The following is a 71,936-nucleotide window of genomic DNA, read 5'->3' as shown; positions in this document are numbered from 1 at the left end:
GTCAGGAGTGTGTGGACAGTTTGGAGTTTGCCACACGCTGTACACTAACATCTGTCCTGTGTTGTGTTTCAGACGGAGGAGTGTATGGACAGTTTGGAGTTTGAGATGGCGGGGAGGTTCTGTCAGCGAGCACTAGAGGTGGAGCCTGACAACCTCCTTACCTTGGACCTGCTAGGACACATCCACTCTGAACTGGGAGACACACAGAGGGCCAAGGAAATATCCTTCAGTGTGTATGGTGTTTGCATGCATCTCTGTGTGCATGTGTGTGTGGTGCAAACGCACATGAGTGTGTGTGTTCCTTAACCCCAGCTCTAAGTGTTTCTGCGTGCGGTGCAGTTGAGTCCTGATGAGGGTCATAGTAAATACATGTCTCTAGGGCAGATACACACAGGCCAGGAGGCTGTGCAATACTACACCAAAGGAATACAGATACTACTGTGTATGCTGGAGAAACACGCACAAGCCACAGTGAGTACACACACACACACACACACACACACACACACACACACACTAATTATGGATTTTGTTGACTGCATGTCTAACACAACACTAGGAGGAGCTGTTGCTTCAGTCTGAACACATACACCTACTGACTATCACAAACTGACTGTGTCACAAACTGACTGTCATAAACTGGCAGCCAGAGATGCTGAATTCTTCTACCTCAACCATCCCCCTGTCACCCCAGGCAGGAGCAGAGGCAGCAGCCTCCCCTCTCCACGACTCGGGGTCAGAGATCCCGACAGCCAGAGACGTGTGTGTGGCCTACTGTTCTGTGGCAGAGATCTACTTCACTGACCTCTGGTAACACAAAAATCAAATCAAATATATACATTTCTGTTTCCTGAATGGCCTGTTGTGTATTGAATTCATATATTTGTGTGTGTGTGTAGTATGGAGGAGAGGGCAGGAGATCAGTGTCGACAGGCCATAGAGAGAGCGCTGACCTATCACCCTGACAACCCAGAGGCTCTACAGCTGATGGCCAGCTACCTGTTCAGTACAGAGAAGAACCAGGTCAGTACACACACTGTATGACTATAAATCAGAGGCAGTGAATGTCTCACGCTAAGTTATCACCTTGTTAAAGAGTTAATTCATGTGAGAAAATTGAATCATATGCTATTAATCTGCTGAGCTAGGCACACACACACACACACACACACACGTTAATCAGCTTATGACAGATATTAATGCAGAATTAGTTATGAAGCGGATACATTTGGGCACAGGGATCACATCTGACAAAGAGAGAAGGAGGAAAGATGGGGAGAGGGAGCAAAAGAAAGAGATAAGGGGAGAGAGAGAAATGGTCTATAACTGAACAATCAGAGCATTTGCCATTTCCATACAATTGTACCATAATCTGCTAGTCCTAGCACTGCAATGAGACAAGCCTCCAATTCTTCAGAAAGCCTTAATCTTTAGGGAGCAACAATAACAGCTAGCTAGGGATTTACTCCTCAATGACTCTAACATTTCAAAGAGGGGACGAGTTTTGGAATACTGCAGCTCTTCTCAAGGTTACTTTTATAAATATCTCCTCCAGCCAGCAGATGGCACTGTGGCTCTAACCAAATGGTGTTGATTTGACAGTTCAGTGGAGCAGATGTCTGATTTTGTGTGTGTAGGAGGGGAGGGAGTACCTGATGAGGAGTGTGGATGCGTGGCTACCTGCCCTGAAACAGAGTGAAGCTCCACCCAGCAAAGAGGACATAGAGGAGGAACACACACAGGTGAGAGACTAAACCCCCCCCCCCCCCCCCCCCACACACACACACACACACACAGGTGAGTCAGACAACCCAGAGAATAAAAGTCAGAGGGCCAACTTATCATTCTGTGTGTGACTTTGTGTGTCTGTGTGAGAGAGACTCTGTGAGTGCATGTGTGTCTAACTGGTGTTGTTCCCTTTCCAGAGTGACATCCCACCGTATGAATCCCGCATCACCACGGCCAAACTCCTCGTAGAGGCAGAAGAGTACGAGGTAGGTGTATGTGTGTGTAGGATGAGTTTTCTCTGTGAAAAGGCCAGTGCTCTGTATTCTTTACCCAGAGAGAGAGGTAGATGGAGGGAGGAACGGCGATGAGAGGATGGAGGGCTTTAGAAAAGATCTGGAGGGATGAGGGAGGGAGAGGGGTAGAAAGGTTTGTGTGTGTGTCTGACACATTGTTTGTCTTCATCCTCATGCATGTGTCAGCAAGCCACACACACACTACAGACTCAGTGCATCTATTGAGGAATCAGACACAATTGAGTAGGAGGAGGAGATGAGGATGATGATTGCTGTGAGCCTGGAAACATTCACCACCGATAACAACAAGATGGAAGCGGCAGATAACTGGAGAACAGGAGATGCAGGACAAGATAACTCAGAGCTAGAATATTTTAGCCTATTTTAGTCTTCTATTGTAAATTTTTTTATATAATTCTGTCTTCAGTTTCCACACAGCAGTGGTAAACCCAGAGGCAAGTCATTAACATTGCAGTTTTCAACTCTAAACAACACCATTCTAACTCATAAATTAGCTATTGACCATTACCAGTTCTGTATTGGTTGTTGAAGTGAAGGAGTATTGGAAATGAGGGATATTGACTGATTATTGATAGTAATCATGAGATTAGCTTAATTGTGTATTGATGACTGTGTAAACTGTCTTGTTGCTATTGACGACCGTGTCTACAGAACACTTGGTTCTGAGACTCTCTAATCAGACTCACTGATCACATCCATTGATTAAGGAGGCAGAGAGAGCGAGGTGTATGTGTGTGACAGGAAACACCTCGCTCTCTCTGCCTCCACACACGGCGAGCGACTCAGGCTAGGAGCAGGATGTGCTTAATGTATAATGAACAACGGAAATTATGGTTTGTGAGTTTTTTATGATTTCTCTCTCTCAGACAGCAGTAGATGTGTTGGAGGGTCTACTAGAGGAGGATGACGAGGTGGTGCAGGTGAGTCATGATGATGATGATGATGGCAGTTTTTTTTAATATTTTTTTTTAAACATCGACATACAAACGATAACATACAGACGCACACAATCATCAACATCACCCCTGCCCAGATCCACCTGCTCACACCCCCATCTCCAGCACCCGCATCACTCTCCGCCACATGGCCTCACTGCACTGATTGGTTGATTTCCAGTTTTAAGTATCGTTTTTTCAAGATGATTGACGAAAAATGTATTGTCCAACCCATTGGGTATCTCACTGCACCCTCATATGCCATGTCTTGAAATACAGTATGCAGACAGACGGATTAAAATACATTTACATTGTAATACTTCTGACAGACAACTTTCAAACTCCACCCATAACTTTTGGACTTTACCATTCCCAGAAGGCATGGTTTATTGAGTCATTGTTAGTTTTACACTTAAGACATGACTCTGCCGTTGTGAAGTAGAATTTGTGGATTTTGTCTCTTGTGTAATAAATTCTATACTTTAGTTTATACTGGATTAAGCGTACATTTTCGTTAACTGTAATTTTGTTAGTTATGTTCCAACATTCCCTCCATCTTGTGTCAACATCAGTTCTTTTTAAGTCTTGGTTCCAGTAGTTTATATTTTTTTCTAAGAGATTGTCAGTTGGATAAGCTCTCTTCAAGGTTTTGCATATCTTACCTATCATATGAATATCCTTTTCTGACTCAAATAGGATTCCCTTAAGATTGCTCTGATGTCCAAAAGATTTCGAATAAAAATGTGTTGATATGAAACTTTTAATTTGCATGTATTTGAAAATATCTACATTGGTCAGTCCAAAATTCCTTTTTAATTCTATCATGGTTTCTTTGCCTTTTAGTTTTCCATGTGGACCAATTTATCTGTGAATTCTGAAAAGCTATCCAAGGATTGTTCCATAGGGTTGTGTTTTTAGGGAGTGATACGGTCCTTGTAGAATAGGTTTCATTTTCTTCTATATTGTTATAGTATTCTTAACTATGAACTTGCTCATGTTTTTAGCTTTATCCTTTGAAAATAGACACATGAAAAGATTCTGGCACAGTTTTATTTTATTTTGGTGAAGCGAGAAGGACACACACCTGCTTCTCTCTGCTTCAGAGCCATATTAGTATTCTTTGCAAGAGGTGTGTGTGATGATCTAACTGCAGTGTGCTCATTCTTTCACACCCTCCCTCCTACACACCTCAGCTGGCAGATTGAGAGCATTCACTTGGGTTCTGAACCTTTTAAACTCATTCAGGAGACACCTGTTCTAAGCAGTCACACACACACACACACACATACATACACATACATACACACAGTTTGAACTCTATGAATATACAGTAGAGTGTTTGTTTTGTCAGCAGTAATAACCTGTATAACACAACTGGAGATGACGATGACTCAACCTAGTCTAAACCCTCTATCCACAGCTCAAACTGTATTTGTGCTAACCATTCTTTTTGATAAGTCACCCACCTCGGTAACTCATGCATTGTTAATGGTCCCAAACTGCTGCCAGTAGTCAAGGTGGTGGTACCTAACTCCCTGTACAACATTTTTGGCAAACTTAGAATTCGGACTCTTTCTAAGTCTTTATATAGACCTTGTTTAAAACGATTAAAACTCTCTAGAACCAGATGGTATCTGTGACTGTTGTCTCGTCCAAGAGGACTGATTGACACCTACCTACTGTACTGTAGACTTATCGTTAAGAGAGTGGGTGTGTGTGCGATTTGAGTGGATTCTCTGAAGTTTTTAATTTGCTGGCTCGTTAATTTGCTGAGACGAGTGGCGTGTGTGCTCGTGAAGAGTGTGTGTGTCTGTGTGTGTGCTTAGTTTAATACATCCATAAATACTAGCAAAACAGACCATATTTCATAAACACTTTCAAAGAGACTTGTTCTTTGAGGAAGCAAATACATTCTAATTGAAGTGACAAACCAGAAATAGACACACAGGTCAGTGTCTGTATTCAAAAGTTCGGAAACCGCAATGCTCAAAACTTAAGTTACGGAGTTGTAGATCAGGTCATGAGAAGGATGCTTCTAATAATTGCATAATCATTCAAAAGGCATAAAGTTATGTTTAGCCTTCAAGCCTCTTGTCTGCATGAGTGTGTGCGTGCATGCATGTAATGGGTCTACTGATAGAGGTGGAGGTCTCTGTTGTTATCTGCTGTAAAATGAAGAGTAAATGAGGGGAATGTTAATGTCCTGCTTCTGCAAGAAGTGTGGGTGGCTGATCCTTGTCCTCAGATGAGACACACACCCACCCACACATTTCTGAAGTACAAGTGTGCTATGTGTTGTAGGTGGAGGGATGGGGGTAAACTGTGTAGGGTGTATTTAATGTGGGTGTGTACAGTATTGGTATGAGGGAGAGGGAATACATCAGGTAGCTGAGAGGAGAGATGGAATGTGTGTAGCTGTGTTTTGTCCTTTAGTCTGTAAGTGGTGTGTGTGTGTGTGACAGCGCTGTCAGATTGGCGCGTGGAGACGAAAGTTTGTGAAGACAAACTGCAGGAGCACAGGCCCAGCTCGTTACCATAGTGGCAGCTCATGAAGATGCCGTGTGCATTTCAATCAGTGCCTCCGGTGCGCGTGCGTGTGTGTCTGTGTTAAGCCTGTTTGTCACAGTTCCAGGTACAGATTTCACGCGGACTAGAAATCAGACAGTTAAATGTGTTTCCCCTGTCACAGCTGAGCTCACTTAATAAAACACACCTTTCTTTCTATCCTCTCTCTCACAGGTGTGGTATCTCTCAGGCTGGGTGTGTTACCTGCAGATGGAGAGAGCGAAGGAGGAGAGAACAAGGGAGGAGAGAGAAGAGAGCGATGAGGAGAGGGAGGAGTGTGAAGCGTTGAAGGAGGCAGCCAGATCTTACCTGACCAAAGCCAAGAAGGTACACACACAAACGCATTGATGAGGCTATGTATTGATGTCAGTCTGTCTGGTCGATATTGTACTGTCAGCTTGTACAGTCAGCAATACACACGTATGATACAGAGCTTCACTGCTGGCAGTGATTCTGAAATGTTAACCCTATCTTAATTGTTTTCTTACCTCAAGAGGAGCTATGTGTCTGTCTTAGAATTGTGTTACAAGCTATACGGAGAGCCCTGTGAAGTATACAATTCATGGAGTGTTTTTGTGGGTGTGGGTGTGGATGTGTTTAACTATACTTGTGGGGACCAGAAGTCCCCACAAGAATAGTAAATGAACAAAAAGGGTTTAGGGTTAAGGTTAGAATTAGTTTTAGGGTTAGAAGCTAGGGTTAGTTTTAGGGTTAGGATTAAGGTTAGGTTTTGGGGTTACGGTTAGGGTTAGGGAAATAGGATTTAAAAATGGACTGAATTGTGTGTCCCCACAAGGTTAGTTATACAAGACTGCGTGTGTGTTAGTGATGCACAGGTCAGCTGTTTATTCACTGTCCACAATTGCTAATAACCCATCCGCAAGCGCCCAACTATGTGATAAAGTGAAAATCTGAGGCCCGCAACCAGACCCTAACCCGCTAATATAGAAAATACGCTGTACAGTCAGAGATGCTGTAACGATTTTTTGACGCCTAATTTAGATAGGCCTATGCTTCTGCTTTCCGACATTTTGTTAGGCTATTTGTTACTCATCTTGTCTATAATTAGATACATGCAGCTTCTCTTCTGTCATTTACTTGTTGTCCTAGAAGACTAAATAAACCCTTGCTCAACAGAAAATATGGATGTATACATCAATAGAATGAATGCTTCAATCCAGTTGACATCGGTAAAGTTCTTTCATCTCTACTTCTCTCGCGCAGCAATGACAAAAAAAACGAGAACGATTTTCTGTGCAAAATTTCCAAATTACATACATTTTACCCGTTTTAAGGGAGTTAAAAGCTGTGAAAATGACCCAAAATGTTTCTGTTAAGATTTCAGTTTGGCTTGGATGCATATTTTATGTGTTTGAAATACTATCAGCTTTTTCAATGCTGATAAAGATAGCACCTTTACAGACGGTCCCTAACCGCGCATTCATTCTCACAAGATGCTGAAATAAATAAATCGTATTTCTCCACTGCTCTTTCCGAGTCAAAATTTACATTTGGTGTATAATTTTACCGCAAGAACTGCTTAATTCTGCAGGAGTTAATAATAAGACTATGTGAGAGGTTATAGACCCACAGTTAGTGTCCAGATTTCAGTTACTATTCCATTTAACCCATCTGAACAGTACAGTTCCCATGCATTACTTTTCTGGGCCTCCCTTCTCTTTATTTTAAACTCTCCATTTCGTAGCTTTTCTCTTATTGAATTATACTTCGACAGTGTCCTTTTTGCCTCTGTGGACCGACATTAACTTTTTCTGCCAGTGTTCCCAAAAGCATTTTGCAATTGCCGTGTATTTGGCGCCTGCACAGTTAGGCCCCGAAGCTTAGGCTTATTCACTGATTACAAATAATGGAAGAATAACCCCAATGTAACCTATAGCTATGAATTGCACAAGATTTATACATTTATAAATCCCGCCACCCACCCACCCACCCTTAATCCACCCAATATTTAATGGGCATAAACCCGCCCACCCTGTGGATATAACCACGGGGACTGCGGGTTTAAGTCAACCCACGCATAACTAGTGTGTGTGTGTGTGTGTGTGTGTGTATGAGAGTCTTCCCTCGTAACAGACCAGTGTTTGTGAGCGTGGTGTAAATGATTAAAGTGTTCAGTCTCAGAGTTAGTCAGAAACCCTGAACATGTTAATGAGGCCTAGAACCCATTGGCTTGTTTAGATACAAGTCCACTTCTAGCATACTTCATTATGTTGTTAGCACTGTTTGTGTGAGTGTACATATTTAATTACATTTGTGCATGCGTGTGCCTGTGTATGTGTCTGTGCACATTTTGATTATGTTCGTTAGAGATATCTCCATTATTCATTTCCCCTCTGATGAATGTGCTTCGCCACATTACTTCTATAGAGACAGACCCTGTTTCTCTTCTGCTCCCTCTCATGGAAGGTTACAGGGGGGGTTGGATGATGGTTGAAGGATGGTTGGATGATGGTTGACCTTGACACCCCTCCAACCATCTATCAACTCTCCAATTCTCCTCCATCATTAACCTTAACCTTTCTTCACCCTTCCCTCAACCATACATCAACCACCCTGAGAGGAGAGAAGAGGAGCTGTAAACTCATAGCCCCTTATAAAGCCATAAATAGCTGTATGCAGTTGTAATGTTTGTCACAGGACACAGGCATGATTGACACACATACACACACACACACACACACACACACACACACACACACACGTAGTGGTAGCCGGCACTTGGCGTAAAATATATATATTTTTAATAAAACTGTCCGGGAGAAGAAAAATAATCCTTGGCAAAATATTGCTTTTTGGAAATACCAGTCAATTTGACCACTAATGCTTATCGGTCTATAGATTTATTTGCATAATTTAGTGGAATTAAATTGGCGCGTGTGTACTTTTGTTAGTCGTTATGTTTATCACATGCTCACAGCATACAGATACAGAGCCTATGAGAGGAAGATCTGTCAGACAGTGTGAGAGCTACTGCTACAGCTTCTCAAACAGCTCATTAGCTGCTGCTGGAGTGAAACGTGCTTTTATAAGACCAATCATTACGTAACAATTCTAAATCAAGATTTAAAAAGAGCTAGGCCTACTATTTATATTTCTCAACTGGTAGGCCTTATTGAAGCGCGCTTCCCATTCGCCATTCAAGTGCATGTAGGCAACGTTAGGCAGGCTTCAGCGCGTCACACATCACTTTGCAATGAGCTGGAAGCAGTATGCATTTTGAAAACATACTTAATTGTTTGAAACCTGAACAGTTTACTTCATATGAAGAGGCATGTCTTCCCTTGCTTCAAAGTAAAATCTGACTGTAGAAACATGGAGGCAATTATTCTATAAAGACTTCGATATGCAATTGAAGCCAGTAGCCTATTTCTCTCATGTTCTATTGGTTTTCAAATTAACTTTCTTTCATTGTCCAGTAGCCAAAGGCACAATCATAGTTATATTAGCAACCCATGGTAGTTGTTGCATCTTTAGATCTCCCCTCTTTCTACATTTCTAATGGATATTTTTCATCTCTGTCACATTAAACCACTTGCATGTGCGGTGTGCTTTTGACAACAGTGTCTTACCGCTAATTGAATTATGGAACGAAAATTTGCGCGTAGCCTTGTGCGGATTGCTACGCTTATAATGTGAAGAATTAATAGTTTATCAACGTTCTGATCTGTTGCATCAGCCTCATTGCTTATACATTTTTTTATGTAGCCTAGGCCTACTGGTTGTATGAATTTGGGATATATTGTCCCACAACTGTCTGTTTGGAATAGGCTATTTCTTTCTCAACAAGCTGACCAATAGAATAGGTAAACCTTTCTACTATGGGGATAGTAGATTGACATAGGCTAGTGATTTTGCTGTTCGTTACTCGTCTTGTTGGCTGAGGAAAAGTTAATGTGGCAGTTATTCTAACATCTTCAAATTGCGCATCGGAATTCGGTAAAAAGGACGCACACCGTTGCATCCTTGACTTGCATGTTCTGAATAACCGTAATCTAAATGTGAGTTATGTCATTTTGAGCACCGTGGGTGGAAGCCCTAATCAGGTTACGCACCCAATGCATATAGGTCTGGTAAATTTCTCAAATGTCCGTTAAATTAAAATGCTGCCGGTCAAATGTCCGGTGCCACATTTTCCTAATGGAAACCTGACACACACACACACACACACTATTAACACTTCACCACTCCTGGAGTTCACTCACGCTTTTCAGCCACAGCATTAACATTACATCACACACATACCCTCCAACCCATCCATACCCTAAGGGATCTCCTCTAGCTCATCAAAGAGTAAAACGCTTGACCTCCTCTTGCTCCTTCCCACACACTCATTTACACACATACACACACTCTTTTACTCCACACACATAATGCTGCCTCTCTCTGTGATGTTGTTACGATTGATTTCACCTCCTCTGCTGTTAACCATACCCCACCATCCCTCAGCCCTCTACTCCCCTACACTCCACCTCTCACATCATTCCCTACCCTGCTCTCCTCCTCTCCTGAGAGAGTGTGTGGGGGTGTGTGTTCTAGGTTGGAGTTTGAGCAGTGATCTGTCACACAGACAGGAAGGTCACTTGTGGAGCAGAGAGAGAAGGCGGGGGGCGAGAAAGATGGTGAAGAAAGATTGATAAAGAAAGTGTGGGTCAGGAGAAAAGAGAGAGGGTGAAGGATGAAGGGAGTGGAGACACAGCAGGAGAGAGTTGTGGGAAGTTTGAGAGGGGGATTGTGATTTAGAGGGAGGTGAGGAGAAAGTCCTTGATCTCTATTAGATTCACCCAAAGAAGGAAAGAGAGAAATTAAGTCTCTCTCTTTCTTTCTATCATTCATTTTGCCTCAAGGGCACATCGACTCTTGCTTTCACAATTTCTGCTGTGATTTTTAATGAGATGTGCCATTTATTGTATGTACAAATACACTTGGTCAACCTGAACCTCAAGGAAAGAGGTAGGGATCTGGATAGTGAGGGGAGAGAAAGAGGAAGGAGGGGAGAGAGGGTGAGATAATTTAAGGGTTAATTTCCCTCCTCTCTCTTCACAGGTCAAAACCCTCACCCCCTGTCACAATGACTTAGGAAAGACGCGTCATTGGGAGTGAATGTGTGTGTGCCCATTTGTGTGTGTGTGGCAGTGGCCAGATGTGCCTCAGAGACTCCAGGCTTTGAGGGAAAGCTTCTTGGATTAGACCAGAGAACCTGCTGACCCGTGATACACACACAGAGCAGCCAACCTGTGAAAGAAGGGAGGAAAACTTGGAGCACTCTAAATGAGAAATGTTTCATTGATTGTGTGGCTGTGCTGAGCTCAGCACTATTCTCTATGATGTATACCACTGTTTAGTTAACTAACGGGTATCACAATGAAAAATGATACTCCTGGCAGATGCGTTCCTTTTTCTAAATGAGCATTCCATAAAGGTCACAGCTTATGTTGAATAAGTACATTTTATTGATATGCCATGCTACTCAAGTGATCAGCTCGAAAATGAAGAACATCCACTGTCTCCAAATGAGCTCCTAGGGGGCCAAGCGTCCTCAGTCATGGTCTACTGCCTGGTGACTGTTCCTGAGGCGACACCAACGCGTGCACGTACGCACACACACAAACTATTTTGGCCGGGTTACATTGTCAGTGTGAAGGTGATCTGTTTCTGCTGCTGTTTGTACTTTGTGTGTGTGTGCACGTGCATGCGTGATACAGAATAATGCAGTTCAGCCCAGATTCCCAGACCTGCTTATCTCCCTCACTAGAGGAGAAGTGGTTTGGAGCAAAAGGAATGAATCGGTGTGTGTTGTGATTGCTGTAGTGTGTGTGATGGTGGGTTCTGTTCTGTTATCAGTCCAGTGCTTCCACTCAGGCAGAGAGAGTATTATACGCCGGGAAATCTACTGGTCCCCTCTACAATAGGCTTTTGTAATGGTCCCGCTTCACAGCGCATTTCACTGAGATAACAACAGCAATACTGTGTATGTGAGAGAGAGCAGAGAAAAATCCTTGTTCTGCTGAGCCCAATACATCAGGAAAGAGGCATTTGGTAGCAGTTTTCACATTAAGTCCTGGTGGAAACGTGCATGTATGTAACAAACTGTGTGTCTCTCTCCAGCTGTACGTGAAGTTGCACTGTGACGACGGGCCCATACTGGAGCACATGGAGCAGCTCCTGGGGGAACTGGGGGGGGAGACAGAGGGGGAGGAGGGGGAGACAGACCCTGCCCTGGACGAAGACTTTGAGCCCAACAGTGACAATGAGGAAGAGGACGCCATGGAACATTGACCACACCCCTCTCTCTCTACCAGTGATATAGTGGTAAAACAGTAGGTTGGTAAACGCTGAGAGACGTTTGCGGTGAATAAAGTAACGCTCCCTATGTTTCCAATGCATTCTTCTGCGATCGGTGCGTAAATAAAAAAGGTGCGTCAACGGCGTTTAGACTGCATACCCCTCTCTACTTTTGTAGTGCACTATTAACTCGGACATTAAATAAAGTTTATAAAGATGGAGTTTATAAAGACCTCTTACATATCTCTGTACACCTCACAAACTAGACCAGATGCAACACTTTGTTGAAAAGCAGCAGAGTTGCGAGTGCATCAGTCGATGGGCACTTGAGAGAGGATGAATGGGCCCTTGAGTTCTCTGAATCTCTCTAGATATTGTCTGAATCGTGTTCTCAGAAGTGCCTTCTGTTCAACCCTGAGTTTCTCAGAATCATATGGCCTCTCTCATATTAGTGCTGAATTGTTTTCTGTATTAGGAGTGATTGACATGTCGACTCAAGCTTTGTTTCTATTGTCCTGGAATGAACCAGATAAAAAAACTCAACAACTTGAATGCTGTTTGTTTTTTGTATTTTTCTCTCAATCTGCTTATTTTTTTTATTCATGTTGTAAAAAGGAGATGAATGTGTGCTTCCCTTCATGACCCAGGCTCACTTTAGAAAGATATTCCAATCTGCTAAAATAAAGAACTAATACAGAACAGATACTGTAGTGTTGTAGAGTTCATGAGAGGAGATGGATGAAGTTAAGTTTTAATGTCACATGCAGGGTGAAACGCCTTTCTTGCAAGCTCTAACCCCAACAATGCAGTAATCAATAACAATGTAGAACAACAACACACCAGATATAAGAAAAAGAACATGATAAAGTAAGCATACTATATACAGGGACAGTTCCAGTATCATATTTACAATGTGCAGGGATACTGGATCGATAGAGGTAGATACAGTGAGGGGAAAAAAGTATTTGATCCCCTGCTAATTTTGTACGTTTGTCCACTGACAAAGAAATGACCAGTCTATAATTTTAATGGTAGGTAAATTTGAACAGTGAGAGACAGAATAACAACAAAAAAATCAAGAAAAACGCATGTCAATAATGTTATAAATTGATTTGCATTTTAATGAGGGGAATAAGTATTAAGTCACCTCCCTGACCAAGGCCCTTCTCCCCCGATTGCTCAGTTTGGCCGGGCAGCCAACTCTAGGAAGAGTCTTGGTGGTTCCAAACTTCTTCCATTTAAGAATGATGGAGGCCACTGTGTTCTTTGGGACCTTCAATGCTGCAGAATTTTTTTGCTGCCCTTCACCAGATCTGTGCCTCGACACAATTCTGTCTCGGCGCTCTACGGACAATTCCTTTGACCTCATGACTTGGTTTTTGCTCTGACAGGCACTGTCAAATGTGGGACCTTATATAGACAGGTGTGTGCCTTTCCAAATCATGTACAATCAATTGAATTTACCACAGGTGGACTCCAATCAAGTTGTAGAAACAAGGATGATCAATGGAAACCGGATGCACCTGAGCTCAATTTCGAGTCTCATAGCAAATGGTCTGAATACGTTATGTAAATAAAGTATTTATGTTTTTTATTTGTAATACATTTTCAAAGATTTCTAAAACCTGTTTTTGCTTTGTCATTATGGGGTATTGTGTGTAGATTGATGAATTATATATATTTTTAATACATTTTAGAATAAGGCTGAAACGTAACAAAATATGGAAAAAGGGAAGGGGTCAGAATACTTTCCAAATGCACTGTATGTGCATATTATGTGTGTGGGTGAGCAAATGATGGAGTGAGTGTTTGTACTGTATGTGTGTTGGAGTGTAAGTGTGTAGGGCCCTGTGAGTGTGCATAGATAAGAATTAAATACAAGGGTCAACTCTGATAGTCCATGTAGCCATTTTGTTAGCTATTTAGTTAGCTAACAGAAAGGAGAGGGGAGAGGAGAGGAGTGTCAGATGAAGAGAGAGAGGACAGTGAGGGTTGCGAGGTGAGTGTTTACACACACCTCTCAAACACAATGTTTCTCGCTCAATGACTTTATAAGGTTTTATAGAAGCAGAATGTAGGAAGAGAGGGTTGAGATAGGTGAGTATTAAAGAGTACACGCTTAGAAAAAAGGGTTATTTGGGTTGTCCTTATAGGAGAACCCTTTTTGGTTCCAGGTAGAACACTTTTGGGTTCCAGGTAATTCATCTTAACAGAACATGCAACTCCTGCATTTGGTGCGTAACCCATTAGGGCATCAACCCACTGTGCACAGAATGACATACATCACATTTTGATTATGATAATTCATCTTAAGAACATGCAACTCCTGTAAAGCAGCCAAAAAAACGTCATTTTCAAACATTTGCCAAAATGCAATTTGTGGGAATACACCATTCTAAACAGTGCAAATGATACATGTGGTTCCATATTTCAACGTTTATTTGTCGCCTAAACAGATTAGCAGATGTTAAAGCAGGTGGAGTGAAATTCTTATGTTTCTAGCTCCATAAATGCAGTAAGAGTCTAACAGTACAATACTAAAACACAAATAATAAAGAAGAAAGAAGAAACAAAAAATTAAGAAAGCTGACCTGGCTGGAAATATCAGAATGAGCAATGTCAGAGTCCGTAATTTATGGGCTTTTCTTTTTTTTTTATCGTTCAAAAGCAGGCAGTTATGGATAACAGAAACCCTGGTGTGTGTGTGTGCTTGCACGTGTGTGCATGGATGAAGCAGACTAATGTAGTTCAGCCAAGATTCCCAGACCTGAGCGAAAGTAATTAATCCGTTTTTTTGTGTTGTGTTGCACCAGTGTGTGTGTGTGTGTGTGTGTTTCTGTGTTGTGATTGCTGTAGTGTGTGTGTGATAGTGGGTTGTTCTGTTATCAGTCTAGTGCTTCCACTCAGGCAGGCAGAGTATTATACACAGGGAAATCTACTGGCCCCCTCCACAATAGGCTTCACAGCGTATTTCACTGAGGCCAATACACCAGGAAAGTGGCATGTGGTAGCAGTTTTCCCATGAAGTCCTAGTGGAAACGTGTATGAATGTAACAAATGTTTTTTTCTGTGTGTGTCTCTCTCTCTCCAGCTGTACGTGAAGTTGTGCTGTAATGACAGCCCCATACTGGAGCACATGGAGCAGCTCCTGGGGGAACTGGGGGGGAGACAGAGGGGGAGGCAGACCCTGCCCTGGACGAAGACTGAGCCCAGCATGAGGATGAGGAAGAGGACGCCATGGTACATTGACCACACCCCTCTCTCTCTACCAGTGATCTAGTGGTTAAACAGTAGGTTAGTAAACGCTGAGAGACGTTCGCGGTGAATAAAGTAACGCTCCCTATATTTCCAATTCATTTTTCTGCGATAGGTGGGGAAACGCTCGGGCAAAATAAAAAAGTGTGTAAATGGCGTTTAGACTGCATACCTTTCTCTTTTATAGAGCACTATTAACTCGGACATTAAGTAAAGGTAAAGTTTATAAAGATGTAGTTTATAAAGACCTCTTACCGACAGTGGCTTGCGAAAGTATTCACTTGGCATTTTTCCTGTTTTGTTGCCTTACAACCTGGAATTAAAATTGATTTTTTGGGGGTTTGTATCGTTTGATTTACACAACATGCCTACCACTTTGAAGATGTAAAATATTTTTTTTGTGAAACAAACAAGAAATAATACAAAAAAACATAAAACTTGAGCGTGCATAACTATTCACCAACCCCAAAGTCAATACTTTGTAGAGCTACCTTTTGCAGCAATTACAGCTGCAAGTCTCTTGGGGTATGTCTCTATAAGCTTGGCACATCCACTGGGATTTTTGCCCATTCTTCAAGGCAAAACTGCTCCAGAGTCACAATTGGATTGACGTCTGGGCTTTGACTAGGCCATTCCAAGACATTTAAATGTTTCCCCTTAAACCACTCGAGTGTTGCTTTAGCAGTATGCTTAGGGTTATTGCCGACGAAAAACATCCCAACAGCATGATGCTGCCACCACCATGCTTCACTGTGGGGATGGTGTTCTCGGGGTGATGAGAGGTGTTGGGTTTGCGCCAGACATTGCGTTTTCCTTGATGGCCAAAAAGCTCAATTTTAGTCTCCTCTGACCAGAGTACCTTCTTCCATATGTTTGGGACGTTTTCCACATGCCTTTTGGCGAACACCAAACGTGTTTGCTTATTTTTTTCTTTAAGCAATGGCTTTTTTCTGGCCACTCTTCCGTAAAGCCCAGCTCTGTGGAGTGTACGGCTTAAAGTGGTCCTATGGACAAATACTCCAATCTCCGCTGTGGAGCTTTGCAGCTCTTTCAGGGTTATCTTTGGTCTCTTTGTTGCCTCTCTGATTAATGCCCTCCTTGCCTGGTCCGTGAGTTTTGGTGGACGGCCCTTTCTTGGCAGGTTTGTTGCTGTGCCATATTCTTTCCATTTTTGAATAATGGATTTAATGGTGCTCCGTTGGATGTTCAAAGTTTCGGATATTTCTTTATAACCCAAATCTGATCTGTACTTCTCCACAACTTTGTCCCTGCCCTGTTTGGAAAGCTCCTTGGTCTTCATGGTGCCGCATGCTTGGTGGTGCCCCTTGCTATAAGTGGTGTTGCAGACTGGGGCCTTTCAGAACAGGTGTATATATACTGAGATCATGTGACAGATCATGTGACACTTAGATTGCACCCAGGTGGACTTTATTTAACTAATTATGTGACTTCTGAAGGTAATTGGTTGCACCAGATCTTATTTAGGGGCTTCATAGCAAAGGGGGTGAATACATATGCACGCACCACTTTTCCCTTTTTAACTTTTTTTGAAACAAGTGATTTTTTTCATTTCACTTCACCAATTTGGACTATTTTGTGTATGTCCATTACATGAAATCCAAATAAAAATCCATTTAAATTTCTGGTTGTAATGCAACAAAATAGGAAAAACGGCAAGGTGGATGAATACTTTTGCAAGGCACTGTATCTCTGTACACCTCACAAACTAGACCAGATGCAACACTTGGTTGGAAAGCAGCAGAGTTGCGAGTGCGTCAGTCGATGGGCCCTTGAGAGAGGATGAATGGGCCCTTGAGTTTTCTCTGAATCTCTCTCTCGCTAGATATTGTCTGTATCGTGTTCTCAGAAGTGCCTTTCTTCTGTTCAACCCCGAGTTTCCCAGAATCATATGACCTCTCTCTCTGTCATATTAGTGCTGAATTGTTTTCTGTATTAAAAAGGAGTGATTGACATGTCAGCTTTGTTTCCATTGTCCTGGAATGAACCAGAAAAACAACAACTTGAATGCTGTTTGTTTTCTGTATTTTTCTCCTGTTAATCTGATTATATTGTAATAATAACATGACTGTGTGCTTCCCATCATGACCCAGGCTCACTTTAGAAAGAAGTTCCAATCTGAATGTGACCTGCTAAAATAAAGAACTAATGCAGAACAGATACTGTAGTGTTGTAGAGTTCATGAGAGGAGTGAGCATTGAGAGATAGAGGGGGTAGAGATGGATGAGAGTAGAGGAGTGACGGATGAAGGGAGAGAGGAGAGTGTTGTAGACACACAGGCATGGTCACTAACTATAAATGTATTTGTTTTGTCTTTATCTGTTGTGGTCTAGTACTGTCTTTTTGCTAGCAAGGGCCATCTACTTTAAGTGCGGCCTGTCTTCCCAGTGGCCTACTTGGTGTGTGAACTGCTGACTGCTCATAATTTGCAGATAGTTGTTGACACATCAACCAGGATCAAGGGGCAGGGCAATTTGTGACTTGTTTTGGTAATCAGTGGCTTTATTGGAGGGGGAGTGGTTTCACCTCTACTAGGCAATCAACAATTAGTACAGGGAGGTGTGCTCTCCACCTCTGCTAGGCAATTAGAAATTAGTGTTAGTTCTTCAGTCTCCCCTGGTTTCTCAGCGGCAGCTGTAAGCGGTGGTCGTGTCAGTGGCTGTTTTGTCGCAAACTAAGAATGTCGACGAAACTAAGACGGTTCTGCCGAGTTGTTCTTGGGTGTTGTTCGAGGAAGGCTCCACACCACTTGAGTATTTTACCTAGTTATTTACAGATGATCTCATTTTGCTCTTTTTTAGCTTTGTCAACTATATGTGTGTTTTCTATACCCGTTCACACCTCTCCCTGTAGGCTTTACAGACGCTCCCCACCCCTTGGCTGCAACCTTTCTAATTTAGTGTACATTGCACGCACAACCCATGTGGAATTTTGGTTCTCAGGCAGCGTTTGGAACTGCCGATCTGCGGTCAAGAATGCCAAGTTAATCTCAGCCTACGCTGCCCTTCAGTCCCTTGGCTTTTTTGGCCCTGAAGGAGATATGGATCACTGCTACTCCAGCTGCTCTTTCTTCATCTGACTATGTTTTTTCTCATAGTCCGAGAGCATCTGGTCGACCTGTGGTGTAGAGTAAACCTGTGGTGGCACAGGTCTACTCATTTCTACTAAGTGGAGATTTTCTCTTTTCTCCCTCTCGCCTGTCCATCTCATTTGAATTCCATACTGTCACTGTCACTTGTCGACTCAAGCTTAACATTATTGTAATCTATCGCCCACCAGGTGCCCTTGGAGAGTTCCTCAATGAGTTTAAAACCTTGATAAGGTCATTTTCTGACAATGGCTCACCGCTCTTCGTACTTGGCGACTTCAACCTCCCGACGTCTGCCTTCGATTCATTTCTTTCTAACTCTCTCTTTCCCCTCCTTGCCTCTTTTGACCTCACCCTTTCCCAATCCACTCCAACTCACAAGGCAGGCAATACACTTGACGTCATCTTTACTAGAGGCTGCTCGCCTGCTAGTCTCACTGTAACCCCCCTCCAGGTCTCTGATCACTACTTTGTTTCCTTTTCTGTCTCCCTCTCCTCCAACCCTAACCACTCAGCCAATCCCCGGATGGTCACTCGCCGTCGCAATCTCCACTTTTTCTCCCACTCCCACTACTCTATCTTCTATCCTATCATCTCTCCCTTCTGCTAAATCTTTCTCCCTCCTGTCTCCTGATTCTGCTTCTTTGACCCTACTCTCCTCCCTTTCCGCATCCTATGACTCACACTGTCCCCTTTCCTCCAGGCTGGGTCGGCCCTCCCCTCCTGCTCCGTGGTTGAGTGACTCATTGTGAGCTTACAGAACACCAAGTCTCTCGGCTCTGTCATATCCTCACATGGTCTCTCCTATCATTGATATGCGAACGACACTCAACTACTTTTCTCCTTCTCCCCTTCTGACACCCAGGTGGCGACACGCATCTATGCGTGCCTGGCAGATATCTTAACTTGAATGTCGGCCCACTACCTCAAGCTCAACCGCGACAAGACGGAACTGCTCTTCCTCCCGGGGAAGCCCTGCCCACTCAAAGACCTCTCCATCACAGTCGTTCTCTGCAAACATCAAAGCAGTGACCCGCTCCTGCAGTTTCATGCTCTACAACATCCGTAGAGTACGACCCTACCTCACATAGGAAGAGACGCAGGTCCTAATCCAGGCACTTGTCCTCTCCCGTCTGGACTACTGCAACTTGCTGTTGGCTGGGCTCCCTGCTTGTGCCCTCAAACCCCTGCAACTTATCCAGAATGCTGCTCCCCGCCTAGTTTTCAACCTTCCTAAGTTCTCTCATGTCACCCCGCTCCTCCGCACACTCCACTGGCTTCCAGTCGAAGCTCACATCCACTACAAGATCATGGTGCTTACCTACTGAACAGCAAGAGAAACTGCCCCTCCCTACCTTCAGGCTATGCTCAAACCCTACACCCCAACCCGAGCACTCCGTTCTGCCACCTCAGGTCTCTTGGCCCTCCCACCCCTACGGGAGGTCAGCTCCTGCTCAGCCCAGTCCAAGCTCTTCTCTGTCCTGACACCCCAATGGTGGAACCAGCTTCCCCCTGAAGCTAGGACAACAGAGTCCCTGCCCATCTTCCGAAAACATCTGAAACCTTGCCTCTTCAAACAGTATCTTAAATAATCCTCCTCCTCGACGAAAAGTCTAAAAGTATTTGGTTTTAAATATACTCAAAAGTAAATGTAATTGCTACAATATACTTAAGTATCAAAAGTAAAAGTATAAATCATTTCAAATCCCGAACCAGATGGCACAATTTTCTTGTTGTTTTTAAATTTACGAATAGCCAGGGGCACACTTCAACACTCAGACATAATTTACAAACAAAGCATTTGTGCTTAGTGGATCCGCCAGATCAGAGGCAGTAGGGATGACCAGGGATGTTCTCTTGAAGTGCGGGCATTGGACCATTTTCCAGTCCAGCTAAGCATTCAAAATGTAATGAGTACTTTTGGGTGTTAGGGAAAATTGATGGAGTAAAAAGTACATTATTTTCTGTAGGAATGTAGTAAAGTAAAATTAGTGAAAAATATACAGATACCCCAAAAAACTACTTAAGTACTTTACACAACTGCTTTGATGTCATTATCACTACTGAAACAGTCAACCAAACCAACATCAACCCAATGTTAACCAAATGGCCATACAGTGCATTCGGAAAGTATTCAGACCCCTTCACTTTTTCCACATTTTGTTACGTTACAGCCTTATTCTAAAATTGATTAAATAAATGTTCCTCCTCAATCTACACACAATACCCCATAATGACAAAGCGAAACAGGTTTTTAGAAATGTGTGCAAATGTATTAAAAATAAAAAACAGAAATACCTTATTTACATAAGTATTCAGACCCTTTGCTATGAGACTCGAAATTGAGCAAATATACATCCTGTGTCCATTGATCATCCTTGAGATGTTTCTACAACTTGATTTATCTATATAAGGTCCCACAGTTGACAGTGCATGTCAGAGCAAAAACCAAGCCATGAGGTCCAAGGAATTCTCCGTAGAGCTCTGAGACAGGATTGTGTCAAGGCACAGATCTGGGGAAGGACACCAAAAAATGTCTGCAGCATTGAAGGTCCCCAAGAACACAGTGGCCTCCATCATTCTTAATTGGAAGAAGTTTGGAAACACCAAGACTCTTCCTAGAGCTGGCCGCCGAGCAAAACTGAGCAATTGGGGGAGAAGGGCCTTGGTCAGGGAGGTGACCAAGAACCCAATGGTCACTCTGAAGGAGCTCCAGAGTTCCTCTGTGGAGATGGGAGAATCTTCCAAAAGGACAACCATCTCTTCAGCACTCCACCAATCAGGCCTTTATGGTAGAGTGGCCAGACGGAAGCCACTCCTCAGTAAAAGGCACATGACAGCCCACTTGGAGTTTGCCAAAAGGCACCTAAAGACTCTCAAACCATGAGAAACAAGATTCTCTGGTCTGAAGAAACCAAGCATCACGTCTGGAGGAAACCTGGCACCATCCCTACGGTGAAGCATGGTGGTGGCAGAATCATGCTGTGGGGATGTTTTTCAGCGGCAGGGACTGAGACTAGTCAGGAATGAGGGAAAGATGAAATTAGTAAAGAGATCCTTGAAGAAAAGCTGCTCCAGAGCACTCAGGACCTCAGACTGGGGCCAAGGTTCACCTTCCAACAGGACAATAACACTAAGCGCACAGCCAAGACAACGGAAGAGTGGCTTCGGGACAAGTCTCTGAATGTCCTTGAGTGGCCCAGCCAGAGCCCAGACTTGAACCCGATCGAACATCTCTGGAGAGACCTGAGAATAGCTGCGCAGCGACGCTCCCCATCCAACCTGACAGAGCTTGAGAGGATCTGCAGAGGAGAATGGGAGAAACTCCCCAAACACAGGTGTGCCAAGCTTGTAGTGTCATACCCAAGAAGACTCGAGACTGTAATCGCTGCCAAAGGGGCTTCAACAAAGTACTGAGTAAAGAGTCTGAATACTTATGTAAATGTGATATTTCAGCTTTTTATTTTTAATAATTTTGCAAAAATATTAACCTTTTTTTCTTTGTCATTATGGGGTATTGTGTGTAGATTGGTGAGAAAAACAAAATGTAATCAATTTTAGAATAATGCTATAACGTAACAAAATGTGGATTATGTCTGAATACTTTCCGAATGCACTGTATATACTGAACACGAACGGTAAAGCGACACGAATAAAGCAGAAAGAGGAGATACAGTATCTAGGCTGTTGAATCATCTGCTTATTCTAGTCCATTCACACCACTCTAACCTACTTTACGCTTCACACACTATGAAACACCTCCTGGATCTGAGACAGATAAACACACCATGTTAAATCAAACACACACACACACACCGACCTAGGTGCCTCTCCACGCCTGTTAGCTAACCCAACACAGCACAGCACCTCGTCTCTTTGAAGAATTCCCACACTGCTAAACGGGAATGTTATCTGAGATTCCGGGACTGATTATCATCAGGCCGGTGGGAGAGAGAGCTGCTTTGGGAACGCTGGGGTTTAGATGTGGAGAGCTGGTTTTGTGGGGGGGGGTGGGGGTGGGGGTGGGGGTGGGGGGGGGGGGGGTGGGGGGGGGGGGGGGGTACGTGTTTGTGTGCACGGGGGGTGTGTGTGCATATGCATGGGTGTCTGCAGAGTGCAGGTATACACTGAGTGTACAAAACATTAAAAACACCTTCCTAATATTGAGTTGCAGCCCTTTTGCCCTCAGAACAGCCTCAATTCGTCGGGTGGTCGAAGTGGTCGAACGCTTTCTACAGGGATGCTGGCCCATGTTGCCTCCAATGCTTCCCACAGTTGTGTTAAGTTGACTGAATGTCCTTTGGGTGGTGGACCATTCTTGATACACACGGGAAACTGGTGAGGGTGAAAAACCCAGCAGCGTTGCAGTTCTTGACACACTCAAACCTGTGCACCTGGCACCTACTACCATACCCCATTCAAAGGCACTTAAATATTGTGTCTTTCCCATTCACCCTTTGAATGGCAGACATACACAATCCAGTTGTCTCAAGGCTTAAACATCCTTCTTTAACCTGTCTCCTCCCCTTCATCTACACTGATGACATCAATAAGGGATCATAGCTTTCACCTGGATTCACCTGGTCAGTCTATGTCATGGAAAGAGCAGGTGTTCCTAATGTTTTGTACACTTAGTGTATATGTGTGTGTGGTGTAGTTGTGAGTGTGTTTTATTAATCAGGCTTGTGTGAGAGAGACTAATCCTGGATTAATAGATTAGAACACTTGCGTTGTCATAATAACACATTGATTGGGACTGAACATTGCTCATTGTTTGTGTATGTGTGCGTGTGTAGTTAATTAGTAAGTTAATCAGGCCGTCTTGCAGGGGATTAATGAAGAAATCATCAAAATCTCAGAATTAAAACAGGATCCTACTAAATGAACACATCAGACCTGTGTGGGTGTGTATAACCTCCCTCTCCCCCACACACTCCCTATCTTTCTCTCATTCTCTCTCTCTTTCTGTGTTTGTGTGAGAGAGAGACGGAGAGAGAGAGAGAGAGAGATACTTGTGTATCTAAGCTAATATCCTTCTTGATGAGTATGATACATAACACCCCCAAAGGGATAATACTTCCTAAAGACAGTAACATCCTGGTGTTTAGAGTGATTAGAGAAATATTACAGATGAATGGATACACACACATCCTGAGTTATCACATATTGTACACTGATGGTTTTCTGAATAGCTGAGATTTCAATGTGTGGTCACAGTCGGTCAGCACAAGGGACGTGTGTGTGTGTAAGGCTGCATTTACACAGGCAGCCCAATTCTTCCCACTAATTGGTCTTTTGACCAATCACATAAGATCTTTTCACATCAGATCTTTTTCAGAGCTGATCTGATTGGCCAAATGACCTGAAAGTGTATGAAGCCTCCATCTGTCTGTCAAAACATCAGTGAAAAGTTTTTAATTAAAAACAAGTATTCTGTTTTCCCTCTCTATTCTCAACAGTACAACAGAGTCAGTAGAAAGAAGATGAACTCAGTCTCTATTTAGCAACTCTCATAATTAACTCTCACAAAATGGAACGCCATTCATTAATGATCTCACTATTCTGTCAATAACTCTACTTCTAACACTGCCTACTCTGTTCTCTCTCTCTCTCTCTCTCTCTCTCTCTCCTATCGCTCTCTCTCTTTCTGTGTGGTGTGTGTGAGAGAGAGCATTGTGATCGTAGTGTTTATCTGTGTGTACATGAGCACTGTAATCTTTAGTAGATACAGCTGTGTTTAAGAGATAACATAACCAGCCAATTAGCCATGCTGTCTTACAGCTACACCTCACATCTGACTGCTATACACTGTAGTTACAGACAGTGGTGTGTGAGACTGTGTCACCTCCCCTGTTTTCATATATCATTAAGCCACAGAAACAGCCTATTCCTGGTCGTAAATCTCTCACACACACACACACACACACACACGCAGGGTTTTGATTTTAGTGATAATTATTTAATCAGTCACTGACAGACAACATGAAATGCTGTGACATCATGATTAATAATGGCCCTTTTCCCCTCATCCTGGGGTGTGTGTGTGGTTTGTGTGTATGTGTGTTTTTGTTGTTGCAGAGTGTCATGCTGGTGAAGTTCTTTCACTCTCAGCAGTACACGTCCTACATCACTCCATCACATGCTATAGGTCACCCTCAGAGAAGTCTGACTGAAAGTTAACTCCATTGAGCTTTGGGTTCAGCATCGCTGCTTCACTTCAATAATAACCATTGTGTGTTTTTGTGGGGTGTGTGTGTGTTTGGGGTGGTTCAAGCTGTGTGTGTGTTTGTATGGTGGTTCATTCAGAATATGTGTGTGTCTGAGAGATCATAGGGGAGGATTGAGGGCTGACTGGTGTAGCTTGATTTTGAAACATCCACTAATTATCAGTGCCTTAAATTTGAGTGTGTGTGTTTTAAGATGAGAGGTTTGATGCTGTAACGGCTGCTAATTATTGCTGCTCTGGATTTCACTCAGTCTGTTTGATCTACTGTCCTGATGAGATGGATCGAGAGCGTGCGTGCGCTGGCACACACACACACACACATTAGAGGTCATAGGTAGGAGAGCGGAGGCTTGAGCTCCAATTACTGAGACTAGTAGTCTGCTTGATTCCCCATCCTTACACCACAGGGATGTGTGTGTGTATCACCACTAGCAGGAGTATCCTGACTCCTCCCCTGGAAGTCTATAATGTCATAGAGGCCAAATCAATCAAATCTCTCAAAGCACTCTGGGAAGTCTACTCAATATACGCCATCTGGACCTGAACTGAGATAGTGTGTGTGTGTGTGTGTGTGTGTGTGTGTGTGTGTGCATGCATGCATGTTTGTGTGTGCGCATGCGTGCATGCTTGTGTATGGTTGTGTGTGAGAGCAGACATTGAGCCAAACAAACTAAGAGCATAGCATGTGAAATAAGCAGACAGAGAAATTGTGTTTCTTTAAAGTACTTTTATTATCCCATGGTTGTATAATGCAGTCAGTCTCAGTCTCTCTACCCCTCAGCAGGGCAGATATGTTTACATTACATTGTACATCAGATATATGGAAACATGTTATTGCATTTTCCAGCATTCCCTTTTACGTGTGTGTGTTTGTGTGTTGTTCCAGGGATGATACACTGCTCAAAAAAATAAAGGGAACACTTAAACAACACAATGTAACTCCAAGTCAATCACACTTCTGTGAAATCAAACTGTCCACTTAGGAAGCAACACTGATTGACAATACATTTCACATGCTGTTGTGCAAATGGAATAGACAACAGGTGGAAATTATAGGCAATTAGCAAGACACCTCCAATAAAGAAGTGGTTCTGCAGGTGGTGACCACAGACCACTTCTCAGTTCCTATGCTTCCTGGCTGATGTTTTGGTCACTTTTGAATGCTGGCAGTGCTTTCACTCTAGTGGTAGCATGAGACGGAGTCTACAACCCACACAAGTGGCTCAGGAAGTGCAGCTCATCCAGGATGGCACATCAATGCGAGCTGTGGCAAGAAGGTTTGCTGTGTCTGTCAGCGTAGTGTCCAGAGCATGGAGGCGCTACCAGGAGACAGGCCAGTACATCAGGAGACGTGGAGGAGGCCGTAGGAGGGCAACAACCCAGCAGCAGGACCGCTACCTCCGCCTTTGTGCAAGGAGGAGCAGGAGGAGCACTGCCAGAGCCCTGCAAAATGACCTCCAGCAGGCCACAAATGTGCATGTGTCTACTCAAACAGTCAGAAACAGACTCCATGAGGGTGGTATGAGGGCCCGACGTCCACAGGTGGGGGTTGTGCTTACAGCCCAACACCGTGCAGGACGTTTGGCATTTGCCAGAGAACACCAAGATTGGCAAATTCGCCACTGGCGCCCTGTGCTCTTCACAGATGAAAGCAGGTTCACACTGAGCACATGTGACAGACGTGACAGAGTCTGGAGACGCCGTGGAGAACGTTCTGCTGCCTGCAACATCCTCCAGCATGACCGGTTTGGCGGTGGGTCAGTCATGGTGTGGGGTGGCATTTCTTTGGGGGGCCGCACAGCCCTCCATGTGCTCGCCAGAGGTAGCCTGACTGCCATTAGGTACCGAGATGAGATCCTCAGACCCCTTGTGAGACCATATGCTGGTGCGGTTGGCCCTGGGTTCCTCCTAATGCAAGACCATGCTAGACCTCATGTGGCTGGAGTGTGTCAGCAGTTCCTGCAAGAGGAAGGCATTGATGCTATGGACTGGCCCGCCCGTTCCCCAGACCTGAATCCAATTGAGCACATCTGGGACATCATGTCTCGCTCCATCCACCAACGCCACGTTGCACCACAGACTGTCCAGGAGTTGGCGGATGCTTTAGTCCAGGTCTGGGAGGAGATCCCTCAGGAGACCATCCGCCACCTCATCAGGAGCATGCCCAGGCGTTGTAGGGAGGTCATACAGGCACGTGGAGGCCACACACACTACTGAGCCTCATTTTGACTTGTTTTAAGGACATTACATCAAAGTTGGATCAGCCTGTAGTGTGGTTTTCCACTTTAATTTTGAGGGTGACTCCAAATCCAGACCTCCATGGGTTGATACATTTGATTTCCATTGATAATTTCTGTGTGATTTTGTTGTCAGCACATTCAACTATGTAAAGAAAAAAGTATTTAATAAGATGATTTCATTCATTCAGATCTAGGATGTGTTGTTTAAGTGTTCCCTTTATTTTTTAGAGCAGTGTATAATCTTTATGTTTTATGTTACAGTATTTCCAGCTTTTAATGTGATTGATGCCTTTTTGTACAAATGCTTAACTAAACTGTTTGAAACAGTGTTGTATAGTGTTGTAACAGTGCACAAATAGTTGTAGTATGAATGGCAAGGGAAAATAAACAGATATGGATTGTATTTACAAAGGTGTTTGTGCTACACTGGCTGCCCTTTTCTTGGTAATAGGTCATACATTTAGCTGCTGTGATTGCACACTGCAGTATTTTGACATATAAGGGAATTTGTCAATATTTGATTTGTTTTCAAATTCTTTCTTGGTCTGTGTGATCTGAGGGAAATATATGACTCTAATATGGTCATACTTGGTAGGATGTTAGGAAGTGCAGCTCAGTTTCCACCTTGTTTTGTGGACAGTGGGCACTTAGCCTTTCTTCTCTCGAGAGCCAGGTCTGCCTATGGTGGCCTCTCTCAATAGCAAGGCTATGCTCATGGAGTCTGTAAATAGGCAAAGCTTTTCTTAAGTTTGGGTCAGTCACCATGGCACTGGCGTACTGGACACCCCCACATCCCCATGGGGGCCCATGTGCCTGTCTGACATCGGTCTATTTTTATTTTATTTAATAAACCATTTTTACAGTAACCCTCCAAAAAGTCATTCATAAACCTTTTTAATTTCCATATGTACTAGGAAGCTAAGTATTTGTTTATTGGGCTTCAATAATGTGACTGATCAAAGTGCCTCAGGCTTTGAAAAATAACTAACTAAACTGATTGAAATTAAGGGGATATTGGTGAGCAAATGCCTGGTCAAAACTACAATGGCGCCAGTGCCATGAGTGGAGCTTACTTAGGTGTTCAAAACTGCATGTCAGACCGAGAGCCTAACTCTTCTTAGTTAGTTCTTTATGAGTTTTAGTTTAGAAAACAATCTCTTCACAGAAGTGACAGTTACAGGGATGGTTATAAACAGCTTGATTGCCGTAGCAACATCAGGGAAACTGGGCAGAAGGGAGTGGTGCTTCAAATATATCAGTTCTGCAACATCTTTAATTGAGCCTCTCGCATTATCCTTAATTGCCGGCCTCAACACATTACGGAAAGAGATTAACTGTATAGGAAGCTCTGGGACACGTCGTCTGGATACTGGACAGCCAGTAAATTGGCAGGTGCAAACAGAAATCTTTAGCGGACAACAGTTCTTGAGTTCTTGATTTTGTTCATACTGGTGAACCGGCATTTGAGTTGTGTGGTTGCAATATTAACAGTCCCTTATCTCTGGTATATCTTGCTATGCATCATTCAAGACTAAGTTTAAATTGTGTGCAGCGCCATTGTCACGCCCTGGCTCTGGGGACTCTTGTATGTTGAGCCAGGGTGTTAGTTTCTTTGTGTAGTGTCTATGTTTTGTTTCCTATGTTCTGTTCTAGGTTATGTGTTTCTATGTTGGCCGGGGTGGTTCTCAATCAGAGGCAACGAGAATCAGCTGTTGCTTGTTGTCTCTGATTGGGAACTATACTTAGGCAGCCTTTTGTGCACTTGTGATTCGAAGGATCTTGTTCCGTGTAGGTTTGTGTATGACCGAGGACTTCACGTTTCGTTTTGTTATTTGTATCGTGTTGCTAAGTACACTATTAAAGAGATGTACGCATATCACGCTGCGCCTTGGTCCACTCATTATGACGATCGTGACAGAAGATCCCACCAATACAGGACCAAGCAGCGTGTCCAGGAGCAAACGCCGGAGGTAACGTTAGTGGATGTCCTCCTCGGTTGGGGGCAGATCACGGAGGAGGAGGCCGTCCGTTACCGGAGGGCGATGAAGGGGGAGACCCAGGCAGGAGAGGAGAAGCGGCGCCAACCGGGCCGTCGTCGGACAGGCGAGAGGCACCCCCAATAATTTTTTTTGGGGGGGCACACGGCATGGACGACGGGGCTGCTGGAGGCAGATAAAGGGCGAGGTTGTGGACGAGGAGAGTAGGCCACCAGGTTACGGGGGCCATTGGTCAGTAGAGGGAAGGAGAGTGTAGAGGCACGGCGAGAGGTACTGAGGTGTGTTACCAGTCCGGTCCGGCCCGTTCCTGATCCCCACACAAGGCCAGTGGTGTGTGTTCCCAGTACGGTCCGGCCTGTTCCTGTCCCTCGCACCAAGCCTGTGATGCGCGTCGCCAGCCCGGCCCGGCCTGTTCCTGCCCCTCACACCAAGCCTGTGGTGCGCGTCGCTAGCCCGGCCTGTTCCTGCCCCTCGCACCAAGCCTATGGTGCGCATCGCCAGCCCGGCCCGGCCTGTTCCTGCCCCTCGCACCAAGCCAATGGTGCGCGTCGCCAGCCCGGCCCGGCCTGTTCCTGCCCCTCGCACCAAGCCAATGGTGCGCGTCGCCAGCCCGGCCCGGCCTGTTCCTGCTCCCCGCACCAAGCCAATGGTGCGCGTCGCCAGCCCGGCCCGGCCTGTTCCTGCCCCTCGCACCAAGCCAATGGTGCGCGTCGCCAGCCCGGCCCGGCCTGTTCCTGCCCCCCACACCAAGCCTATGGTGCGCGTCACCAGCCCGGCCCGGCCTGTTCCTGCTCCCCGCACCAAGCCAGTGGTGCGCTTCGTCAGCCCGGTCCTGCCCGTCCCTGCTCCCCGCACCAAGCCAATGGTGCGCGTCGTCAGCCCGGTCCGGCCCGTGCCTGTTTCACCGGTGCCTGGTCAGGTACCGGTCAGCTGCTCCACACCGGAGCCTAAGCAATCCGCTCCACCGATGTCCAGCTCCAGCCAGCGGGGCCAGACCAGACCAGGGGCGCTACGGGGGGGGTTGTTAGAGGGTGGTGGTCACGCCCGGAGCCGGATCCGCCTCCGAGGTGGAATGCCCACCCGGCCCCTCCCCTGTTGGGTTTATGTTGGCGCAGTCGCAGTCCGCGCCTTTGGGGGGGGGGGGTACTGTCACGCCCTGGCTCTGGGGACTCTTGTATGTTGAGCCAGGGTGTTAGTTTCTTTGTGTAGTGTCTATGTTTCGTTTCCTATGTTCTGTTCTAGGTTATGTGTTTCTATGTTGGCCGGGGTGGTTCTCAATCAGAGGCAACGAGAATCAGCTGTTGCTTGTTGTCTCTGATTGGGAACCATACATAGGCAGCCTTTTGTGCACTTGTGATTCGTGGGATCTTGTTCCGTGTAGGTTTGGGTATGACCGAGGACTTCACGTTTCGTTTTGTTATTTGTATCGTGTTGCTAAGTACACTATTAAAGAGATGTACGCATATCACGCTGCGCCTTGGTCCACTCATTATGACGATCGTGACAGCCATGGACATATAAAGCACAATGTTTCAGGAAAGACTGTCTGGGTTGTCAATACACAGTATAGAAAACAGTCGGGCCTGCAACCTGGACCTACAGGCCGTGGTGAAAACATTTGCACACAAAAATGCAAGGTGATGCAGCAGCATACTGTAGATACTATAGGCCTCTACATAGAAAAAAAGAGCTTGGCATTAATAGACTGGTTTTTCGCAGAACAACTTTCTATCCAAGCTGGGAGAGAGCGCGAGGAATGGCTCATGTCATGCAGGTTTAGGTAGGCTATACAGGACAGTTGCGAACTCTGACGTTTTTTTGGGGGTCTAGAAAAACTGCATTACACCAGTGCACAGTCATCAGGTATTCTGCCACTGTATATTCTCTTTTTAGGGCAAGGTAGCATTCCAGTTTGCTGTTTTTTGGTTAATTCCTTCCAATGTGTCAAATAGTTACCTTTTAGTTTTCTCATGATTTGGTTGTGTTGCTGTTCTGGGGCTCTGTGGGGTGTATTTTTGTTTGCGAACAGAGACCCAGGACAAGCTGGCTGAGGGGACTCTTCTCTAGGTTATTCTCTCTGTAGGTGATGGCTTTGTTATGGAAGGTTTAGGTGTTGCTTCCTTTTAGGTGGTTGTACAACTTAACGTCTCTTTTAGCAGGTATCGTCCTAATTCTGCTCTGCATGCATTATTTTGGGTTTTACGTTGTACACAGAGAATGTTTTTGCAAAATTCTGCAAGCAGTCTCAATTTGGTGTGTGACTTTTTTTGGTTGGTGAGTGGACCCCAGACCTCACAACCATAGAGGGCAATGGGTTCTATAACTGCTTCCAGTATTTTTAGTCAGATCCTAATTGGGCAGTCGTATTTTATGTTCCTTTTGATGGCCTAGAAGGCCCTTCTTTCCTTGTCTCTCAGAGCGTTCACAGCTTTGTGGAAGGTACCTGTGGTGCTGATGTTTAGGCTGAGGTAGGTATAGTTCTTTGTGTGCTCGAGGGAAATGGTGTCTAGATATAATTTGTATTTGTGGTCCAGGCAACTGGAACTTTTTTGGACACCATTATTTTAGTCTTACCGAGATTCACTGTCTGTCACGATCGTCATACATAGAGGAGGACCAAGGCGCAGCGTGTTGAGCGAACATACTTTAATTAGTTAAAGTGCACACACGATACAAAACAACAAAACGACTCGTAACGTCCTAGGTAACAATGACCAACTGGAACAAAAACCCACAAACACCAAGGGAAAACAGACAGTTTAAATATGGCTCCCAATCAGAGACAACCAGCCACAGCTGACACTCGTTGCCTCTGATTGGGAGTCACTCAGGCCAACAAAGAAACAGAAGAACTAGAACCCCCAACATAGAAATATAACACATAGAATGAAAACACCCTGGCTCAACATATAGAGTCCCAGAGCCAGGGTGTGACAGTACCCCCCCCTAAAGGCGCGGACTGCGACCGCGCCTCCACTAGAACAAAACAGGGGAGGGCTGGGTGGGCATTCCTCCTCGGCGGCGGTTCTGGCTCCGGCCTTGCCCACCACCCTCCAATAAACCCCCCATAGCGCCCCTGGTCCGGTCTGGCCCCGCTGGCTGGAGCTGAACTGGACGTAGCAGGAGCGGTTAGCTTCAGCTCCGTAGTGGAGCCGTTGACCGGTACCTTACCAGGCACCGGTGACCCAGGCACGGGTTGTGCTGGACTGACGACGCGCACCCCTGGCTTGGTGCGTGGAGCCGGAACGGGCCGGACCGGGCTGACGACTCGCACCCCTGGCTTGGTGCGTGGAGTAGGAACGGGCCGAACCAGGCTGACGACTCGCACCCCTGGCTTGGTGTGTGGAGTAGGAACGGGCCGGACCAGGCTGACGACTCGCACCCCTGGCTTGGTGCGAGTGGCATGAACAGGCCGGGCCGGGCTGGCGACGCGCACCGTAGACTTGGTGCGAGTGGCAGGAACAGGCCGGGCCGGGCTGACGATGCGCACCCCTGGCTTGGTGCGTGGAGTAGGAACAGGCCGGACCGGGCTGGCGACGCACACCGTAGGCTTGGTACGAGGAGCAGGGACAGGCCGGACCGGGCTGGCGACGCACACCGTAGGCTTGGTGCGTGGAGCAGGGACAGGCCGGACCGGGCTGGCGACGCACACCGTAGGCTTGGTGCGAGGAGCAGGGACAGGCCGGACCGGGCTGGCGACGCACACCGTAGGCTTGGTGCGAGGAGCAGGGACAGGCCGGACCGGGCTGGCGACGCACACCGTAGGCTTGGTGCGTGGAGCAGGGACAGGCCGGACTGGGCTGGCGACGCACACCGTAGGCTTGGTGCGTGAGCAGGGACAGGCCGGACCGGGCTGGCGACGCACACCGTAGGCTTGGTGCGTGGAGCAGGGACAGGCCGGACCGGGCTGGCGACGCACACCGTAGGCTTGGTGCGAGGAGCAGGGACAGGCCGGACCGGGCTGGCGACGCACACCGTAGGCTTGGTGCGTGGAGCAGGGACAGGCCGGACCGGGCTGGCGACGCACACCGTCCATTTGGTGTGGGGCCGTAACAGGCCGGACCGTACTGGGGACACACACCACTGGCTCTACTTTGACCAGTGGCCCCCGTAACCTGGTGGCCTTCTGAATACGCCCCTTTTCTGCCTCCGTCAGCCCCATCGTCCATGCCCTGTGCCCCCCCCTAAAAATTATTTGGGGTTGCCTCTCGACCGTCCGACGACGACCCTGATCACGCCGTTGCTCCTCTCTCCGTCGCCTCTCTACAGTCTCACTCCATGGCCGGCGATCCATCCCGGCCAGGATTTCCTCCCAGGTCCAGGACCCCTGCCCGTCCAAAATCTGCTCCCACGTCCAGGCTGCCTGCTCCTGGACACGCTGCTTGGTCCTGGTATGGTGGGTTTTTCTGTCACGATCGTCATACATAGAGGAGGACCAAGGCGCAGCGTGTTGAGCGAACATACTTTAATTAGTTAAAGTGCACACACAAAACAACAAAACGACTCGTAACGTCCTAGGTAACAATGACCAACTGGAACAAAAACCCACAAACACCAAGGGAAAACAGACAGTTTAAATATGGCTCCCAATCAGAGACAACCAGCCACAGCTGACACTCGTTGCCTCTGATTGGGAGTCACTCAGGCCAACAAAGAAACAGAAGAACTAGAACCCCCAACATAGAAATATAACACATAGAATGAACACACCCTGGCTCAACATATAGAGTCCCAGAGCCAGGGTGTGACACTGTCAAGGCCCAGGTCTGACAGAATCTGTGCAGAAGATCTAGGTACTGCTGTAGGCCCACCTTGGTTGGGGACAGAAGCACCAGATCATCTGCAAACAGTAGACATTTGACTTCAGAGTATAGTAGGGTAAGGCCGGTTGCTACAGACTGATCTAGTGCCTCGCCAATTCATTGATATATACAATGGGGGAAAAAAGTATTTAGTCAGCCACCAGGATTTGTGACCTGTTTTTGTTTGTTGTCGTAGTTGTGTCTAGGGGGGCATATTGGGGAGGGAATGCTGTCACCTCCAGGTAGGTGTTTGTCCCCCTGTGTGCTGAGAGTGTCAGGTCCTTGACTGGTTCTTGCGTTTAGGTCACCACAGACTAGAACATGGAAATGGTTGATCTCCCCCTCTAGGATGGAGAAGCTGTTGTCATTAAAGTATGGGATTCTAGTGGGGGGATACAGGTAGCACACAGTAGGACATTTTTCTCTGTTATTTCTAACCAAATGTAAAATGCTCCTGTTTTGATCAATTCAGTAGAGTGGGCTAGGTCTGATATACACCAAATTAGCATATCCACTGAGTCTCTTCCCTTTTTCACACCTGGTAGTTTGGTGGATGGGACTACCAGCTCTCTGTAACATAGAGGGCAACCAGTGGGTCTGTCTCCTCTATACCATGTTTCTTGTAGGATGACAATGTCTGTATTTCTGATATCTTTGGTGAAGTCTGGGTTCCTGCTCTTTAGGCCAAAGGCAGATGACCTCAGACCTTAGATATTCCAGCATGATATAGTAAAAGCTTTGTGTTCCATAGTGTCCAGTGTTGTGCCATGTGTGGTTATGCCTCAGACTAATAGGTGTGAGCAGAGCATGCTGGGCATCTGATACATGCCTCTTAGATCGCTGAATGGGGCTTGGGCGGGTGTAGGAGTGGGGGTTGGCCCTTTGCTCTGCTCACGGCCTGGGCGTCTGTCTGTCTGTCTGTCGCTCTCTCTCTCTCTCTCAGGTGTTACGGTACTTCAAAAGACAGCCAGTATGACGGTACTTCAAAAGACAGCCAGTATGTCTGACGTTCAGAGCGGAAGAAAGAGATGAGAGAAAGCCAGTTAGTTTTAGCAGGTGAACGGTTTCCCTTGATTCATACTTGAATGGGGAGGGATGGAAACATGAGGATCAAAAGGAGCTTCTCTCTTGCGCTCACACAGTCGCTGTCGAAGGAAAACCTCCTCTCCAAAACAGAAACTTTTCAGGAAATTGATTTTATTTATTTATTAACAAACATACAATTATGAAACTTCAGAAGCTATTTTGAATACATTTTCTTAGTCCTAGAGTCATGAAATGTTCCGAGTACATTGAGGGGAGTTAATGCTTCCAATACATGTAAAAACATGAAAATTGGCAAAAATGGAGTTAAAAGGTTTTCATCCAACAGCGACAACATGCACACACACACGCATGCACTCATACAAAAACATACACACACACACACACACATTCTGAAAATTCAGTGGATTGTTATACTGTATGGGACATTATTGTCCAGGGGTTGCTAACATGGCATTGTATTACTATGTGATGTCATCAGAGAGCATCATCATTATTTTTGTTGAAAACTCAATGACCAAATTCTTTCTGGATACGGTGGTCTCGGTGGGGGCAGTGTGAGGAGGGAGGGGTGGAAGGCAGGGGAGGGAGGGAGGAGATGTAGGGGAGGATGGGAGAGTAGGATGGAGGGAAAGATAGAGGAGATGGAGAATGGAGGGAGGTGGGGATGGGGGAGAGGGGAGTGTAGGAGGGGTAGGTGATGAGGGAGTGAGGTGTGGTGGGCGAGAGAAGAAGAGGTAGAGGAGGGTGATGAGAGTGCCATACTGAAAGCTGTGTGTTGTAGAATGAAATGATGAAGGGTGGGTGGAGGAGGGTGGGTCATTAGAGGCTGCCGTACGGGTACAGGGGGATGAGGAGGGGGGAGGCTGGGGGTAGGGTGTGTCTGTAAGAGCTGTGTTTGTACCTGGTGTGCGTCTAGCTCTAGAGAGGTATTTAGGGAAGTAGAGTGTGTGTTTTGCTCTTGAGTGTGTGCTACATGTGTATGAGTGTGTGTGGGGTGTGTGTATGGCTCTGGGGAGGGGGTAGGTGGTGTGTGTGCCGGTGTGTGTGTCTCTGTCCCCAGTAGTAGTCTCTGCATGTGCTCTCGTGCTTGCTCCTGCAGACAGCGATACTTGTCCATCTCCTCAGCGCTGAAGCTGATTAGCTGTTGAGACAGAGGAGGGGAGGGGCCTTGTGACCACTGACCCCTGTGAGATAAAGTTTGGACAGGATATGAGGTCACAGCAGGATGTGATGTCAGGGAAGGACAGGACGTGTCCTCTCTAGTTTTCTCAGGGCTCTGAGACGAGAGGGGTTGAGGGCACGGTCGACCACTTGGGACCGCTCCATTCTTCATACTCCCCTTCCCTTGGTTGTGGTTCTGGTCCTGTCTCTGGACCTGGTCTTGATTGTGGTCCTGTTTCTCTGTTTGGTCAGGGCCCTCCCTCTCTATTTCTGCCCCTCGTCTCTTAGTTCTTCTCCTGATCGCTGGTAGTTTCCCGATAAGTGGCAGTAGCAGAGTTCTCCTGGGGTTCCCCTCTCTGGGCTGTGGGGGGGCTTTGGACTCTCTGTCTGAGAGACATGTAGGCTGTGCTGTGGGGTTGGGGCTCCTGTCCTGTGGATGGGTGGTATCAGTGCTGGGCAGAGGTCTAGGAGGAGTAGGTTTGAGGCTGGGGGCTTGGTGTTTCTCCTTGGTGGGTGAGGGAGATGGTGCTCGCCTGGGCACCCCTGTTGTTTTTCTCCCAGTCAGGGTTAGTCTTGAGCGGGTACTAACGCTACTCCACCCCCCACTCAGGTCTGACACACTGGTGCTGCTGCTACAGGAGCCAGGGCTGGGCCGTCGGGGCAGCCAGTCAGGGCTAGAATCAGGCCAGGGGCTGGGGCTGGAGATGGGGCATCTGGTAACTTGCACACTGGGGACAGACTGGGAGCCAGGGCTGGGGCTGTGTCTATGGTCAGGGCATCTGGTAACCCAGTCCCAGCTAAAACACTCAGGTCTGGGGCTGGGGCTAGGTCTGGATCCCTTCTCCCAGCTGCTCCAGCTCTCTCTACCTTCAGTGGACCTCTGTCTCTCCCAGTTGTCCTCCCAGCTATATCTGTCCTCCCAGCAGTATGTCCCCCTGTCCTCCCAACTGTCACTGCTGCCCCAGGTACATCTGTCTGGGCTTGAGTCCCCTGGTCCCCTGTCCCAGACCTCTCTCTCTCCCTCCCCAGGACTAGACCTCCATCTCCTGTCCCTCTCCAGAGTCCTGTGACTGGGGGTCGAGAGATACCTCCGCCAGCCCCCTCCACTGACTCCTCCAGGGCTGGATTCCCTGCTTACCCAACCCTGCCTCCTACTCCCCCTATCTCTGCTCCCTCTCTCCCTACCACCCCTATCTCTGCTCCCTCTCTCCCTACTCCCCCTCTCCCTGCTCCCTCTCTCCCTACCACCCCTATCTCTGCTCCCTCTCTCCCTACTCCCCCTCTCCCTGCTCCCTCTCTCCCTACCACCCCTCTCCCTGCTCCCTCTCTCCCTACCACCCCTATCCCTGCTCCCTCTCTCCCAACAGCCTCTACTCCCTCCATCCCAGCTCTCCCTCCTCCCTCTCTCTGTTCTCTCCCACTCCTCGCTCTCTGACCACTTCCTCTTCCTATTAATGTATTTCCTGTTTCTTTGGATGTGTTTACTCTTCCTCACTGGGCTGCAGGTAATGTTGCTACCAGGGATGTTGTCATGGCGACTGTAGACGGGGTAGCCCCCGCTGTAACCGTGGAGACCACCATATGCCACTGGGAGGTTGTGAGCCTTTTCCCAGGGTGACCCGGATGTAGAACACAGAGCTGAGTCTGAACTCCAGTAGAAAGGCCAATCCTCCCTTTCTCCTCTCTCTACCTCTCCATATCTCTCTCTCTCCCCCTCTCCCTCTCTATACAGCTGAGACTCTGTGCTGTAGTACTCTGTCCTCTCTGTGACTCTCTGTGCTGTGTTGAACTGGGAGGCAGAGTTATAGTGATAGTGATGTTGGTCTCTACTGTGACTCATGTGAGGCCTTTGTCTGTCAGAGCAGGGTACAGACTCAGAGTCCCACTCTCCCACCAAGCACTGAGTCCCACCCCTCCTCCTCTTCCTCCTCTTCCCCCCTACATTTCTTCCCCTCTTTCCGCCTGTCTCTCCCTCCCACTCTATTTCCCTGTCTCCTTCTCCCTCTCTGTCTCCGTCACATCTCCTCTTTCCGCCCCACCAGGTGGAAACAGAGGTTATGACGCTCCTAAGACGCTGCCGATCTCCCTCACACTCGTTTGAAGTCCCATTATACCTCTCTCCTCTCAATTTCTTCTTTGTGCTGTCGTTTCTCCTCTTCTTCTTTGTGCTGTCGTTTACATTTCTGCATGACACATCTGTCGGAGTGCTTACTGAACCGCCCACGGAGTGTGTGCACGAGCTGGCAGCGTGCGTACACACACACCTCACCTCACTTGCACACACACACTCGGCGGCGCAGGGCTGGATGACAGCCTCTAATTTAGGCCTGGGGGTTCTGACGGCTCGTTCGCTCTCCTGTCTCACATGTCCTCCTAATCTGCCCCCCTGGGGATTGTGGGGGTTTGTGTGAGTGTTGTCACCGCGAAGGGGGTCTCCGTTCCCGAAGAGGGGGTGGTGCCACGCCTCTCCTACAGGCGGAGTGAACCCAGATTCACCTCCACTCTCTGGCACTATTGCTTCTGCCTGGAAGGCTGCTGTCACTCCATGTGCTTCTGTCTTCTCTACAACGTGACAGGATGATGAGTGTGTGACTCCCTCATCTGTCCCGCCTGTCTCTGTATATAGATCTGTATTGGATTCTACATTTTTTGTGTCCTGAGGAGGAGGCTGGGAGCTAGAGAACATGAGGGAGTCAGACTCCTCTGTGTGTTTCTCTGTCTCCTGCTGGCTTGCTAAGTGGTTACAGTGTAACTTGGTTTGACAGTGGTTGTGGTTGTGTTCAGGGTTACAGTGTAGTGGGTTGGTGTGGGGTTGCCAGTGTGTGGGCTTGCAGCTGTAGGAGAGGTGGGGTTTGGCTGTGGTAAACTGCAGCAGTTCTACTGGCCATCTCAGACGTGTGGATCCATCTCTGGCAACCACATGGAGATAAGAAGATATAGGAGTCTGATTCACCTCATGGCCCTGTTGTCTGTTCTCTGTACCCCTGTTCCTCTCCTCCCTCTCTTCCCCCTCCTCCCTCTCTTCCCTCTCATCTGCTGTACCGTGTTCAGGGCTCTGGTCTGTTTCTCTCAGTCTGGCGTTGTGGGAAGGGCAGCCTGGGTCATGGCTAGCAGAGGACCCGTCTCTCTCCTCCCCTCCTCTCTTCTCTCTTCTCTCCTCCCCCTCTTCCCCGCCTGAAGGGTCTGTCTTGTTTCCGGAGTGAAGACTGTTGGTTGGTTGCCCTAGTAACAGGTTGTCTGGGTGACGCAGCCGTAGCTCATCTCCTCCCCTTCTCTTCTCCTTTATCTGCCCTCGTCCTCCTCTCCCCTCCTCATCTTGCTGGTCTGAGAAGACAGAGGCAGATGGCTCTAGCCTCGGGCCCCTCCTGGAGAAACAGAAGGAGACCCCCACCCTTCCCGTGTCTCTGCCCCACGGAAAGGCAGGGTCTTGGGGGGAGCTGTTCAGGCGAGGCTGGGGATCCTCCAGAGAAGGTCCACATCTGGAATGCAAGTCAGGGGGTGGGGAGGGTGGGAAGGGCCCTCCAGGGAAGATGGGTATGTGGGAAGGATCCACTGGCTGTTGGGGCTGGGAAGGGGAGAGAGGCTTGGTCTGGAGATGGGGGGAGTCGTCTCCCTGGAGGCTAAGAGGGATGGTCTGGGGCTTAGTTAAAGGTACGGTAAAAGCGGGTCGCTGGGAGTTCCCTGTGGTTTGGATTAACCCTGTTTGGGTCAAGGGGACATGGTGGTCCCCTTGTCTGTAGTCTGTCTCTCCACAGTGTCTCTCTGAATGCTGGATCTCAGCTTTCACTGTCCCTCGGAACCTAACAACCTGGCCTGGTACCCTGGTGCAGAGGCGAGGAAAGGGAGGAGAGGTGGAGACGAGAGGATAGCAGAGCAGAGAACAGAATAAATATAAAATGAGTGAAAATGCCAAACACTGTCCATATTATGCAGATTACTGTGAGTGTTCATGTTATATTAACTCAGCTCGTGCCTACAGTATCTAGGCCAGCTCTTACATCCATCACTCTGAGGACCAGAGAGACTGACAGAGTGTGTGCATGTGAGCGTATGTGTACAGTATGTGTGTATCATAGAGATTTCCCTGCAGTGCGCTTGGAGGGCAGGTCTCTACACCCTACACACACACACACACACACAACCACAACCACACACACACACAACCACACACACACACACACAGACGTACCTGTGTGTCTGTTGTCGTAGCAGTGCTAGTTGGTGCAGGCGTCTCAGAGCTCTCTCCTGCTTGCGGTCGTCCTTCCATGACTTAGACGCAACGTTCCGAGCAAACTCCCTCTGCTTCAACTCCTTCAGTCTCTACAGGGAGGAGAGGAAAGGGTCAGTGTTTGTGTGCGTGTGTGTGTGTCTATGTCGTGTTGAAACGAGTAGTTACCGGAGTGTAGCTCTGCTCCTATTGGTTTACCCTCTGCCCTAAGGCAGCATCAGCCTGAGACACAATTATGCACTCACCTGCAGCCAATAGGAGTACAGGTGTCCCTATAAGAGGGGATGCCTCCCCTCAATCAGCCTCCCGAGATATTTATCTTCAGTGAGACTGGAGAGGGTCGGCAGGGCCTTAAGTCCTATGGGGCTCCACTCCACTCATAGAACTGGAGTTACACTCCGGTAACTAATCTTTCTATATCGTGGAGCTCCGCCCCATAGGGGAGCTCTGCTCCTATTGCTTTAAGGCAGAGCGTAGCGCTCCAAAATGTACTCCCTGCCGAGCCCAACACTTCCCATCAAAATGAAAAGGTCAGGCCTAGCAATGGCTGCAACCAATTCCCGCAGTACTGCAACCACTGTAACGATACAAGTGTCACAATATACTGCGTCATCGGTTAAAGACCCGCCCCACCTAGTCCAATGGCAACACCAATGACTAGTGGGCAGATCACCAGAATACAGGCCATACTAATCTGTACTAGCAGATAGATGGTACCTCAATATCCTGTTACAATACTACCAACCACTAATGGAATGACACAAAGTGTCACTCTACATTGTGTACACAGTAGGCCGCCTCACTCAATCAATGGAACCCCAGAGATTAGTGGGCAGATCCCAGAACATGATTCATACTAATCTGAACAAGCAGATAGATGACGTCACATTCCGTCAAATTGTCATGACCGGTCTAATAGTATCGTAACCAAGTTACTACTATTATCCCTCATTCCGCCTCACTCCAGTGAATCACTGGTGGGCAGATCAATACATGCCCTCTACTGTACTGAACCTGTCATTCAGGAGTCATGCCAAAAATATGTCCTTCAATCAGAAGCGGACCTGATGGAGACCCTGTCTCCTCAGTCCTGCATTCCTCTCCTCCTGGCTCAAGTTCTCCCTTCAGCTACGCTGAGTACAGACTGAGCCAAAGAGTTAGAAGACACATCTAAGAGATAGAAACGGATAAATGGAGACGGTGTTGACCATGACGCCGCTCTACATACAGTGGGGAAAAAAAGTATTTAGTCAGCCACCAATTGTGCAAGTTCTCCCACTTAAAAAGATGAGAGAGGCCTGTAATTTTCATCATAGGTACACGTCAACTATGACAGACAAATTGAGATTTTTTTTTTCAGAAAATCACATTGTATGATTTTTAATGAATTTATTTGCAAATTATGGTGGAAAATAAGTATTTGGTCACCTACAAACAAGCAAGATTTCTGGCTCTCACAGACCTGTAACTTCTTCTTTAAGAGGCTCCTCTGTCCTCCACTCGTTACCTGTATTAATGGCACCTGTTTGAACTTGTTATCAGTATAAAAGACACCTGTCCACAACCTCAAACAGTCACACTCCAAACTCCACTATGGCCAAGACCAAAGAGCTGTCAAAGGACACCAGAAACAAAATTGTAGACCTGCACCAGGCTGGGAAGACTGAATCTGCAATATGTAAGCAGCTTGGTTTGAAGAAATCAACCGTGGGAGCAATTATTAGGAAATGGAAGACATACAAGACCACTGATAATCTCCCTCGATCTGGGGCTCCACGCAAGATCTCACCCCGTGGGGTCAAAATGATCACAAGAACGGTGAGCAGAAATCCAAGAACCACACGGGGGGACCTAGTGAATGACCTGCAGAGAGCTGGGACCAAAGTAACAAAGCCTACCATCAGTAACACACTACGCCGCCAGGGACTCAAATCCTGCAGTGCCAGACGTGTCCCCCTGCTTAAGCCAGTACATGTCCAGGCCCGTCTGAAGTTTGCTAGAGTGCATTTGGATGATCCAGAAGAGGATTGGGAGAATGTCATATGGTCAGATGAAACCAAAATAGAACTTTTTGGTAAAAACTCAAGTCGTCGTGTTTGGAGGACAAAGAATGCTGAGTTGCATCCAAAGAACACCATACCTACTGTGAAGCATGGGGGTGGAAACATCATGCTTTGGGGCTGTTATTCTGCAAAGGGACCAGGACGACTGATCCGTGTAAAGGAAAGAATGAATGGGGCCATGTATCGTGAGATTTTGAGTGAAAACCTCCTTCCATCAGCAAGGGCATTGAAGATGAAACGTGGCTGGGTCTTTCAGCATGACAATGATCCCAAACACACCGCCCGGGCAACGAAGGAGTGGCTTCGTAAGAAGCATTCCAAGGTCCTGGAGTGGCCTAGCCAGTCTCCAGATCTCAACCCCATAGAAAATCTTTGGAGGGAGTTGAAAGTCCGTGTTGCCCAACGACAGCCCCAAAACATCACTGCTCTAGAGGAGATCTGCATGGAGGAATGGGCCAAAATACCAGCAACAGTGTGTGAAAATCAATCAATCAATTTTATTTTATATAGCCCTTCTTACATCAGCTAATATCTCGAAGTGCTGTACAGAAACCCAGCCTAAAACCCCAAACAGCTAGTAATGCAGGTGTAGAAGCACGGTGGCTAGGAAAAACTCCCTAGAAAGGCAAAACCTAGGAAGAAACCTAGAGAGGAACCAGGCTATGAGGGGTGGCCAGTCCTCTTCTGGCTGTGCCGGGTGGAGATTATAACAGAACCATGCCAAGATGTTCAAAAATGTTCATAAGTGACAAGCATGGTCAAATAATAATCAGGAATAAATCTCAGTTGGCTTTTCATAGCCGATCATTAGAGTTTAAAACAGCAGGTCTGGGACAGGTAGGGGTTCCATAACCGCAGGCAGAACAGTTTAAACTGGAATAGCAGCAAGGCCAGGCGGACTGGGGATAGCAAGGAGTCACCACGGCCGGTAGTCCCGACGTATGGTCCTAGGGCTCAGGTCTCTCAGTTGGCTTTTCATAGCCGATCATTTAGAGTTGAAAACAGCAGGTATGGGACAGGTAGGGGTTTCGTAGCCGCAGGCAGAACAGTTGAAACTGGAATAGCAGCAAGGCCAGGCGGACTGGGGGCAGCAGGGTGTCATCATGCCCGGTAGTCCTGACGTATGGTCCTAGGGCTCAGGTTCTCAGAGAGAAAGAGAGAACGAGAGAATTAGAGAGAGCATACTTAAATTCACACAGGACACTGGATAAGACAGGAGAAGTACTCCAGGTATAACCAACTAACCCCAGCCCCCCGACACATAAACTACTGCAGCATAAATACTGGAGGCTGAGACAGGAGCGGTCCGGAGACACTGTGGCCCCATCCGAAGAAACCCCCGGACAGGGCCAAACAGGAAGGATATAACCCCACCCACTCCGCCAAAGCACAGCCCCCGCACCACTAGAGGGATATCCCCAACCACCAACTTACAATCCTGAGACAAGGCCGAGTATAGCCCACAGAGGTCTCCACCACAGCACAAACCAAGGGGGGGGGGGGGGCGCCAACCCAGACAGGAAGATCACGTCAGTAACTCAACCCACTCAAGTGACGCACCCCTCCCAGGGACGGCATGAAAGAGCACCAGCAGGCCAGTGACTCAGCCCCTGCAACAGGGTTAGAGGCAGAGAACCCCAGTGGAGAGGGGAACCGGCCTGGCAGAGACAGCAAGGGCTGTTCGTTGCTCCAGCCTTTCCGTTCACCTTCACACTCCTGGGCCAGACTACACTCAATCATATGACCTACTGAAGAGATAAGTCTTCAGTAAAGACTTAAAGGTTGAGACCGAGTCTGCGTCTCTCACATGGGTAGGCAGACTGTTCCATAAAAATGGAGATCTATAGGAGAAAGCCCTGCCTCCCGCTGTTTGCTTAGAAATTCTAGGGACAATTAGGAGGCCTGCGTCTTGTGACCGTAGCGTACGTATTGGTATGTACGGCAGGACCAACTCGGAAAGATAGGTAGGAGCAAGCCCATGTAACGCTTTATAGGTTAACAGTAAAACCTTGAAATCAGCCCTTGCCTTAACAGGAAGCCAGTGTAGGGAAGCTAGCACTGGAGTAATATGATCAAATTTCTTGGTTCTAGTCAGGATTCTAGCAGCCGTATTTAGCACTAACTGAAGTTTATTTAGTGCTTTATCCGGGTAGCCGGAAAATAGAGCATTGCAGTAGTCTAATCTAGAAGTAACAAATGCATGGATTAATTTTTCTGCATCATTTTTGGACAGAAAATTTCTGATTTTTGCAATGTTACGTAGATGGAAAAAAGCTGTCCTTGAAACAGTCTTGATATGTTCGTCAAAAGAGAGATCAGGGTCAAGAGTAACGCCTAGGTCCTTCACAGTTTTATTTGAGACGACTTTACAACCATCAAGATGAATTGTCAGATTTAACAGAAGATCTCTTTGTTTCTTGGGACCTAGAACAAGCATCTCTGTTTTGTCCGAGTTTAAAAGTAAAAAGTTTTCAGCCATCCACTTCCTTATGTCTGAAACACAGGCTTCTAGCGAGGGCAATTTTGGGGCTTCGCCATGCTTCATTGAAATGTACAGCTGTGTGTCATCCGCATAGCAGTGAAAGTTAACATTATGTTTTCGAATAACATCCCCAAGAGGTAAAATATATAGTGAAAACAATAGTGGTCCTAAAACGGAACCTTGAGGAACACCGAAATGTACAGTTGATTTGTCGGAGGACAGACCATTCACAGAGACAAACTGATATCTTTCCGACAGGTAGGATCTAAACCAGGCCAGAACTTGTCCGTGTAGACCAATTTGGGTTTCCAGTCTCTCCAAAAGAATGTGGTGATCGATGGTGTCAAAGGCAGCACTAAGGTCTAGTAGCACGAGGACAGATGCAGAGCCTCGGTCTGACGCCATTAAAAGGTCATTTACCACCTTCACAAGTGCAGTCTCAGTGCTATGATGGGGTCTAAAACCAGACTGAAGCATTTCGTATACATTGTTTGTCTTCAGAAAGGCAGTGAGTTGCTGCGCAACAGCTTTTTCTAAAATTTTTGAGAGGAATGGAAGATTCGATATTGGCCGATAGTTTTTTATATTTTCCGGGTCAAGGTTTGGCTTTTTCAAGAGAGGCTTTATCACTGCCACTTTTAGTGAGTTTGGTACACATCCGGTGGATAGAGAGCTGTTTATTATGTTCAACATAGGAGGGCCAAGCACAGGAAGCAGCTCCTTCAGCAGTTTAGTAGGAATAGGATCCAGTATGCAGCTTGAAGGTTTAGAGGCCATGATTATTTTCATCATTGTGTCAAGAGATATAGTACTAAAACACTTAAGTGTCTCTCCCGATCCCAGGCCCTCGCAGAGCTGTGCAGATCCAGGACAGCTAAGCCCTGGAGGAATACGCAGATTCAAAGAGGAGTCCGTAATTTGCTTTCTAATGGTCATGATCTTTTCCTCAAAGAAGTTCATGAATTTATCACTGCTGAAGTGAAAACCATCCTCTCTTGGGGAATGCTGCTTTTTAGTTAGCTTTGCAACAGTATCAAAAAGAAATTTTGGATTGTTCTTATTTTCCTCGATTAATTTGGAAAAGTAGGATGATCGAGCAGCAGTGAGGGCTCTTCGGTACTGCACGGTACTGTCTTTCCAAGCTAGTCGGAAGACTTCCAGTTTGGTGTGGCGCCATTTCCGTTCCAATTTCCTGGAAGCTTGCTTCAAAGCTCGGGTATTTTCTGTATACCAGGGAGCTAGTTTCTTATGACAAATGTTTTTCGTTTTTAGGGGTGCAACTGCATCTAGGGTATTGTGCAAGGTTAAATTTAGTTCCTCAGTTAAGTGGTTAACTGATTTTTGTCCTCTGACGTCCTTGGGTAGGCAGAAGGGGTCTGGAAGGGCATCAATGAATTTTTGTGTTGTCTGAGAATTTATAGCACGACTTTTGATGCTCCTTGGTTGGGGTCTGAGCAGATTATTTGTTGCGATTGCAAACGTAATAAAATGGTGGTCCGATAGTCCAGGATTTTGTGGAAAAACATTAAGATCTACAACATTTATTCCATGGGACAAAACTAGGTCCAGAGTATGACTGTGGCAGTGAGTAGGTCCAGAGACATGTTGGACAAAACCCACTGAGTCGATAATGGCTCCGAAGGACTTTTGGAGTGGGTCTGTGGACTTCTCCATGTGAATATTAAAATCACCAAAAATTAGAATATGATCTGCTATGACTACAAGGTCTGATAGGAATTCAGGAAACTCAGAGAGGAACGCTGTATATGGCCCAGGAGGCCTGTAAACAGTAGCTATAAAAAGTGATTGAGTAGGCTGCATAGATTTCATGACTAGAAGCTCGAAAGATGAAAACGTCATTTTTTTTTTTGTAAATTGAAATTTGCTATCGTAAATGTTAGCAACACCTCCGCCTTTGCGGGATGCACGGGGAATATGGTCACTAGTGTAACCAGGAGGTGAGGCCTCATTTAACACAGCAAATTCATCAGGCTTAAGCCATGTTTCAGTCAGGCCAATCACATCAAGATTATGATCAGTGATTAGTTCATTGACTATGACTGCCTTTGAAGTGAGGGATCTAACATTAAGTAACCCTATTTTGAGATGTGAGGTATCACGATCTCTTTCAATAATGGCAGGAATGGAGGAGGTCTTTATCCTAATAAGATTGCTAGGGTGGACACCACCATGTTTAGTTTTGCCCAACCTAGGTCGAGGCACAGACACAGTCTCAATGGGTATGGCTGAGCTGACTACACTGACTATGCTATTGGCAGACTCCACTAAGCTGGCAGGTTGGCTAACAGCCTGCTGCCTGGCCTGCACCCTATTTCACTGTGGGGCTAAAGGAGTTAGAGCCCTATCTATGTTGGTAGATAAGAGGAGAGCACCCCTCCAGCTAGGATGGAGTCCGTCACTCCTCAGCAGGTCAGGCTTGATCCTGTTTGTGGGTGAGTCCCAGAAAGAGGGCCAATTATCCACAAATGTTATCTTTTGGGAGGGGCAGAAAACAGTTTTCAACCAGCGATTAAGTGCTGAGACTCTGCTGTAGAGCTCGTCACTTCCCCTAACTGGGAGGGGGCCAGAGACAATTACTCGATGCCGACACATCTTTCTAGCTGATTTACACGCTGAAGTTATGTTGCACTTGGTGACCTCTGACTGTTTCATCCTAACATCGTTGGTGCCGACGTGGATAACAATATCTCTATACTCTCTACACTCGCCAGTTTTAGCTTTAGCCAGCACCATCTTTAGATTAGCCTTAACGTCGGTAGCCCTGCCCCCTGGTAAACAGTGTATGATCGCTGGGTGATTCGTTTTAAGTCTAATACTGCGGGTAATGGAGTCGCCAATGACTAGGGTTTTCAATTTGTCAGAGCTAATGGTGGGAGCCTTCGGCGTCTCAGACCCCGTAACGGGAGGAGTAGAGACTAGAGAAGACTCAGACTCAGACTCCGACTCGCTACATAATGGGGAAAACCGGTTGAAGGTTTCTGTCGGCTGAATGAGCGACACCGGTTGAGCATTCCAACAGTATTTCCCTCCAGAAGCCATGAGAAAGTTGTCCGGCTGCAGGGACTGTGCGGGGGGAGTTATACTAACGTTACTGTCTGTACTTACTGGTGGCACAGACGCTGTTTCTTCCTTTCCTACACTGATAATACTCTTGCCTAACGATTGCGTCTGAAGCTGGGCTTGTAGCACAGCTATTCTCGCCGTAAGGCGAGAATTCTCCTGTATATTATGAGTACAGCGACTGCAATTAAAAGACATCATGTTAATGTTACTACTTAGCTTCGGCTGTTGAAGATGTTGATGAGCCATGTCCAGATAAAGCGTCCGGAGTGAAAAAGTTGAATAAGGGAAAAAAAGTTGCGATGGAAAAACGGAAAATAACGTAAAGTTGGCAGCTAAAACGCACAGGAAAATGACTCTTCTGTCTCGGGATAAACGTCCGGGGTGAAAAAGTTTAACGAAAAAAGATGAGTGAGGACAAAACTAAAAAGTTGGTAAATTTGTTGAACACAGAGATTGATTAAACGTTTATTAAAAGTAAAACGTGAATAGTTTGGCAGGTAGCCAAGTAGCAACAAACAGCAGAGCAGCACGGAGACAATGCGGAAGCGAGACGGAAGTCACGTGTCACAGAGGTCAGTTCCGTCTTCATAGACAGCATCTTGAGGGGTATTTGATTCAATGGCTCGAACGGCGACTTACATAGCGCTTCGAGTACCAAAGCCAAAACCTTGTGAAGACTTACAGAAAATGTTTGACCTGTGTCATTGCCAACAAAGGGTATATAACAAAGTATTGAGAAACTTTTGTTATTGACCAAATACTTATTTTCCACCATAATTTGCAAATAAATTCATTAAAAATCCTACAATGTGATTTTCTGGATTTTTTTCCCTCATTTTGTCTGTCATAGTTGACGTGTACCTGTGATGAAAATTACAGGCCTCTCTCATCCTTTTAAGTGGGAGAACTTGCACAATTGGTGGCTGACTAAATACTTTCTTTCCCCACTGTATATCCTCTACCCCTGTTCCTCTGAAAAGGGCAGTAGAAGCTGCTACTCCACGAGTGGAGTGAGCTCTGATACCCTGAGGCAATTGTCGCCCCGCTGCCTCATAAGCTGTCTCAATGCCCTCACAAAGCCAATGAGACAGACGCTGTTTCGAAAGTGGTCTACCTAGTGCAGCCGCACCGTGACACACAAACAGCTGAGGCGATGACCTAATCGCTGCTGTGCGCTCGACGTAACACGCCAAGGCGCGTACTGGGCACAGGCGATGGAGCCTTTCCTCACTCATCTCCCTATGAGGAGGGGGAGAAAAAGCCCACAGCTCCACGTTCTGTGATCTATATGAACTCCTAATAACCTTCGGCACAAATGCCGGGTTAGGACGTAACACCGCTCTGCTCAGATCGCCATTAATGGCCAGGCAGTCGGGTCTCGTCGAAAGAGCACACAAATCACTGACACGCTTAGCAGTAGTCAAAGCGAGCAACAGTTCCGTCTTCATAGACAGCATCTTGAGGGGTATTTGATTCAATGGCTCGAACGGCGACTTACATAGCGCTTCGAGTACCAAAGCCAAATCCCACTGAGGAAGCGTGGCTCTAGGTGTTGGCCTAAGCCGCCGCGTCCCTAATAGGAAACGTTTCACTAGAGGGTGGCAAAAGACATTGTCTCTGCCAAACCCCTCGTGACAAGCTGAAATCGCCGCTGCAAACACCTTAATGGTGGAGGGCGATCGCTGCTTATCAAACATAAGCTGTAGGAAAGAGAGAATACTCTCAACCTGACAGCTCATGGGGTCTACACCTTGTGTGACACACCATCGTGAAAACACGTTCCATCTACTGGCATACATCCTGGAAGTGGAACTGGCATGTGAACCCTGTATGGTCCTGATCACTGCTTCAGATAACCCACGGCGCTCTAGACTGTCCCTCTCAGCAGCCAGGCCTTCAGTGGTTGGCCGATTATGGGCAACTGCCCTATCGTGCCCCCCGCCTGAGACAACGCGTCCCGTCGATGTGGAATTGGCCAAGGTGGCGCAATCAACATCTGACTCATCTCCGCAAACCAAGGAGCCCCTGGGCAATCGGGGGCTATCAATATCACTGACAGCCCTCCTGACCTCACCCTGGCTAACAGTGGGAGAATGCAGGACAGCGGAGGGAATGCACACAGAAGAACTCTCTGCCACGGGTGGTGCGCAAAAGCGTCTCTTCCCAGTGGCGGTTCGTCCTGTTCCCTCAGAGAGAACCATAGGGGACATTGCGCGTTCACGCGTGACGCGAATAGATCCACCTCGGCTCTCCCGAACTGTTCCCAAATTTGGAGAACAATGTCCGGATGCAGACACCACTCGTCGTCTCGAGGACCCCCTCTTGACATGAGGTCTGCTCCTACGTTCAAGTAGCCCGGAATGTGTGCTGCTCTCAATGAGCGAAGGTGCTCGTGAGCCCACAGCCACAATTCCTCTGCCGCCCGATGGAGAGCAGGAGACCTGACTCCTCCCTGGCGATTTATGTGGGCTAATGTGGTCCGGTTGTCTGACCAGACCAGCACATCGCGACCCCGAAGGGTAGACGCGAAGTGGGTCAAAACCAGTCGAACCGTTTCCAACTCCAAGAGGTTGATGTGGCGACTCGAAAGAGGCCACACACCTCCTATCGCTTGGGTCTGACATGTCCCTCCCCATCCAGTCAGAGACGCATCTGTGAACACTGGGATGTAAGAGGACACTTTGCCTATCGGGACTCCGTGCGTGAGAACGCGCGGGTTTCTCCAATAGTTCAGATCTGCACTGAGCGAGAGGGGAACCACCACCAACCGATGACATTGACGCAATGGGTCTAGTCTTAGTTGGGCGAACCATCGCTGCATCCTGCGCATGTGCAGGAGTCCCAGCGGAACCACAGAGTGGGCTGACGACATGAGACCCAAAAGTGACATGATCGACAGCGCCGTCACCGTGTGATTCGGACGACACTTCCTCAGGGCTAGCAACAAGGCTACCCTTCGGGGGTCTGAAATTCGAGCCCTCATCATTACAGTGTCTAGCTGTATCCCCAGGTAGACAATCTGATGACTGGGCCAGGGCGCGCTCTTTTTCCAATTGACAGCGAACCCCAGACGTGTGAGATGAATCACTGTCTGTGTCGTGTGAGTGATCGCCAGCTCTGCTGACGGGGCGAGAACCAGTAGGTCGTCTAGGTAGGCTAGTAGCCGTATTCCCTGACGACGCAACGGTTCCAATGCCGCCTCCACACACTTGGAAAACGTGCGAGGTGCCAGGGCGTACCCAAATGGCATCCTCGTGTATTTGTACGCCACCCCTTGAAAGGCGAATCGCAGAAACTTCCTGTGACGCAGCTGTACCGGCACATGAAAGTACGCGTCCTTTAGGTCTATGCTCGTACAAAAGTCTCCTTTCTGGACACATTCCAGCAGATGTTTTGTCGTTAGCATTCGAAAGGGCCATCTGGTTACGCTCTCATTGAGAATGCGTAAATCCAATATCGGCCTCATTCCCCCCGTCTTTTTGGGCACCAGGAAGTAGGGTGAATATAGCCCTTTGTTCCTTTGCTCCTGGGGAACTACTGTGACCGCCTCCTTCGCCAAAAGTTCCGTAATCTCTGAAACCAGAGCGGCCACTTTTTCGGGCGTTTTCATCACCGTCTCCACCACTCCCCTGAATGGGGGTGGGGTCCGATGGAATTGGAGAGCATAACCCTTCTGCAACGTCTGTTCTAGCCAGCGTGAGAGGGTGCAGCTTCGCTGCCACTGCCAGCAATGCAGAGAAAGCGGCCGAGCGCGAAGCTGTGGTACACTCAGTAGGAAGGACCTGTATTCCTCTATGGCCCTTGCCGCCGCTGTTCTCCAACACCGAGGTGGTGGAACAGCCCAAGGCGGGCCTCCCATGAAAGGGAGAGGAAACATTAGTGCGTTCTGAACAAGAAGGAGGAGCAGTCTAAACCCGTAACCGTCGTATTCCTGCCCTCCGTGAACGCAGCGCGGGTCTGAATTGCACTGACCGTGGCCACAGCCTGCGACAGTGCACCATCCCCAGCAAGCGATTGCGTCATCATCCCAGATGACTGCAATTCGCTATTAGAGCCCCTCACTACAATACTCCTAGGAGTCTGTAATATGAGGTCTCTATGAGGTAACACAAGGCGGTGCCTTGATACCTTCTTAACCTTCACCTTCTGTGTGTGTTCAACTCTGCACCTCTGGTGGGTTGAGCCACATTCAGCGTGGTGAGCATCAGCGCGTTCTGTGAGTGGTGGGGGCGCCGATACATTGGCTATACCCGTAACCGTAGTAATCAGGCCCTCCGTGAACGCAGCATGGGTCTGAATCGCAAAACAGAGACCTTAGTCTGTGATAGTGCGCCGTCCCCAAATAGCGGCTGCGTCATTATGTCTCCTGACTGAGACTGCAGCCTGCTATGAGAGGCACTCACTACAGTACTCCTTGGAGTCTGTAATGTGAGGTCTCTTTGAGATAAACCAAGACGGCGTCTTGGTATCTTTTCCCCTTTCACCTCCTGTGCGTGTTCAACTCTGCACTTCTGGTGGGCTGAATTACGCTCAGTGTGGTGAGCTTTGGCGCGTTCAGAAAGAGGTGGGGGCGCCGATACGTTGGACACTTTCGTGACCGTAGTAATTAGTCCCTCCGTGAACGCAGCATGGGCCTGAATCGCACTAACCGAGACCTTAGTCTGTGATAGTGCGCCATCCCCAAATAGCGGCTGCGTCATCATGTCAGAGTCCGACAGAGACTGCTGCCTGCTATGTGAAGCACTTCTTATACTTGAAGTGTTATGTGTACCTACTCTGAATGCCTGTTCAGCAACGCACCCCTGGTGGGCTGAACGGCGCTTAGAGTGGTAGGAAAGAGAGGGTGAGATTTGAACGCTCTCAGACGTGTTATGGAAAAGGGGCTCTTTTTTGACAAAGTCAGGTGGAGTCAACTCTTTATTAAACACATCATTCAAGACATTAACATCATCACCCATCCCTTCAACTGAAGGGTGGGGGGGAACAGTGGCCATGTTCGAAATCGACGTGTCCTCCATCCGCTCCCCCGCGTCCCGTCATGTGCGCCTCCTCTTGTGGCCTCCCTTAGGGGCCCAGGTCGGCGCTCTCACCACCTCCCTCGCCGGCTGCAATGGGGCCACCGTGGCTGCTGGGGGGGCTGGGCCCGCTCTCCTGCTTCCTGTGGCCGCCGACTGGCGCCGGATACGCCGCCTCGCTGTAGAACTCTGTCTACTCTGGGGGGCGGAAGTGGATGGTCTTTGTGGAGGTGCAGGGCCTAACCTCCCTGCCAGTGGCAGGTGTCTGGCCAGCTGCTTCTTCTCCTCGTCCAGTTTTGAGAACCTCTCAGTCGCCTATTTGACGGCGACTCCAAAGAGCCCGTCGTCAGAGAGGGGGGCGTTCAAAAGGGACATCCTGTCTGCCTCTTTCATGGTTGTCAGGGACAACCAGAGGTGTCGCTCCGCGACCACCGAAGTGGCCATGGACCTCCCCGAGCAGACGGCCGATGCCTGTGTTAGGTGCAGGATGGTGCCAGAGATCCTAGACGCCTCCTCCACCTCCTCTGGCTCCAGCTCTGTCTTGCCCGTGGTTAAACGGGACAGAGCGGCTGCCAAGAGGGCAAAGTTATTGGCTGCTGCTACAGCCTGGGCTCCCAAATTGAAGGACTTCTCTAACAGCTGTGCTGTGAGACGGTCCTTCTGAGATGGCAAGGTGACCTTCTTGGAAGAGGGCCAGGGACTCGAACCCGGTACGAGATACGCCGCCATGGCGCTCTCTAACCTGGGGATTCCCCTAGCTTGGCCCTGGAACCTTCCCTCCACTCTAGTGAATGGGAGGTACGATTTAGCCGGCGAACGCGCCGCTAAAGGTGCCTCCCATGAGCCCTCGACGTATTTAGCCAACGAAGGCATAGCTGGAGCTAGTGGCTCTGCCGCTCTTCTTGGCCTGGAATAAGGGCCGCCCTCCATTAAATCAACCTCCGGTGCGGAGGGAATAGGGGGCAGCGGTATTTCCAACCGTCTGGCAGCTCTCTCAATGAGTCCGGGAAAGTCAGTTCTCAGAGACACTGCGGCGATGGACAGGGCTTCTGATTTCTCAGAGCTGTGTCGTCATCGCCATAGGAACTACAAGCCCTCTCGCTAACCAAAGGAAAGGGGGGCTTGAATGTATGAGGGACGGGGTCTGACTGTTCCATAGGAATGCCTGCCTCCTCCTCATAGTCCCCATCATCTCCTGAGTCTGCGCCGTCAGATGACGCCTCTGAAGCAAAGGCTAGTATCGATAGCACGTCCTCTAGAGGAATATCCTCCCTAAAAAACGCCCAGCGCTGCTTCCTCTCCTTCATAGAAAGGAGGGCGCAGGAGGCGCAGTTAGGGGGACTGCAGACGCCCTCTTTGGCATGCTGGGACCCTAAACACACGAAACATAAGTCGTGGGAGTCGCCGGCCGCCATGGAGGAGCATCTGCATTGAGCTCTGAAAATAGCTTTTGGGGGTGGAAAATCTCCTGGTGTGCTCATTGTTGGACGACGTCGATGATATGGAATTCGACGGCGTTTTCTTCGTCCTGAGTCTTTTCTTCGTCTCTTCTTGGCTTCTTCAGTCTAGTCCAGTCGCTGAAGATAAAGGGAGGCTGATTGAGGGGAGGCATCCTCTCTTATAGGGACACCTGTACTCCTATTGGCTGCAGGTGTGTGCATAATTTTGACTCAGGCTGATGCTGCCTTAGGGCAGAGGGTAAACCAATAGGAGCAGAGCTCCCCTATGGGGCGGAGCTCCACGATATAGAACTCTGTTTCAGCTCCCTCTGTCTGTGGGAAGAACTATCTCCGAGTGTGAATTGTATCAATCAAAAGTGTGTGTCTACAGACTCTGATGGAGAGAAACATGTTGTTTCTACATCATCTGCCAAAAACTGTATGACAGGGAGAATGGTGGTGATTGAGTACTGACAGTGTTACAAGTCTAATGATGATGAGTGTTGCAGTCTGTCAGGTTGTCATCTCTCAGCAAGTTGCCATGTATCAACCCTTCAATCATCAGCCTAAATGCCAGCAACAATCTGTCACATTAATATGGACTTCATCATAAGAGGATCATTTAGGAAACTTACTTCATTACGCAAATCTCAGTGATAATCCTTCTTATTGAAATCTAACATTGAAGATATTGACTGAAGTATGGCAGGGAGATGCTGTTGTTACTGAAACTACAGACCACTGATAGGATAAATAAAGCATAGACAGCACTACAGGAACTGCATTGGAAGACCCTAAAATCCCTCTAACTCCTTAGAATAATCTAGAACTGCCCTGGAACTCCTATCGAACTCCCTAGAACCCTCTAGAACTGAACCTGGAACTCCCCTCTAACTCCCTAGAACCCTCTAGAACTGAACCTTGAACTCCTCTCTAACTCCGTAGAACCCTCTAGAACTGAACCTGGAACTCCAAAGATCACAGCAAGCACCATTTCTGTATCATCAGCACCGAGAAACAGATCACTGCACTGTGTGTGTGTGTATGTGTGTCTCCTCTCTATCGGTCTGCTCCTTCAGGTGTGCCAGCTCTTTCAGGGAAATAGTGAGTCATGTCTCTTTCTCTCTTTCTCTGCCTTCCTTTTTTAATACTTTTTCATCCTGCCTTTATCTGCGCTTGGCAGGTGTGTGTGTGTGTGTGTCTGTCTGTCTTCAGGCAGTAGAGGGATGTAAGGTGTCTGACAATAGCTGCTTCACTCTCCTCTATTCTATCAGCCTCTCTCCTCTCCTGTCTCCCCTCCCTCTTTCCCTCTTTCCCTCTTTCCCTCTTTCTCTCTCTCTCTCCCTCTCTCTCGCCCCCCCCCTCTCTCTCTCTCTCTCCCCCCCCCCCCCTCTCTCTCTCTCTCTCTCTCTCTCTCTCTCTCTCTCTCTCATTAGTTGATCATATTTACAACTAACTTACTATCTAGTAGTCTCCATTTGATCTAACAACAGATCTATCATTTTATCTAGCCACTAACTATCTATCCCAACAGCTGATTATTTCCTGCAACTCTGCCTGACATGTCATTCAGTCAAACCTTCCCTCCTCTCTTCAGTCTTTCTCTCTCTCTCTCTCTCTCTCATCCCTCCTTACTCCTTCTACCCCTCCTCTCTCACTCTCCTCCCTTGCTCTCACAAAATCACACACATACAGTAAACCCTAAAGGCACATCTTGATACACTCAAATGAGCACGCATTTATTCATGCACACTCTCACCATCATACTTCCCGTGGCTGCAAATCAATGTCAGATAAATTCATCCTGCTAATCCAGGAACACACCCACACGTTGACAGTTTTCAGGTTAATCTGTAGTGAGCAGAACACAAACGAGTGTCTCTGTGTGTTATCGCTCACTGCTTAACATCCCACTGTCAGCTCACTATAGACGGCTTTGATGTGTTCTACTGCTGCTGTGTGTGTGTGGGAGTGTTTATGTGTGTGTTTGAGTGCATGCGTGCATGTCTACACTGGTGTATTCATGTGTGTGTGCCTCCGTACGTGTGTGTGTAGGTAGCATACAGTAAGGAGCTTTGAGTATTTGATGCCACATGCTGGTCTGTGGGAAATATTAATCATGTTCCTACTCAGATGCATACATAATACATAACTAACTCTCTATCCAGCTGTGTGTGTGTGTGTGTGTGTGTGTGTGTGTGTGTGTGTGTGTGTGTGTGTGTGTGTGTGTGGACGTGTTTAACTATACTTGTTGGGACCAGAAGTCCCCACAAGAATAGTAAACAAACAACATTTGACCAACTGCGTCAAATGCTATTGTTTAGGGTTAAGGTTAGAATTAGTGTTAATTAATTCCAGGTTGTAAGGCAACAAAATAAGAAAAATGCCAAGGGGGGTGAATACTATCGCAAGCCACTGTAGTTACTCCACAATACTAATCTAAATGACAGAGTGAAAAGAAGGAAACCTGTACAGAATAAAGATAATCCAAAACATGCATCCTGTTTGCAATAAGGTACTAAACTGCAAGAAATCTGGCAAAGAAATTAACTTTATGTCCTGAATACAAAGTGTTATGTTTGGGGCAAATCCAACACAACACATTACTTTCCATATTTTCAAGCATAGTGGTGGCTGCATCATGTTATAAGTATACTTGTAATCGTTAAGGAATGGGAAGTTTTTTAGGATAAAAAAGAAATGGAATGGAGCTAAGGACAGGTAAAATCCTAGAGAAAAACCTGGTTCAGTCTGCTTTCCACAAGACACTTGGAGATTAATTCACCTTTCAGCAGGACAATAACATAAAACACAAGGCCAAATATACACTGGAGTTGCTTACCAGGAAGACAGTGAAGGTTCCTGAGTGGCGGAGTTACAGTTTTGACTTAAATCTGCTTGAAAATCTAAAGAAAGGCTTGAAAATGAATTTGACAGAGCTTGAAGAATTTTGAAAAGAATAATGGGCAATATTGTACAATCCAGGTGTGCAAAGCTCTTAAAGACTTACCCAGAAAGACTCACAGCTGTAATCGCTGCCAAAGGTGATTCTAACATGCATTGACTCAAGGGTGTGAATACCTATGTAAATTAGATATTTAATTTTCAATACATTTACAAACACTTCTAAAAACATGTTTTCACTTTGTCATTATGGGGTATTGTGTGTAGATGGGTGAGACAAAAATAATATTTAATCAATTTTGAATTCAGGCTGTAACACAACAAAATGTGGAATAAGTCAAGGTGTATGAATACTTTCTGAAGGCACTGTAGGTAGAGGTAAAAGTGACTAGGCAATCAGGATAGATAATAAACAGAGTAGCAGCAGCGTATGTAAAGAGTGTGAAAGTGTGTCTGTGTGAGTGTGTGTGTATGTGGCGTCAATATGCATGTGCTTGTGTACAGTGAGGGAAAAAAGTATTTGATCCCCTGCTGATTTTGTACGTTTGCCCACTGACAAAGCAAGGATCTGTCACGCTCGTCGGGAACAGAGGAGGACCAAGGCGCAGCGTGGAATGCGAACATTTTATTTAATTTGAATGAACACACGAACAAAACAACAAAACGAAACGTGACGTCCCTGGTTACATACACGAACCAACACGGAACAAGAAACCACACCCAATTAATGCCTAACGGCTACCTAAGTATGACTCCCAATCAGAGACAACGAGCTACAGCCGTCTCTGATTGGGAGCCACCCTGGCCAACATAGATATACAAAAAACTAGTATACCCAAAGGAAACTCACACCCTGGCTCAACATACAAGTGTCCCCAGAGCCAGGGCGTGACAGTACCCCCCCCTTAAGGCGCGGACTCCGGCCGCGCCAACCAAACACCACAGGGGAGGGACCGGGTGGGCACTCCACCTTGGCGGCGGATCCGGCTCCGGGCCTGATCCCCACTCCCTCTCCAACCCCCCAAAGTACCCCTGGTCCGGCGTGAAGCAGCTGACCGGTGCTGAACCAGGCACCAGTGGAACAGGCACGGGCTGTGCCGGACTGACGACGCACACCACTGGCTTGGTGTGGGGAGCAGGAACGGCCCGAGCCGGGCTGACGAAACGCACCCCTGACTTGGTGCGGGGAGCAGGAGCGGGCCGAACCGGGCTGACGAAACGCACCACTGACTTGGTGCGGGGAGCAGGAACGGGCCGAGCCGGGCTGACGAAGCGCACCACTGACTTGGTGCGGGGAGCAGGAACGGGCCGAGCCGGGCTGACGAAGCGCACCACTGACTTGGTGCGGGGAGCAGGAACGGGCCGAGCCGGGCTGACGAAGCGCACCACTGACTTGGTGCGGGGAGCAGGAACGGGCCGAGCCGGGCTGACGAAGCGCACCACTGACTTGGTGCGGGGAGAAGGAACGTGCCGAGCCGGGCTGACGAAGCGCACCATTGGCCTGGTGCGGGGAGCAGGAACAGGCCGGACCGTACTGGGGACACACACCACTGGTCCTACGCAGGGATCTGGAATGGGCCGGACCGGACTGGTAACACACCCCAGTACCTCTCGCCGTGCCTCTACACCTTCCATCCCCTCTTCGACCAGTGGCCCCCGTAACCTGGCGGCCTCCTCTGCCAACCCGCTGGGCCGCTCTGCCGCGGTCTCCTGCTGGCCCGTCGTCCACGGCGTTAGCCCCCCCCTAAAACTTTTCTGGCCGTCTCTCCTACCCGTGGACCAGGTCTCCATGTCCCTCGCCAGCCTTTCGCCCTTCTGCCTCCATGTCAAGCCCTTCTCTTCCTCACCCGGCTTGACCCAGTCGAGGAGGCGAAGGAGATCTGCTAGAGATCTCCCTGGCGATGGCTCCTGGACACGCTGCTTGGTCCAGTCTTGGTGGTTTCTTCTGTCACGCTCGTCGGGAACAGAGGAGGACCAAGGCGCAGCGTGGAATGCGAACATTTTATTTAATTTGAATGAACACACGAACAAAACAACAAAACGAAACGTGACGTCCCTGGTTACATACACGAACCAACACGGAACAAGAAACCACACCCAATGAATGCCTAACGGCTACCTAAGTATGACTCCCAATCAGAGACAACGAGCTACAGCCGTCTCTGATTGGGAGCCACCCTGGCCAACATAGATATACAAAAAACAAGAATACCCAAAGGAAACTCACACCCTGGCTCAACATACAAGTGTCCCCAGAGCCAGGGCGTGACATGATCAGTCTATAATTTGAAAGGTACGTTTATTTGAACAGTGAACAACAACAACAAAATTTAGAAAAACGCATATCAAAAATGTTATCAATTGATTTGCATTTTAATGAGGGAAATAAGTATTTGACCCCTCTGCAAAACATGACTTAGTACTTTGTGGCAAAACCCTTGTTGGCAATCACAGAGGTCAGACGTTTCTTGTAGTTGGCCACCAGGTTTGCACACATCTCAGGAGGGATTTTGTTCCACTCCTTTTGCAGATCTTCTCCAAGTCATTAAGGTTTCGAGGCTGACATTTGGCAACTCGAACCTTCAGCTCCCTCCACAGATTTTCTATGGGATTAAGGTCTGGAGACTGGCTAGGCCACTCCAGGACCTTAATGTGCTACTTCTTGAGCCACTCCTTTGTTGCCTTGGCCGTGTGTTTTGGGTCATTGTCATGCTGGAATAACCATCCACGACCCATTTTCAATGTCCTGGCTGAGGGAAGGAGGTTCTCACCCAAGATTTGACGGTACATGGCCCCGTCCATCGTTCCTTTGATGCGGTGAAGTTGTCCTGTCCCCTTAGCATAAAAACACCCCCAAAGCATAATGTTTCCACCTCCATGTTTGACGGTGGGGATGGGGTTCTTGGGGTCATAGGCAGCATTCCTCCTCCTCCAAACACGGCGAGTTGAGTTGATGCCAAAGAGCTCGATTTTGGTCTCATCTGACCACAACGCTTTCACCCAGTTCTCCTCTGAATCATTCAGATGTTCATTGGCAAACTTCAGACGGGCCTGTATATGTGCTTTCTTGAACAGGGGGACCTTGCGGGCGCTGCAGGATTTCAGTCCTTCTTGGCGTAGTGTGTTACCAATTGTTTTCTTGGTGACTATGGTCCCAGCTGCCTTGAGATCATTGCCAAGATCCTCCCGTGTAGTTCTGGGCTGATTCCTCACCGTTCTCATGATCATTGCAACTCCAGGAGGTGAGATCTTGCATGGAGCCCCAGGCCAAGGGAGATTGACAGTTATTTTGTGTTTCTTCCATTTGCGAATAATCACACCAACTGTTGTCACCTTCTCACCAAGCTGCTTGGCGATGGTCTTGTAGCCCATTCCAGCATTGTGTAGGTCTACAATCTTGTCCCTGACATCCTCGGAGAGCTCTTTGGTCTTGGCCATGGTGGAGAGTTTGGAATCTGATTGATTGATTGCTTCTGTGGACAGGTGTCTTTTATACAGGTAACAAACTGAGATTAGGAGCACTCCCCTTAAGAGTGTGCTCTAATCTCAGCTCGTTACCTGTATAAAAGACACCTGGGAGCCAGAAATCTTTCTGATTGAGAGGGGGTCAAATACTTATTTCCCTCATTAAAATGCAAATCAATTTATAAAATTTTTGACATGCGTTTTTCTGGATTTTTTTGTTGTTATTCTATCTCTCACTGTTCAAATAAACCTACCATTCAAATTATAGACTGATAATTTCTTTGTCAGTGGGCAAACGTACAAAATCAGCAGGGGATCAAATACTTTTTTCCCTCACTGTATGTGTGTGTTGGAGTGTCAGTGTAGTATGTGTGAGTGTGTGGGTAGAGTCCAGTGAGTGTGCATAGAGCCGGTGCAAGGGAGTCAATGCAAATAGTCAGGGTAGCATGTTCAGCAGTCATATGGCTTGAGGATAGAAGCTGTTCAATAACTTTTTGGTCCCAGACTTGGCGCTCCAGTACCGCATGCAGTGCGGTAACAGAGAGAACAGTCTATGACTTGGGTGGCTGGAGTCTTTGACAATTTGTATGGCCTTCCTCTGACACTGCCTGGTATAGAGGCCCTGGATGGCAGGAAGCTCGGCCCCAGTAATGTACTGGGTTGTACGCATTACCCTCTGTTGCGCCTTACGGTCAGATGCAGCCAGTCAAGACGCTCTCAATGGTGCAGCTGTATAATTTTTTGAGGATCTGAGGGCCCATGCCCAATTTTTTCAGCCTCCTGAGGGGAAAGAGGTGTTGTTGTGCCCTCTTCACAACTGTGTTGGTGTGTATGGACCATGATAGGTCCTTAGTGATGTGGACACTGAGGAACTTGAAGCTCTCGACCAGCTCCACTACAGCCCAGTCGATGTGAATGGGGGCGTGCTCAGCCCTCCGTTTCTTGTAGTCCACGATCAGCTCCTTTCTCTTGCTGACGTTGAAGGAGAGGTTGTTGTCCCGGCACCACACTGCCAGGTCTCTGACCTCCTCCCTATAGGCTGTCTCATCGTTTTCGGTGATCAGGCCTACCACCGTCGTGTCGTCGGCAATCTTAATTACGGTGTTGGAGTCATGCGCTGCCACACAGTCGTGGGTGAACAGGTAGTACATGAGGGGACTAAGCACGCACCCCTGAGGGGCCCCGTGTTGAGGGTCAGCGTGGTGGATGTGTTGTTGCCTACCCTCACCACCTGTGGGTGGCCCGTCAGGAAGTCCAGGATCCAGTTGCAGAGGGAGGTGTTCAGTCCCAGGGTCCTTAGCTTAGTGTTGAGCTTGAAGGGCACTATGGTGTTGAACTCTGAACTGTAGTCAATGAACAGCATTCTCATGTATTCTTAGCTCGTCTGGTACTCTTGCTCATGGCTGGGTTTGCCTTTGTAATCCATGATAGTATGCAAGCCCTACAACATCCGACGAGCGTCAGAGCTGGTGTAGTAGGATTCGATCTTAGTCCTGAATTAACGCTTTGCCTGTTTGATGGTTTGTCGGAGGGCGTAGCAGGATTTCTTATATGCGTCCAGATTAGTGTCCCGCTCCTTGAAAGCGGCAGCTCTAGCCTTTAGCTCAGTGCGGATGTTACCTGTAATCCATGGATTCTGGTTGGGATATGTACGTACAGTCACTGTGGGGCGACGTCGTCGATGCACTTATTAATGAAGCCGGTGACGGCTGTGGTAAACTACTTAATGCTATCGGATGAATCCCGGAACATATTCCAGTCTGTACTAGCGAAACAGTCCTGTAGCTTAGCATCCGCTTCATCGTACCACTTCCGTATTGAGCTGGTACTTCCTGTTTGAGTTTTTGCTTGTAAGCAGGAATCAGGAGGATATAGTTATGGTCAGATTTGCCAAATGGATGGTGAGGGAGTGGGAGAGCTTTGTATGTGTCTCTGTGTGTGCAGTAAAGATGATCTAGAGTTTTACCGCCTTTAGTTGCACAGGTGACATGTTGGTAGAAATAAGGTAAGACAGATTTCATTTTTCCTGCATTAAAATCACCGGCCACTAGGAGCGCTGCCTCTGGATGAGCATTTTCTTGTTTGCTTATGGCCCTATACAGCTCGTTGAGTGCCGTCTTAGTGCCAGCATTGGTTTATAATTGAAAACTCTCTTTGCGCACCAGCCCCCCCAAAGTTTACCCCACGCTGCTGTTCTGTCCTGCCGATGTATAGAAAAAACATCTAGATTTATATTTTCCATGTCCTTGTTCAGCCACAACTCAGGGAAACATAGGATGTTACAGTTCTTCAGATCACGTTGATAAGATAGTCTTAAACTTGAGCTTGTCCAGTTTATTCTCCAGTGATTGCACGTTTGAGGGAAGAGGCGGTTTATCCACTCGCCGATGTAGTCTCGTCAGGTATCCAGAACGCTGGCCTCTATAATACCGCCTCGTCCATCTTCGAGTGTCGGGGATTTGGGCCTGGTCCGGGATGAGCACTATGTCAGTCAACCCGACTCATTGAAGTAGAAATCCTCATCCAAATCGAGGTAAGTGATCTCTGTTCTGATGTCCAGAAGCTCTTTTCGGTCAAAGTAAAGGATGGTGGAAACATTATGTACAAAAAAAGTTAAGATCAGTGCAAAAACATCAGTACATAATCAGTGTGTAATGTGTTTCTGTAGTGTTACACAATCCCAACATGTTTATTTCACTACCCCTGACAAGAAGAACAGACTGAATCACAAACAGAACAGCCAGCACAGATTACATTACAGCTCGGAATCTCTCTTCTGCTGGAAGTTCATCTGGTGTGTGTGTGTGTGTATGTGTGTGTGCGTGCATCTGTGTGTGTGTGGGTACAATGCCCATAGCTATAGTCTCTCTGCCGCACCTATAGCTTGTTTCATGTCTTTGCCGCTGGCAACTACAAAGCCTTAACTCTGGGCTGCTGTAATTCATGTTCAGAACAATGACAACTAAGCAACAGCTTTATGTTTATTTTATGTTTCTCTGTGTGGGATGAGACTGGAAGACTTGGTCTGTGTGTGTGTGAGGGGAGGTTTGTGCTTTTGTTTTTGTGTGTGTTTATTACCTGTCTGTGTGCATGGTCGTAGGAGTTGATGTGGTTGTCATACTCCTGGTGTCTCAGGTACTGTTTCTCACACAGCTGACAGAAAAAACTCGACTTCCCATTATCCTCCACTGTACCTGCTGCACTCTCACCATGATCCTAGAGAGAGAGAGAGAGAGAGAGTGAGTGAGTGAGAGAGAGAGAGAGAGAGAGAGAGAGAGAGAGAGAGAGAGAGAGAGAGAGAGAGAGAGAGAGAGAGAGAGAGAGAAATTAGTGGAGAGATAGAGAGGGAAGGAGAAAGAGAGAAAGGGTAGAAAGAGGGAAGGAGAGAGAGAAATGTTAGTTATGTTGTCAACTCCAGATGTTCTGCCCTCAGTGGTGTTTATGGAAAGCAGCAGGGTGGAGTGGGACAATTTCATCCTTCATAACACTACGTTAAACCTTCATAACGCTACGTTAGATCTTCATGTCACCACGTTAAAACAGACTTGTGTTGGCCTCCTGGGTGGCGCAGCGGTCTAGAGGCGTTACTACAGACCCGGGTTCATTCCTGGGCTGTGCCTCAACCGGCCGTGGCCGGGAGTCCCATAGGACGGTGCACAATTGGCCCAGCATCGTCCGGGTTAGGGGAGGGTTTGGCTGGGGGAGCTGTACTTGGCTCATCGTGCCCTAGTGACTTCTTGTGGCAGGCCGGGTGCTTGCAGGCTGACCCCGGTCGCCATTTGAACGGTGTTTCCTCTGACACATTGGTGCGGCTGGCTTCCGGGTTAAGCTGGCGGGTGTTAAGGAGCACGATTAGGCGGGTCATGTTTCGTAGGATGCATGACAAGATCAAAATTGGGGAGAAAAAAAAATGAACAGACTTGTGTTGGTGTGGTTAATCTTGATTTAATAGAGGAGACATGGGCCAGCCGAGGATACAATCCAAAAATTCTCCCCCCCCCTCCCCCCACCCACACACACACACACACACACACACACGCACACACACCCAGTCTAGAGTGACTTGACGTGAGTGGATTTCCTCAGCAGCCACCCCTTAGGACACAAACAGCTGTCTATCAGTGTGTGTGTGTGTGTGTGTGTGTCAGTGTGTTCACTCTCTGCAGCAGAATGTAATTTCCCTGAGGCTAGGAGTTGCCAATAAACACTACTGAATCCTGCTCTACCCTGACATGATGGGAATTTAATTTGAGTCTCTCTCTCCCTCTCTCTTGCTTTCCCTCTCTCTGTGTCCCTTTCTCTGTTTCTTCCCATTCTGTCCCTCTGTTTCCCTCCCCTCTTCCCATTACCTCTGCCTGTTTCCTCTACACTTCCACACCCGTCTGTTTCCCTCCCCTCTTCCCCCTCTTTCTTATTCTCTCTCATTGTCTTCTGTTAGCTCTGGGTCACACAGTGACAGACTTCATCGGCCCCAATTTCCTCAGTAATATGCTTGAGCCAATGAGAAGAGAAAGGAGGGGAGGGGTGGTGATGGAGGAGAAAACACAGAGGGAGGGAGTAGTAGAGAGGGGGGTGTTTGTGTTCAGGTAATATTAGAGCAGTGAAAATGTCAAAGTGTCACTAAGCTTTAGAGGCTGGAACATGCAGAGTTATAAAAATATGGGTGTATGTATTTTTGTGCACTTGCATGTTTGTGTGTGTGTGTGTGTGAGTGAGTGTGTGCATATACATTTGTGTGTGTGTGTGTGTGTGTGAGTGTGAAAGCCCTCAGAAGAGAGAAATTATTATGATATTTTTATGAGTCTGGGTTTTAGAAGGTAATCACTTAGCATATGGCCACGCTCTGTAAAGTCAAATCACCTCTTTCATGGCTGTTTTGACATTTCACCCTCTTCCTCTGAGCTAGGCATCTCTCCCAAGTGGAACATCAGCAGAAATGGGTCCATTGAAGGGATTGAGCAAATCTGGCCACATAATAATATGGCGATAGAAATAACTGCAAGGTGGTTTGAGGCTTTAACATCTGCTCTATGGATTTCTTTGGACACTCAAGTTAGTATGCTAGGCTAATGAGGGGCTGCTGAAGAAACCTACATTGGTTGCTTCGCAACAGTTTAGGTACACTGTAAGTGGAAACATCAAACAACACAGTTTTGGGGGTAAATTCTCCTTTAACTAATGAGTAAACTAATCAGTCAGTCTAACAAGCAGGAGGCTTATCTCCCACTGCCAACTCTCCAAACAATGTGCGCGCTTGTTTGTTTGTGTTTGTGTCTGTCTCCTAAGCACCTCCTCACACCTCTCTTGTCTGTCTGAGCAATTATGCTGAACCAGGGATGTGTGTGTGTGTGTGTGTGTGTGTGTGTGTACGTGCGTGTGTGCATGTGTGTCGTTTGTTCAAAATCAAATCCAAATAAAAGTTTATTGATCGCGGACACAGATTTGCTGATGTTATCGCAGGTGCAGCGAAATGCTTGTGTTTCTAGCTCCAACAGTGCAGTAATACCTAGCAATAAAAAAAACTTTAAACACATAATCCCTGCCAATCTTTTTTTCTTTCTAATTAAGAAATATCAGAACAAGCAATGTCAGAGTTGGAATATAAATATATACATATAATGTATATAAATATATATACAAATAATTGTGTGTCAGAACACTGCTGACAGCTCCTGTATACGAATCACAATTTTTCTGCGATACACTCAAATATGAGATACAATCAAATATGAGAGGTTTTATTTTAAATTATACACCTACACACCTACACACACACACACCTCAGGTTGCCTCTGCTCCCTGCCAGTAGCCATCCCCAGACACACACACTCTGACAAGTTGACGTCTCGTCACTAAATTAATCCAGACCTCAATTTGCTGCTGCAGCATAAAATTGTTTATGAATTATACATTTTTTTTCAGTCCCCACAAAAAACGCAACCAAGTGCCAATGCAAGGCCCTCACTCTGTCACTCAGAAACTTATTCCAGTGTCAGCCTGCCAGCTGAAAATCTTTACCAGTGTGTGTGTGTGTGTAGGCTACCTGCCCCTCCCCCTCTGAAGTATAGGCTACTGTAGCCTACTGACGTTACAAGTGTGATTCAGAAATCAGGGAGAGATTTTTAATTACAGAAGAATGGATTAACTTTTTCAATGCTAGTTAAGGATACTAAAGTTTTCACATTCCACATTGGATTTATGAATATTTATTCTGGTGCCCCTCTGCACACACAATTTTGTTAGCCACCTGGCTAGGTCTGGTCCAACGTTAAGCCAACTCTCGGAAGTTCAAAGACATTTAAAGTTCCTCCATAGAAGCCACTCCTCCGTAGGTATAATTCTACGGGCCACATTCAGATAATGCATGACATAACAAAATGGCCAGCGCTTCAAGCCAAACCTCCTCCTCGGCTCCTCCACCCTCTCTCGCTCTCTCCCCACCTGCAAATTTCAGTTGCATCTTGCGCTCTACACCTGTCTGTCCATCGCGCATGTAAACAACCAAAGATTGCCCTGCTCTATCCGCACTGATTTGTGAAGTAATTTAATGTCGAGCTAAATTAAAAAAATAATGATTTCAGAAGTTTGTATTGCATTTTTGGGGGTATTTATTATGGATCCCCATTAGCTGCTGCCAAGGCAGCAGCTACTCTTCCTGGGGTCCAGCAAAATTAAGACAGTTATAAAAATGTTTAAGTGTGTGCCCTCAGGCCACTACTTTACTACCACATACAGTGGCTTGCGAAAGTATTCACCCCACTTGGCATTTTTCTTATTTTGTTGTGTTTGTATCATGCCTACCACTTTGAAGATGCAAAATATGTTTTATTGTGAAACAAACAAGAAATAAGACAAAAAAACAGAACTTGAGCGTGCATAACTATTCACCCCCCCCCCCCCCCCCCCCCCCAAAGTCAATACTTTGTAGAGCCACCTTTTGCAGCAATTACAGCTGCAAGTCTCTTGGGGTCTCTATAAGCTTGGCACATCTAGCCACTGGGATTTTTGCCCATTCTTCAAGGCAAAACTGCTCCAGCTCCTTCAAGTTGGATGGGTTCCACTGGTGTACAGCAATCTTTAAGTCATACCACAAATTCTCAATTGGATTGAGGTCTGGGCTTTGACTAGGCCATTCCAAGACATTTAAATGATTCCCCTTAAACCACTCGAGTGTTGCTTTAGCAGTATGCTTAGGGTCATTGTCCTACTGGAAGGAGAACCTCCGTCCCAGTCTCAAATCTCTGGAAAAATGAAACAGGTTTCCCTCAAGAATTTCCCTGTATTTAGCGCCATCCATCATTCCTTCAATTCTGACCAGTTTCCCAGTCCCTGCCAATGAAAAACATCCCCACAGCATGATGCTGCCACCACCATGCTTCACTGTGGGGATGGTGTTCTCGGGTGATGAGAGGTGTTGGGTTTGCGCCAGACATAGTGTTTTCCTTGATGGCCAAAAAGCTCAATTTTAGTTTCATCTGACCAGAGTACCTTCTTCCTTATGTTTGGGGAGTCTCCCACATGCCTTTTGGCGAACACCAAACGTGTTTGCTTATTTTTTTCTTTAAGCAATGGCTTTTTTCTGGACACTCTTCTGTACATTCGGAGAGTACGACCCTGCCTTACACAGGAAGCGGCACAGGTCCTAATCCAGGCACTTGTCATCTCCCGTCTGGATTACTGCAACTCGCTGTTGGCTGGGCTCCCTGCCTGTGCCATTAAACCCCTACAACTCATCCAGAATGCCGCAGCCCGTCTGGTGTTCAACCTTCCCAAGTTCTCTCACGTCACCCCGCTCCTCCGCACACTCCACTGGCTTCCAGTTGAAGCTCGCATCTGTTACAAGTCCATGGTGCTTGCCTATGGAGCTGTGAGGGGAACGGCACCTCCGTACCTTCAGGCTCTGATCAGTCCCTACACCCAAACGAGGGCATTGCGTTCATCCACCTCCGGCCTGCTGGCTCCCCTTCCTCTGCGGAAGCATAGTTCCCGCTCAGCCCAGTCAAAACTGTTCGCTGCTCTGGCACCCCAATGGTGGAACAAGCTCCCTCACGACGCCAGGACAGCGGAGTCACTCACCACCTTCCGGAGACATTTGAAACCCCACCTCTTTAAGGAATACCTGGGATAGGATAAAGTAATCCTTCTACCTCCCCCCCCAAAAAAAATAAAATAAATAAATTGTAAAGTGGTTATCCCACTGGCACCAATTTGTAAGATAAGAGCGTCTGCTAAATGACGTAAATGTAAATGTAAATGTAAAGCCCAGCTCTGTGGAGTGTACGGCTTAAAGTGGTCCTATGGACAGATACTCCAATCTCCGCTGTGGAGCTTTGCAGCTCCTTCAGGGTTATCTTTGGTCTCTTTGTTGCCTCTCTGATTAATGCCCTCCTTGCCTGGTCCGTGAGTTTTGGTGGTCGGCCCTCTCTTGGCAGGTTTGTTGTGGTGCCATATTCTTTCAATTTTTTTATAATGGATTTAATGGTGCTCCATGGGATGTTCAAAGTTTCTGATATTGTTTTATAACACAACCCTGATCTGTACTTCTCCACAACTTTGTCCCTGACCTGTTTGGAGAGCTCCTTGGTCTTCATCGTGCCGCATGCTTGGTGGTGCCCCTTGCTAAGTGGTGTTGCAGACTGGGGCCTTTCAGAACAGGTGTATATATACTGAGATCATGTGACAGATCATGTGACACTTAGATTGCACCCAGGTGGACTTTATTTAGCTAATTATGTGACTTCTGAAGGTAATTGGTTGCACCAGATCTTATTTAGAGGCTTCATAGCAAAGGGGGTGAATACATATGCACTCACCACTTTACCGTTATTTATTTTGTATAATTTTTTGAAACAAGTTATTTTTTTCATTTCACGTCAACAATTTGGACTATTTTGTGTATGTCCATTACATGAATTCCAAATAAAAATCCATTTAAATTACAGGTTGTAATGCAACAAAATAGGAAAAACGCCAAGGGGGATGAATACTTTTGCAAGGCACTGTATCTACAACACAAAATCCATGTGTATGTGTGTGTAGTGCGTATGTTATCATGTGTGCGTGTGTATGCATGTGTCTGTGCCTATGTGTGTCTCTTCACAGTCCCTGCTGTTCCATAAGGTGTATTTTTATCTGTTTTTTAAATCATATTTTACTGCTTGCATGAGTTACTTGATGTGTAATAGAGTTCCATCTAGTCATGGCTCTATGTAGTACTGTGCGCCTCCCATAGTCTGTTCTGGACTTGGGGACTGTGAAGAGACCTCTGGTGGCATGTCTTGTGGGGTATGCATGGGTGTCCGAGCTGTGTGCTAGTAGACAGCTCAGTGCATTCAACATGTCAATACCTCTCACAAATACAAGTAGTGATGAAGTCAATCTCTCCTCTACTTTGAGCCATGAGAGATTGAAATGCTATTGATATTAATGTTAGCTCTCCGTGTACATTTAAGGGCCAATTTTCCTAAGACCCTCTTTGTGGCACCTGACCACACGACTGGACAGTAGTCCAGGTGCGACAAAACTAGGGCCTGCCTTGTTGAAAGTGTTAAGAATGCAGAGTAGTGCTTTATTATGAACAGACCTCTCCCCATCTTAGCTACTGTTGCATCAATATGTTTTGACCATGACAGTTTACAATCCAGGGTTACTCCAAGCAGTTTAGTCTCCTCAACTTGCTCAATTTCCACATTATTCATTACACGATTTAGTTGAGGTTTAGGGTTTAGTGAATGATTTGTCCCAAATACAATGCTTTTAGTTTTTGAAATATTTAGGACTAACTTATTGCTTGCCACCCATTCTGAAACTGACGGCAGCTCTTTGTTAAGCGTTGCAGTGATTTCGCTTGTTGTGGTAGCTGAGGTGTATAGTGTTGAGTCACCAGCATATATAGACATACAGGCTTACTCAAAGCCAGTGGCAGGTCATTAGTAAAGATTGAAAAAAGTAAGGGGCCTAGACAGCTGCCCTGGGGAATGCCTAACTAACTGGATTATGTTGGAGAGGCTTCCATTAAAGAACACCCTCTGTGTTCTGTTAGAAAGCTAACTCTCGATCCACAATATAGCAGGTGTAAAGCCATAACACATACGTTTTTCCAGCAGCAGATTATGATCGATAATGTCAAAAGCTGCACTGAAGTCTAACAAAACAGCTCCCACAATTGTATTATCAATTTCTCTCAACCAATCATCAGTCATTTGTGTAAGTGCCATACATGTTGAATGATCTTCCCTATAAGCGTGCTGAAAATCTATTGTTAATTTGTTTACTGTGAAATAGCATTGTATCTGGTCCAACATAAAAAGAAAAACGTTTAGTAAGGGTTGGTAACAGATTGATTGGTTGGCTGTTTGACTCAGTAAAGGGTGCTTTGCTATTCTTGGGTAGCGGAATGACTTTTGCTTCCCTCCAGACCTGAGAGCACACACTTTCCTGTAGGCTTAGATTGAAGAAATGGCAAATATACTGAACAACAATGGGCTTTATTACAGACAGAAATACTCCTCAGTTTCATTAGCTGTCCGGGTGGCTGTTCTCAATTCAATTCTCTGGCAACAGCTCTCGTGGACATTCTTGCAGTCAGCATGCCAATTGCATGCTCCCTCAAAACTTGAGACATCTGTGGCATTGTGTTGTGTGACAAAACTGCACATTTTAGAGTGGCCTGTTATTTTCCCCAGCACAAGGTGCAACTGTGTAATGATCATGCTGTTTAATCAGCTTCTTGATATGCCACACCTGTCAGGTGGAATAATTATCTTGGCAAATGAGAAATGCTCACTAACAGGGATGTAAACAAACTTGTGCACAAAACTTGAGAGAATTAAGCTTTTTGTGCGTATGGAAAATGTCTGGGATGTTTTATTTCAGCTCATGAAGCATAGGACCAACACTTTACATGTTGCATTTATATTTGTGTTCAGTATAGTAGTGGCAATATTGTCCGCTATCATCCTCAGTCATTTTCCATCCAAGTTGTCAGACCCAGGTGGCTTGTCATTGTTGATAGACAACAATACATGTTTCACCTCCTCCACACTCACTTTACAGAATTCAAAATGACAATGCTTGTCTTTCAAAATTTGGTCAGTTATGCATGGATGTGTAGGTTTAGAATATGTTGTTGGCATGTCATGCCTAAGTTTGCTAACCTTGCCATAAAAAAAAACATTGAAGTAGTTGGCAATATCAGTGGGTTTTGTGACGAATGAGCCATCTGTTCACTGAATGATGGAGCCGAGTTTGCCTTTTTGCCCAAAATTTCATTTAAGGTGCTCCAAAGCATTTTACTATCATAAATTATATAAAGTATCTTTGTTTCATAGTACAGTTTCTTCTTCTTTTTATTCATTTTAGTCACATGATTTCTCAATTTACAGTATGTTTGCCAATCGGTGGTGCAGCCACTTATTTGCCATTCCTTTTTCCTCATCCCTCTCTCAACCATACCATTTTTCAATTCCTCATCAATCCACAGGGACTAAGCAGTTTTTACAGTCATTTTCTTAATGGGTGCATGCTCATTAGTAACTGGAATATGCAATTTCATAAATGTGTCAAGTGAAGCATCTG

General features: G+C 46.9%; 2 protein-coding genes across 2 annotated transcripts in view; one reads left to right on the top strand and one right to left on the bottom strand.

Annotated features, from left to right (window-relative positions):
• The window catches only part of LOC311112057 (uncharacterized protein), a 15,701-nt gene extending 3,304 nt beyond the window's left edge, over window positions 1-12,397 (top strand). Inside the window, exons 3-11 of the mRNA XM_084155039.1 lie at window positions 73-229; window positions 320-471; window positions 695-810; window positions 900-1,023; window positions 1,638-1,742; window positions 1,926-1,994; window positions 2,909-2,962; window positions 5,717-5,869; window positions 11,669-12,397. Of these exons, the coding sequence (XP_084011165.1) occupies window positions 73-229; window positions 320-471; window positions 695-810; window positions 900-1,023; window positions 1,638-1,742; window positions 1,926-1,994; window positions 2,909-2,962; window positions 5,717-5,869; window positions 11,669-11,839 (1,101 nt within the window). The 3' untranslated portion in view covers window positions 11,840-12,397. The remainder of the gene's footprint in view (window positions 1-72; window positions 230-319; window positions 472-694; window positions 811-899; window positions 1,024-1,637; window positions 1,743-1,925; window positions 1,995-2,908; window positions 2,963-5,716; window positions 5,870-11,668) is intronic.
• Window positions 12,398-35,008: 22,611 nt separating this feature from the next.
• Window positions 35,009-64,079, bottom strand: LOC311108280 (uncharacterized protein; the record flags this gene model as incomplete). The annotated part of the gene is made up of 5 exons (XM_084150902.1): window positions 35,009-36,873; window positions 37,018-39,500; window positions 39,869-39,999; window positions 63,438-63,575; window positions 64,071-64,079. The coding sequence occupies 5 exons, from the start codon at window positions 64,077-64,079 to the stop codon at window positions 35,009-35,011; spliced, it is 4,626 nt and encodes a 1,541-aa protein (XP_084007028.1).
• Window positions 64,080-71,936: the final 7,857 nt, after the last annotated feature.

This window comes from Coregonus lavaretus, assembly GCF_964263955.1.
Source record: "Coregonus lavaretus genome assembly, chromosome: 3".
Lineage (NCBI taxonomy): Eukaryota > Metazoa > Chordata > Actinopteri > Salmoniformes > Salmonidae > Coregonus > Coregonus lavaretus.
The sequence above is the reverse complement of the archived record's forward strand: the minus strand, read 5'-3'. Positions and strand labels throughout refer to the sequence as shown.